Source organism: Sus scrofa, chromosome 9 (genome assembly GCF_000003025.6).
Source record: "Sus scrofa isolate TJ Tabasco breed Duroc chromosome 9, Sscrofa11.1, whole genome shotgun sequence".
NCBI classification, from domain to species: domain Eukaryota; kingdom Metazoa; phylum Chordata; class Mammalia; order Artiodactyla; family Suidae; genus Sus; species Sus scrofa.
Genome location: NC_010451.4, coordinates 49,079,200 through 49,151,288, shown reverse-complemented (window position 1 = coordinate 49,151,288; position 72,089 = coordinate 49,079,200). Strand labels below are relative to the sequence as shown.

The window sequence follows — 72,089 nt, the reverse complement described above, 5'->3', positions numbered from 1 at the left end:
GTTGTCATTACTTTGTCACATTTATTATGAGTTTTACAGGAAACACAGTTACTACCTGTGTCTATGTTGGATAAGAGTTTGTGCATTTAACATCTATAGCCACTTGACACATAAGGACCTACTTAGTACTGTTTATACATTCATAAAGCTTTTTTTTTAATCGAATTATCTTCCTATACAAGACAATAATGTCCTCTCCTTTCCAGTGGTATAAACTTGAGTGGTTCCACACAGCCCTGGTTTCCAAGAGCAAAGTAATGTCTGGGGTCCTGCTTCTGAAGATAGACCAACTTTCATATGGTTGAATTTCCACTGACTCAGTCATAAAGTGATATCTACCAGAGTGTAAATGTTGCCCTCTTGGAGTGCTCTTGTAGCACAGTGGGTTAGGGATCCAGTGTTATCATTGCAACTGCTTGGTTCACTGCTATGGTACGGGTTTGATCCCTGGCCCAGGAACTTCCATATGCCACGGGCTTGGCTAAATAAATAAATGAAGGCACGCCTTCTTTGCTTTCAGAATGACTGTGGTGTCTAGGAGATCATATGGTTGTGTTTTTTCAGTCAGGAGCCCATGGTAGGGTAAAGATTTGGGGAATTGCAAGGAAAATAAATTATGGAGGCCACGTTAGACACAACCTAGTGTCCTTTTCATCAGTAATGGATGGATAAAGTATTCCTCAAAATGATCCATCCCATATCTTCATCTTTGGTGAGTATGTATTCTGTTTTCTGAGGCAAACTCTTCACTGAATTTTATGTCTGACAAATTATGCTTCGTCCCAGAAATCCAAAATACACCATTCATACAAATAACTATAGTCTCTTCTGAGAATTAATCTTAGGATTTAAAAAGGAAAAAAAATGAGCTTAAGCATGCTACATTTTTAAAATATCCTTAAGAAATTATAATATCTGGAGTTCCCGTCGTGGTGTAGTGGAAACGAATCCGACTAGGAACCGTGAGGATGCGGGTTCGATCCCTGGCCTCGCTCAGTGGGTTGCCTTGAGCTGTGGTATAGGTTGCAGATGCGGCTTGGATCCTGTGTTGCTGTGGCTGTGGCGTAGGCCAGCAGCTGTAGCTCAGATTCAGCCCCTAGCTTGGAGATCTCCATATGCTGCAGGTGCGGCCCTAAAAAGAAAAAAAAAAAATTATAATTTCTGTATGGGTGATGTAAATGTTATTTTCATTTTCAGAATCTGGCAATTTGGTCCAGCTATTTTCTAGCACACTGATAAGCTTTGATACAATGCTGGCATCTTGACCTTCTTTATCAATCAAGGAATATTTTGCTGACACAATATAAGATGACTCTGGCCAGTTAGAATAGTGAGTTTATAAACTTTCCTGAAGACAGGTCACTTGTACTTCCGTATTTGCATGCATTAGATTCTTTTGGACTTGGCTTATTAGTAAAGACAGACATTTAGTATGTGAGAAGATAGTCACCCCCCTTCTGGTACTGGATCAGTGCATTTCCAAAGTCATTTTTGTAAAGACAAACATTACCCTTCTCCCACTTGGCTTTGGCTCCTTGTTTTCAAGGAGTCTCTCTAGAAGACATGGAGAAATGAGTGAAAGTTTTTATTAATTCAATTAGCATGTATTTTCTAAATATTTAGTACAAGTTTTGACTGAAAATAGAATAACACCCTATGGCATTTCTAGTCTTGTCCACTGTACTATTTTCCCGTCATCTTTTGACCTCCAAGTTCTAATCCCACCGAAATACTTGTTTTTCTCTTCTGAGTAAGGCTGATCTTTGATGATCTTTAATAGCTTATTTTTCTTGCAGTTGTTCTTCCAAGTTCTATTGAATGCTTCCTTTAAGTAGCATTTATCAAACTTTGATTAATACAAATCCCCAGGGATCTTGTTAAAATGCAGTTTCTGATTTAGTAGGTCTGAAATTCAGCATTTCTACCAACACCTGATTGAGGCTGATGCTCTTGGTGTGTGGAACACATTCTTAGGTAGCAAAGTTTTATATAATCCAAGGCTTCTAAATTCCAAGATGTCCAGACATGGGCCAAGGGTAAAAAATCTGGAGATGGCTCCTCATCTTTAGAGAAATACAGCAAATTTCCCCTTTCATTGCAAGCACACAGCTTATTTTTTAAAAATGTTTTTGTTTCTTTCACTAATATAGAACCCTAGATTGCAGCACTAAGAAAGTTGCATTTTAGAAATAAGGACCTTGTGACAGTATGGTCCTAAAAATCTTCATGTTACAATGATCACTCATTCAAAAGACATCCCTCAATAGAACCTGCAAAGAAAGAATTCACTGGGGGCGTGAGGGGATTGAACCTGGTGTGCCCCGCTCATATCATTTAAACCTTCTAAACATCAGTGCCCAATTATGTAAACCCACGGACTAGAACTGGGTAGTTCCTGAGGCACCTTTAATACAGAATATTTTGCCATCCTGGGACTGTCATTCAGGAATCGTACTCTGCAATGACTAGAAGCTTCCTGTCTTATAACATGGAAGCAGACATTTCCAGTTCTCTGTCTGAACCATCAAAGGGACATGAGCAGAATGATAAGGAACAATTCCGAGTAATGGTTACCACAACAAGCCACTAACACTGAAAGCCATATTAAGGCAATGGAAAAAATAGCCTAAGAAAACAGTAAATATTCATTCCCTTGTTCCTTCCATGGTTTGTAGCTCACTAGGGTAATAAAGAAAAGTAAATTAATTTCTGTCTAGTTAATGTCTATGAACAGGGTTAAAAGCACCGAATATCATTTTACAGCAGAGATTATCTCAGTGGTGAACAGGAGGGGGATATGGGGGGACATGTGAAATTCACCACCTCCTTCCCTGGTTCCTGTTTGTGCTCTTTCTAAACAAAAATTATGTGCTTCGTGCTCCACCGCCAACTGCAGTATGGAGCACACGAGAGCTTCTGTGGCCCTTCTCAACCCTTTTCCATCAGTCACAGAACTCCCACTGTTCTGTGCTAATGCAAAATGCAATAACGTTTAGCATCAGGACATCTCTGAGTCAAGAGGTTAACGGAAAACACATCTCCCATTGTGTTCCTGCAGCTCTGATACTGTTAATGGTGAAAACACCATGGAGACAAATAGATCTCTCTTTATTCAGGAAGCTTTGAGTGAAGAGAAAATATATATGACATCTTTACAGCATGAGAGCCCTCTCTATATGGTGCATTAAGGAAGGATGGGGGAGGGGACAGGTTGATGTAACATCATGCTTGATATGGCCGGAGTCTTGTCTAGAGGGAGTTTTCTGTTGCCTTCATTTTCTTCCTGAGGCTTTAATAAATTCTGCCAGTTCTGGTAGGAGGGAGTGAGATTTAACCTTTAAACGTACAAATTCAAGGAAAGAGGATTCTTTGAATAAGCATAGTGGAAGGCTTTATGGGGTATTTTCTCAAATATGGCCAGAAAACTTTATATAGATATGCATAAATTTATATAGCTGCCTCTTTCTTTCCTATCCTATTCTTGGGCATCCTCCCTTTCTCTGTTGTGTCTTTAGAAACTATGGACCAACACATTTGTGAAAGGGACCCAAGGCAAGACAAACCACCGCCAACAAAAATACATTATGATTATGCTAAGATTTTTCCTTAAACATTACCTTGAAGTAGACTGGATGTTCTGTGAGGTCATAGAAGGATCATTATGGTCTTACTACCCATTGGCTTGAGGGTATCCCTTAGTCAAGGTCACTTCTTCCTGGAGAACGTTAAAAAGAAAACTCGTTTTATAGTTTCTCAATTGCGATCGGAAGCTGAAAGTGGGGTGTTCTGTCCTTTAGGAACTGAAGACTTTTCACTCTGGTAAAAGATAGGGATCAGGAATCCATTTTGGAAGGGGTATCTGCACAGTTTAGATGAACCTCACAGTTACCAATTTTTTTATGTTATGCATAATTTTTGAAGCATTTGGAGGATGTACGTTGTTGATGACCACTGCACTGGCTTTCAGGGGAGAGGGAAGGAGGGCAACTGTGGGGATTTGCATTCAGCTTTCACATGGAACTGGACACCCTTAGACTTGTTTCAAACCAGGCTGATGGACTTCGATACTAGTACTTAATTGTTGATTCGTTGGCATCAAGGGCAGCCAAGTTTCATGTATATAAGTTCATCAAGTCCAGGAAAAAGGGAAAGGGCTTTCAGAATGACTCATTGTTTAATGAACAAGGGCCTCAGGTGATCTGTGGTTGCCATTTTAAAATTTGAGGAAAATGTATAGGCTTCAAATCATAACTTGAATTCCAGATTGGGGCAGATCATGCTCAGTGATGAGGCTGCAGCATTCCAGCAGTATGTTGTTTCTGGTCAGCTGCTAATAACCAACTTCAAAGCATAAACGGGCCACTCATGATATGCGTTCTGAATCCTCAAGGGTTTAAGAGTCTTTAATCTATTTGTAGCTTTTTGTTACTGTATAATGAAGTGCTGCTAATATACTAGAATGAATACGCAAAACACATATTAAATCAAGCATAATTCGAGGAGAATATATCCCCAAAGACTGAACAGAAAGGTGCAGGATGAATTTAAGAGAAGTAAACTTTTATTTGATTGGGGGGAGTAAACTTTTTATTACCTTCCATGGCCTGGAAGCAGAGTTTTCTTGTTAATATAGCTTTTAACAAAATTGCCATTTATGAGATACATGAATGACCACTTTAAAAATAAAGATTATATTTTGCCTAAGGCTAAGATTGTTCTAAATGCAGTACAATATTTCTCCAGGATTTATAAATTACTCTGACTCCTGTATGCTTCAAGATCAGCATTATAAAGCGGAATTTGTGTTGCATAGTCAGTTGACATGTAGAAGTGCCGATTGCAGACCTCAGCTTGGCAGAATACTGGTTAAATTAGATTTTACCGTTAATGTTCTACAGCTTAAGCTGGAAACTCATGTTAATACTGACTGTGATCTCATCTAATGGAAAGGTGCCAAATACTCTGTCACAAGTGAAGCACTACTCTTAACCAAGCTACCAAAATATTTAGTTCTTAATACAGTGTATATGTTACCCTGTGAACTTAGGTGGTTCTAAATTTAGCCAGTCCTCTTGGCAGTTCTCTGCCTTTCCAGATCTTCCCTTTACCTTTTTTCCATCCTGTTTTGTGCCTTCAGAAATTGACCGCCATGGGCTGTCTCAATAACCCCTTTTGCCTTCTGGCTTCTGCACCTTTGGCCAAAGGAAGGCCCCAAGAGAGGAGACCAAGAGAAAGTGGAGAGAGAACTTAGAGCTGACTCCTCCTGCAGGCCATGGGGCTGACCTGGCTTCATTCCATACTGAAGATGGTGGCCACCTCTGCAAATCTCAATTCTCTCTTCACCTTCTGATAGCATCCCTCTCCTTGTTCTCTCAGACTTACGTGGGTGGTGACTCCCTCTCTTGTCAGTCCTTGGATACCTCCCCATTTCTTCCTAGCATCTCTTAACTCTGTCCAGTCTTTGCAGATAATCTTTTCACAAAGCTTCCCTCAGCTTCCCCATCAGAGTGCGCCATTTTCCCGTCTGGATTCTGATTTTCTAGCTAAGTCAATACAAGCTAGGTGACAGAAATCAGTCACCTACTTTCCATCTCGTGTGGGAGATGAGGGATGGGGGAGTGGATACTCATCTCTTCCTCTATACTTTAAGCTCTGGAAGGGCAGCGACCATGTCTAATACCACCTTTATAATTCTCGACAACACCTGCAAAGGGCTTAGCTCATGGTACGTGCTCAGTGGACATGGAGAATCTTACTAAGTTCTTCTGAAATCCTTGAACTTGTCATTGGCTTAGATGGAATGTAAGCTCTGAGGAAGTAGACTTCAAGAAGACCAGGATGACATCTTTTTTTTTTTTTCAAACAGCATTTTTAATATAGTCTCATGTGACACATATATACCCACAATGGAAATACGACTCAATAAAAATAGAAAATTTACTTCATGGGCTAGGTTGATTTCTATTTAGTAGATGGGAAGTAATTCTATGTAAAATATTAAGCTCTAACTATATTTTACATTACCAACCCATCTGCTATTATTTGTTAGTTTTTCCTATTTATGCTATTTTCACTATATTTATTTACATGGCTTTTACCTCTTTAGTAGTAATAATTTTTTTCCGGATATAATCTTGGTAGAGGGAACACATACCTATTGTGGTTGAAATAGGATTGAAGAACTGCAGAATAAAAAGAATAGTTACCAGAAAAAGTATCTTCTCTATTTCTTTGTGGTTCATGTGCTGATTGGCTCTTTGATTTTCACTATAAAGTCAAACCTCTCCATACTTTGTTTCGAAATTATTTCCAATTCTATGAAATGTAGCCAGTGGAAATGGAAAACACTTTGATTCATAAAGTAGTAGGTTGTTGTATTCTACTGTATTCACTTCCTACTTGGTATAAATCAATGTTTTAATATCTAATTGCTCTAAAACTTGTGAAAATATATTAGAAAAAACTGTTAGGAAGAACTTGCCTTTTGACTTTTTTTTGCTGAAAGGAAACTGCCTGGCTAGTTCAAAGAACAGATTCCTCCCTGTTCATATTTTGCAAACAAGATCATTTCTTCAACAAATGGAGGCAGTGGAAACATTATCAACTCAGATAAGTTAAACTTTGTGTCTCCCTGATAAGTGAAACTGTTTAATGATAATTTTACTAGTCCACTTGGGAAGTGACCAAAGCACTCTTAGATAAGTTAAAAACCGAAAAAGCATGGAAAATATTTTTGCCAACTGTTTCTTCTTGGGCTCTTGGCAAAGATCAACAATTACGTTCCCTATCTGGGGACTATCTTTTGTGGGCCAGACCGGATGATCTAATAGGTCTTTATAATCTCCAAATACTGTGACTTTTATCCCCAAGTGAACTACATAGTTTATTTACATAGAAACACACTCACAGGCTTAAGGAAATGCAGTATGACTAATGGTAAGGAAAATGAGCCAGGATGACTCAAGTGACTTTTTTTTTTTCTAAATAGGATAAGTAAATTAAAATCATAGACATTCTTTCTAGTTCCCCTCTAGCATCTCAATATGTAGATCTTAGATGTCAGAAGTCCCCAGTAGTGAATTAGTCTCCTGCCACCAGCAAATTATAAATGTATTGCCCTGTTAAATCAGTAAACCTGGGCTGTACTTATTAAGAAAGCTCTTGGATGAGGATTTGGTTTAATTGTTGTTTTAATTTCACATTCTGTCCCGGGCACATGGGAAATTTAAAATGTTGAGCATGATAGAAAAATAAAAATTGCTCAAAAAATATAAGCATGATAAGTAAAGCATAATCACTGTGTATTTCAATTTTATTAAGAATGTGCTTTTGTAGCTTTGGGCTACATTTATCTAGACAAATGATGCATTGGGAGGAATCGCAAGTTTTTAATAAAAAAAATTGTTTCCTCAGGACTTTGTTGGCAAAGAGAACATTTTTGAGGTCTCTCTTCTTTCTCTATGTTATATAAACATTTCATACTTTTCCCATAAGGTAATACTTTGAATGGTTTATCTGGGACTAAACATCAAAATGGTTGTTATTATTGTTGTGTTTAAATTTTTAAATCAGTTCTCCTCCGTACTTGACATTGGTCCCCCTTAAAAATAAATACAGGGTCAGTCAAGAGCTCTTGTAATCCAGAAAGCTTAGAGTTTCTCACTCTGGGATACACGTGGTGAAAGAATGGTTAAGATACACCAATTGAGGCAGATTAACAAACCCTAATGTTACCCATGGATTGTGTTCCTAAGACAATTGGAGAAACTTCAGGCCATTCTTTATTTTTGGAGGAGGTGTCTGGATGCTGACCCTTTCTGATGGAAATAGTGGTGGTGAGGAGTTCCCATTGCGGCTCAGCGGAAAAGAACCCCACTAGTATCCATGAGGATGCAGGTTCAATCCCTACCCTAGCTCAGTGGGTTAAGGATCTGGCCTTACTGTGGCTGTGGTGTAGGCTGGCAGCTGTAGCTTTCATTCAACCTCTTCCTCCAGCCTGGGAACTTCCACATGCCGCACCTGCAGCCCTAAAAAAAAAAAAAAAGCAAGAAAGAAAAGAAAATAGTGGTGGTGAGGAAGTCTGTCCGGGGCTTCATGAGTGATCCATCCCCTCTTTCTGCTTTCAGCATCCTGATTTATCATGTGGAAATCCCTTCTGTTTCAGCACCAAGAAGCAGTGCCATATAAGTATCATGCATTGTTTTCTGGTATCCTTGACATACTGCAAGTTGTTTATATTCATCTTATGTTCATCCTTATCCTTAAAGTGTTTCTTTAAAAAAAGATGATCGTTTTGCTACAGATTCTCTTATCAAATATGCTAAGAGCCTCAGTAAGTCACTCCCAATCCCCTCTGTGTCATGGGAAGACATCTTTCAGGGCCACTTCCCACAATAAATTCAGTATGGAATGGAGCATGTATTCTTCATCCTTCAGTTTTACAGTTTGAGAGAGCCCATCACCCTCATGACTGCAGCTCATTTTAGTAATTTATTTCATATAGTATCTCACCATACCTTCTACCTTTGCTTTATCTTTTGTCTCATCTTTCATAGCTCAGGCTTTGAAATGACCCTAAAACTTAGGTTCCTGCTGAGAGCTGTGTTCAAGGTTGAGGATCCTTTGTTTTGACTGGGTCCTCCTAAGTCTAGCTGAAAGGTCGCTACTGCTCTTTCTGTTTCCCTCTCACCTCCCTCAGACATCTCTTTCTGTCGCATTCCCTTAATACTTTGTTCGCACATCTACCTTGTCATATCATGTGTGTCCTGCATGTCTGTTTTATTGATAGTTTTTGTGAATTCTTCTGAAGGAGTGGACACCATTTTAATCATTCTTCTATTCCCAGACTGACACATAATAGTTACTTAATAAGTGTTGGTTCAGTTGAACCAGATTTTCTTTCGGTGAACAACGTTGAACAGGTCTGTGATTTAGGAACTAGTAAACTCAGGTAACCCACATTTGTACCCCGCATTGAAGTTCTGTATTCTGTAACATTTATGGAATTTTTTACTTTCATTCTACTATTGTTTCAGTGCCCAAGATTGAATCTGGAATAGGGTCAATATCCAAGTCAAAATAGGGTGCAGCTGAAGGTTGGCTTTTCAAAAGTTTCCTTCGATTTGTTAAACTATAGGTACAAAGAATCAGCCCCGAAGAGAAAGAGTTGAATGCTTACAGTATCGGCTCAGTTTCATGTCAGGGTAATCACGTGTGGTTTCCTGACAATGGGACAGAAGTACTGGGGAGGCATTCTTCCTTGACATACCCTTTCTGCACTGTTCATTTAGTGTAAATAAAACCACTGTGGTCATGAAGTTGACGAATTGTTGTGCTTTGATGTTAGTAAGCTTCCCCAGTTGTTGTAGCTTCCTACTGAGCTACATTTCTAGTAGAGTTTTTGAAGTGGTTTTTTTTTTTTTTAAACTAAGAAGTATATTTTATGATGATGGTGATAGTGATAACAATGATGGTTATTCGTTTTATGAGTGTCCACGTTGTGAGTGGAATAAACAGTAAATACCAAGTTACTTTTTAAACTTAATCAAAATGAAAACGTCCTTCAAATTAAGCGATATACCATTGCAGTAAGAACTGCATCTGTCGATAGCTATGCAATTTAAGAATTCACTGAATATATTTAGTCGTATGTTATCTTTAATTTTTTAATCCCAGGAATGAAAAATCTCTGGTACAACCGTATCTAAAGTGTTAATGTTACCATAGTTAAGCACTCATCAGTTTTTCCAATCAATTTCATTTCACTTTATAAAATAATTGTTAACTTACTGTTGTTTTGTTCTCTTTTCCTCTATGTCTGTTTCAAGTTTTTATTAATCAATAACATGGGCCATTAGCAATGTGTTCAGTCTTCTCTGTTATACCTAGATTATATTATATATACATTATATATAATGCACATACCCATATTAAACACATATATATCTCATCTTCATTCATTCATTTATTAAATAGTGCTTTACTGCATGTTTCTGCTAGGTGTCATGGTGAATGCAAGATAAGTATAGTTCCTACCCTCAAAGATCTTGAAATGTAGTAAAGAGAATAAAACAATTGCTTCACTCATATAAGTGCATTAAATACAATTCCAGAGTGCTGTGGTGAGTCAGAAGAGGATATTTCCAGATGTTGAATCAGAGGAGTCTTCATAGAAATGATGTATTTTGAGCTGGAATAGGATTTTGAGGGAGAGAGATCAGGGGTAAAATATTTCTGATAAAGGGAAAAGTATAAGTAAGGGGCTTGATTAGAGAAAAGTAGGACCTATTTAGGAATGGAGATGGTCTGTTTGGGCTTAGACGTAGTATGAAAATGGATTTCATACAAGATAAGTTTTTTAATTATTAAAGTATATTTTTATAGTGTTGTGCCAATGTCTGCTATATAGCAAAGTGAGCCAGTCATGCATGTGTGCATATATGTGTATGTGTGTGTGTATTCTTATATTATCCTCCATGTCATGGTCTATCCCAAGATATTGGATAAAGTTCCCTGTGCCGTACAGTAGGACCTCATTCCTTATCCATTCCAAAAGTGATAGTTTGCATCTACTAACCCCAAACTCCCGGTCTATCCCACTGTCTCCCCCTCCCCCCTGGCAACTATAAGTCTGTTCTCTATGTTTGCGAGTTGTTTAGAAGAAAAGTCTTTACAAGCAATCTGAAATCAGGCAGGTGTTTTGGTTTTTGTTCGTTTGTTTGTTTGTTTGCTTTTTTAGGGCCTTACCCATGGCACATAGAGGTTCCCAGACTAGGGGTCAAATTGGAACTCTTAAGTGCTGGCCTGCGCCACAGCAATGCAGGATCCAAGCTGCATCTGTGACCTACACCACAGCTCACAGCGGTGCCAGATATCCAACCCACTGAGCAAGGCCAGGGATCGAACCCACAACCTCATGGTTCCTAGTCAGATTTGCTTCCTCTGCACCATGACAGGAACTCCAGAAATCACTTCTTAAAGGGACTCTAATGCCATGTAAAGGAATTTCACCAGGTAGCATAGGGAGCATATAGGTTGATTAACTATCTACTATAAGATTATTAATTGGCTTATAAAGTGAACAGGACAGGATGGAGGGTGACTAGCTAAGAACTTATTACCACAGACAGGTGATCTACGTATCAGTCTGAACTAGGTGCTGTGGGTAGAAGGGAGGGAATGTTTGGCAAATCCTGTCTGTGCAGTTGGGATTTAAGTATAGATGAATCAGAGTAAGATTGGTAAAGACTTGTTGAAGATTTATTGAGTGAATTAATTCATTTTGGATTTTGACCATCAATAGTATTATGATTTTTGCAGACGTATTTGGCAGACCAGGAAAGGAAGCAGAGGAAACAAATGGTGATTACTTATGATCATTTTTTGGAAAATGAAAAGGTCAAAAGATAATGGATCCTGTGGTGCTAATGAAAGCATCATTGAAATGACTTCACAAGTGTTTTTGACTAAATAACATTTAAGTGCATCTAGAAAAGTGTGGCTTGGGAGATATGTCGGAATTTTGAAGTTTCTAGGTCACAGGTTGAAATGAAATAGATTCAATAGAAGTGAGGAGCTGGATATGTGATTATTGAGAGGGGCTTCCCTGAGGTTGAATCAGTTCCAGATTTTGATGAAGTTCATATTATAGCTATGTGTACTGATGATGAAAATGGAAAGGAAATAAACACCATTGGACTTGATGAGGCCAGGGTACTAGGAAAGGCCCTCAGTGCAGCCCAGGGGAGGGAAAGAAAACCATAAACTGAGATAGAACTAAATTACAGAATTAAAGCATCCGTACACTGAATGAAAGTTCAGAGACAAATGTCCATGAACTGTCTTCATCGCTAAGAAAAGTGTGATACTAAAATTGAGCAAGTCTTAGTGTGAATTCTTTCTCCTGGGTTCTAATAAGTGCAGAATTCTCAGTTACTTTGTAATTTTCCAAGAACTCAATTTATTTTTTCAAATGCAAATATTGCATTTATTCTTTTACTCACAGCAAAGGTATAACTTCACAGTCATTGGATAGGTTGAAAGGTACAGTCACTCCTCATTATTTATGAATGCCATATTGACAGATTCACCAACTAACAAAAATTTATTCATTTGTAAACCCAAATTAACACCAGTGTTGCTTTTGTGGTCATTTGCAGACATGCACAGGGCAGCAAAAAATTTGTGTTGCTGGCACATGTGTTCCCAGCTAAGGTTGAACAAGGTGACTCTGCCCTCTTGTTGCCAGCTCTCGTACTGTGTCCTTTTGGGAATTTATTTAGTGCCATGTTATTTGCATTTTTGTACTTTTTGTTGATGATTTCTCTGTTGAAAATAGCCCCAGGTATAATGCTGAAGTGCTGTTCAGTGTCCTAAGTACAGAAAACTGTGATGCACCTTATAGAGAAAATACATGTGTGTTAGATAAGCTTCATTCACACATGAGTTATGGTGCTATTGGCCGTGTGTTAATGAATCAACAGTATATATTAAATAAGTTGTCTTTAAACAGAAACACACATAAAAGCAAGATTATGTATTGTTCAGTTGATGACAGCATGACCAGAGGCTTGCAGGAAACTAACCCTGTGTTTCCCCCAGGACTGATTCTTTAGTAATCACTAATTCAGTGTTTGCAGCCACCCTACAGATGATAACTGCCACAAATGAAAGAAATCAACCCTGGCTTGTCCATTTCAGTGAAAGGTAGCTGTCTTCATTGTTTGGATTCTCATTCAAATTCTTATCCCTCATGACCACTCTTTCATAGAAGTGTATTAAATTTGTATAGACACTATTCTCACTAATTGGTTGATGAAAACCAAAATATTTTTTATTTAAATTTTATTTTGAAGTAATCTTAGATCTGTAGACAATTTGCTAAAAAGTGCACTGTTCGTCTAGATTCCCTTAATGTTACCATTTTTACAACCAAAGTACAATGATCATAAGCAAGAAATTAGCATTGTTATAATGCTACTAACTAAACTACAGACCTTATTAGAATTTCTCCCCATTTCCCTTGAATGCCCCTTTTCTGGTCTAGAACCCAGTCCAAGATCCCACATTGCATTTAGAGTCCTGTCTCTTGGGTCTCTTTCAATCTGGGACAGTTCTTCAATCTTTCTTTGTCTTCCACCATGACCCCAACATTATTAAATAGTGCAACTGCTCACATATTTCATGGACTGTCCCTTATTTTGGATTTATGTAATGTTTCATCATAATGGGTTGAGGTTGTACATTCTTTTCTTTTTCTTTCTTTCTTTTTTTTTTTTTTTTTTTTTTTTTAAGGGCTGCACCTGTGGCATATGGAGGTTTCCAGGCTAGGGGTCAACTTGAAGCTGTAGCCACGGGCCTGTGCCACAGCAATGCCAGATCCAAGCCGCATCTGTGATCTGTACCATAGCTCACAGCAACACTGGATCCTTAACCCACTGAGTGAGGCCAGGGATTGAACCTGTGTCCTCATGAATACTAGTCAGATTCAGTTCTGCTGAGCTACAGCGGGAACTCCAGCTTATTCATTCTTGACAAGGATATCACAGAAGAGATGATAGCATCATATCAGGGTCAATGGTGTCAATATGTCATCTTACTGATGGTATTCATTTTGATCACTTGGTTAAGGTAGAGTCTGCCATGTTTCTCCACTATAAAGTTACTATTTCTCTCTTTATAATTAATAAGTGGAAGAGGGTTTTTTTTTTAATGATAAAGTTCCCTGGAAGACTACTTTGTTATCAGAAAGCACATTACTGCTTATCAATTTCAGCTCTGAGCACAGTGATAAGTAGTTGGCATGACTTTTAAATGATATTCTTTTACTCACTGAGAGCTGACAGTTTAGTTGGGAAGACAGATGTAGCACACACTAAACAACATTATACAGGGAACAATACAGAGAACTACATCATGGCAAATTGTGTGCCACAAAATATAAAAGCTGTAAGATTGATTAGGGAAAGCTTCCTATGGAAAGAGAGAACTCCTGTTGTGCTTTGGAGAGTGGGTAAAATTTTGCAAGGCAGGACTTTATAATTCAGTAACATATATTGAGTACTTTAGCTCCTTGGGAACTGTGAAAGAATCCAGGAATACAGAGGTAAAAAAAACCAGAATCCTTATCTTCAAGGAAGTCCAAAGCTCATGAGAAGGACATAGATGTCTCTAAATGGAGAGCAAATATGATCACTTGTGTAGAGATGGGAGACAGTGTATCACAGGTGTGGCAAAGCGATACCACAGCTTGGAGATGACAAGAACATAAACTTCAGGTTATCTAGCCTAAATCTCTGCACTCTAAGAATGCCAAAAATGTTCCCGTGATGATGTCACTCAATCTCTGCTTGAACACTGCTAGTCATAAGAAGTTAATTTCTCAAAACAGGAGTTCCTGCTGTGGCACAGTGGAAACAAATCCGACCAGGAATTATGAGGTTGCAGGTTCAATCCCTGGCCTGACTCAGTGGGTTAAGGAACTGGCATTGCCGATGAGCTATGGTGTAGGTTGCAGATGCGGCTCATACCCTGCATTGCTGTGGCTGTGGCGTAGGCCGTCAGCTGTAGCTCTGATTGGACCCCTAGCCTGGGAACCTCCATATGCCACAGGTGCAAAAAAGCAAAAAACAAAAAAAACTCAAAACATCTTATTCCACTGATTTATATCTTTTACAGATAGAAAACTTTTTTTTCTATTAAACTAAAATTTACCTCCTCCAAACTTTCGCCAACAGATCTAGTTCTTCCCTCCTTTGTTACAAGGGAATATTTCTACTCTTTTATTCAGGAGATAGCCTTTAAAAGTTTAGCTGTTACATTTTTTTCTTAATGCCTTCCATTCAAATTAAACATGAATAAGTCTATATACAGATCTTTCACAATTCTATTATTTGTCAATGGCTACGGCAAGCAAAATTGCAAATATTCTCAAGATTTCCAGCCAGTAAAGAACATCCTGTAACTAGGCTTTCTCTTATTCTAGATGGCATAATTTTATTAATATAGTCAAATATACATTAGCTATTTTGGAGGTAGAACTCTTGGCTTGGTTTGTGTTTTCCTTATAAATAATCCATGAACCCTCACTCTCTTCCTCACACCCTCACCCTTTTCTGATCTCCTCCCCTAGAGATATTTTAGAGTATTTATTATATGAAGTCTCCTCCACACAGTTCCGTTGGAGTTTTAAACCTAGCATTCAAAACTTATTTATTTCTGTCACATTTTGTGCTCTTCATTTTGACTTCTTGTGGGAGCTCTCTTTGAACTTTGATCTTGTCATCTGGCATGGCTTTTATTCTCCCCCACTTTCAATATCTGCAGATTTGATAAGAATAGAATCTATTTTTATCCAGGGCTTTAATAAATATGACAGGGTCAAGAACAGAGCTCTTGGGCAAACCATATATGTCTGGTCATCTCACAGTATAAAAAGCTCCCACTTGTACTGTCATCCGGCCTCCCTGTCCCTCTCTGGAGGGAGTGTGTGTTAGGGGAGAGCAGGGCATACTCTCAGACAGTGATGAGCCTGACCTAACCAGAGCCCCAGGTGGCACATTGGCCGGCAGTTTCAAATCGGGTTATATTTCATGGAAGGGTCACGTGTCATATCTTAAAAGCCAGGAAGAGTCCTTATTGCTAAAGACAATGATATCGTGCTGCTAGTAGAGTTTTTACACATGCATGGTCTTGTAGGTATGAAATGGTATGAGTTGCTAATGACAATGTGGGGCTAAGGAATGACAAAATAAAGGCAGAGTGTTCTGTCAATGGAACTCCAGATGGACCAGAGGGTGAAGAAACTGGAGAGCAGGGAGTTAGTAAGGAAGCTGCTGGAGCTACCCAGGAGGTGAGGAGGCAACAAGCTTAGACAAAGACACTAGTGAAAAATCAAGATGGAGGAACAGATAAAAGATAGATGTTCCACAGAAGAGCAGTAGGGCTTTGTAACTGAAAATGGGTTTGGGGAGGAATAGATACAAGATAACTCCCACGTTTTAAATCTAGAAGAATGATGGTTCAGAGGACAGAAACAAAGGAACTGGTAAAGAGAATCCTGTGGTGGGCAAGATGGCTGTCTTGCTTTTGTGTTTGAAGTAACGGTGAGGGGCGACAAGAATGACATTTCATTCAGAACCTCAGCCCGAGGAGGCAGTGTCCACATAAGCCTAGATAAAATTTTCCAAGAGATATTCAAGTTGAAACTTCGTAGCATGGCAGAACTGTAGGATCACCAGAGCCATCTGCACCTTTTCGTTTCATGGCACATAAGTGGATTATTGTAAAAGTAATAAATATTGTTACTGGCTGAAGCAAGTATCTCTTAACCTTGCAGATCCATTTGCAAAGGGTGGTTATAAAGATCTTGGAAATGGAGGTTGGCTAGGATAAATTATGTCCAAATCATAGAAAAAGTCTCAGGAACAAAATCTTGGATATTCTGGTTTTTAACCATCAGTATACGCATTGCTGTGGCTCTGGCATAGGATGGCGGCTACAGCTCCGATTCGACCCCTAGCCTGGGAACCTCCATATGCCGCTGGAGCGGCCCAAGAAATGGCAAAAAGACCAAAAAAAAAAAAAAAAAAAAAAAAACACATCAGTATATATTCTGACAAGGCTATCTACCTACTTATAAATGGAACATTCTACTCGTTTCTTTCAGTGAATGCTCAATTTATAGTCTCTCTACAACCCCCCCACACACACACACGTGTGTGTGTGTGCAAGGAGAGAATGAAAAGATATTAACTTGAAGCCCCATTAATCAGCCTTTAGGATAGACCCGTCCTTAAACCCTTCATAATCACCACCGCTAGATATTCCTTCAACACCAGCTTGTCCTCTCTGGGCATTAGACCCTACATGCAAGGGCAAGAGAGAAAATAATATGAAATGGACAAACAAAATTTTTTAATGAATAATGATTCTATTTACCTGTTGTTGGAGAAAGGGAAATTGGGTGAGACATTTTTTGTTGAGCTGATAAAGTGCTTCCTCTCTCTTCCTCACAAGCTTCCCTTTACTCCCTACAGATTTTGGCCCCAGTGGGATTGATTGCATAACACAGGGTGGTTTGAAGACCCAAGAGCTAAATATAATTCACTCTCTCTTTGCTCATTTTTGTTGTTGGTTGCTGTTATTGGACATGGATATTTTTCTTTTAAGCCCAACGTGTCATTTGTACTTTTTCTGGTAAGCAAACCTCCCTATTCTTGATAAGGCATCACTGCAGGTATTCTAATGTCTGGATCTAACTTTGCATTATCTAGAACAAGGGCCCATTGAACTTTATCTATAAAAGTCCAAAGAAGAAATATTTTAGACTTCCCAGGCTACATGGTATCTGTTACACTCAACTCTGTTGTAGTGACAAAAAAGCTATAGGCAAGAGAAAATACATGGGCATGTCTAGATTCCAATAAAACAGGGAGTGGACTGGATTTAACTCAAGAGCTGTAGTTTTCTGACCCCTACACTAAAAGAAAGATGTTTGTTTACAACAAAAATGCATTAAAAACCAGCCCCACATGTCCATATATGAGATGAAGAGTTCTTTGCCAGGAGCCAGGAATACGAAGAAATGACAAAGCTTATCTGAGGTCTTCTTCAATCATAGAATTTCTCAACAAGTGTAACTGCACTCGTTTGTAATTTGCCATTTCAGTCAAACATTCGTATGAAGTAGTCTTTGAAAATTTGCTTATATTATCCATTTAATTTCTGGGAGAAGGGTTGCCTATGTTTCATTTGCTGAATGTGTCAGGTTACTTCTTAAAAAACAATCTTCTCGCCATTTTCCTAAACATTCATTCCCTCTTCTAAGCAGCTGTATTAAGAGGTCTCCTTATGCCTTTTCTGTAGTCACAAGCCCTTGCTGTACCCATTATTCCCTTTTCCCCTTGAAATCTTCACTCAGAGACAATGTTTACCCACCACTTGTTTATCTTCTGTTTATTTTTATTTTTTGGTCTTTTTCTGCCATTTCTTGGGCCGCTCCTGCAGGATATGGAGGTTCCCAGGCTAGGGGTTGAATCAGAGCCATAGCCACCGGCCTACCCCAGAGCCACAGCAACGCAGGATCCCAGGATCCGAGCTGTGTCTGCCACCTACACCACAGCTCACGGCAATGCTGGATCCTTAACCCACTGAGCAAGGCCAGGGATTGAACCCGAAACCTCATGGTTCGTAGTCGGATTTGTTAACCACTGAGCTACGATGGGAACTCCTATCTTCTGTTTATTTTTTGTTTAGACAATAGTCTACTCTCTGTTGGCTACATTAATAAGGAGAAATGGTATGGATAATCTAGAAACAATGAATAATCCCCAAGTCACTCCTGCTTTGGAAGGCTTTATGTGAATTTTACAGGAACAAATTTACCTTGGAAATTTCATTCTGCCCAACCTAACATTAAAATCAACTCTAATTTCTAGAGTACCACATTGACTGAAGTGATAGAAAAGTGTATCTCTGATTAGGAAAATCATTTGACATGGATAACACTTAGGCAGATAATAAGGGATTTGAGTGTATGAAGAGCCAGATAACAATTGATATGTCAGTCAACAAATATGTTTAAAAGCCCTACTATTTGTTGTGGACGTATAACATCTACTTAAATATTATTAGGCACTTTAATAGGCATTGTGTTAACCCTTAAAGCAACTGTATTATGGGAATATTATCATCTTCATTTTGAAGATTAGACTTTGAGAGGTAAAATGAATGAAGATTAGACTTTGAGAGGTCTCAAAAAGGATAAAGAAAGGATTGGGATTTGTGCTCAATCTTCCTATAGTAGATGTAGCACTCTTTAAACAGCTACCTGTGGGTGTATAGTGAATAAGCTCCATGCAACTCAGAAACATCATTTATAAGACAGAGTTGTTACTTGGAGGGAATTTGGAAGCTGTTTTCAGATATGAAGGTACATATACATTCATACTTCTGTTCCTCTGTTCATGTGCTTCTCTTTGCAGATCCCATCATTATGTTTAGCAAATTTATTGATGTGGAGTTTATATGCGACAAAGTGCATCCATTTAAAGTACATAACTGATGAGTTTTGACAGGCTTGTGTCTATAAAACAGCCGAGATCTAAAATATCTTCATTACCTCCAAAAGTTTCTTGTGCTGCTTTGCAGTCCATCTCTCTTTCTGGCCCTGGCCCTAGACAAGCAGTGATCTGCTTTTTGTCTCTATAGGTTAGTTTATATTTTCTACTGTTTGATGTAAATGGAATCATATAGTTTGTACTCTTTTGTATTGGTTTCTTTTATTCCGTTTTAAGGTTTTGAGACTTCTCTATGTTGCACATGTAAGAAGTTTATTCCTTTTTATTGCTGAGTGGTATTTCATATGGAGGTATCACAATGTATTCTTTCTTCAGTTGATAGACATTTGGGTTGTTTCCAGTTTGGGGCTATGATAAATAAAGCTGCTCTGAAAAGTTGTGTATAAGTCTTGATGTGAACATAAGCTTTAATTTCTCTTTGGTAAGCCCTAGACGTAGAATTGTCGGGTCACATGGTACATACACATTTCAGTTGTAAGAAACTGCCACTTGTCTATAGGGGTTTCCCATGTTACATTCCCACTAAGAGCATACATGAGTTCAAGTTTCTCCATATTCTTGTCAAAATTTGTTACTGCCAGTCTTTTATTTTTTTTGTACATTTCTTTTTTTGGCTACCCCCACAGCTTATGGTAGTTCTTGGGCCAGAGATTGAACCTGTGCCACAGCAGCGACCCAAGCCTGCTGCAGTGATCACACCAAATCCTTAACCCGCTCTGCCACAAGACAACTCCATTTTTTTTTACACAATTTCTAAAGGTTACACTCCATTTACAGTTATTCCAAAATACTAACTATCCTCATGCTGTGCAATACATCCTGGTAGCCTATCTTAAGTAGCCATTATAGTAAGCATGTAATATTATCTCCTTGCGATTTATTTGCCTTTCCCTGATGACTAAGGACTTAGAACATCTTTTTCATGTCCATATTTGAATGTTTTCTTTTGTGAAGTGTTTGTTTAGATTTTTATCTTTTTATTAGGTTGTTAGCATTATTGGATTATAAGAGGTCCTTATATATACAAACTCTCTAGATACCAGTCTGTCATATTCTATGCATCGCAAGTATTTTCTCTCAATTTATTGTGTGTATTTTCATTTTCTTAATGGTATCTTTTAAAGAGCAAAATATTTAGGAGTTCCCATCATGACTCAGTGGGTTAAAAACCCGACTAGTATCCATGAGGATGCAGGTTCAATCCCTGGGCATGCTCAGTGGGTTAAAGGAGTGAGAGTGTCTATGAACTGTGGGCAGATGCAGCTCAGATCTGGCATTGCTGTGGCTGTGGCAGAGGCCAACAGCTGCAATTCTGAATCAACCTCTAGCCCAGGACTTTCCATATGCCACAGTTGTGGTCCTAAAAAGAAGGAAAAAACCAAAGAACAAAAGATTGACATTTTGATCAAGTCTAGTTTATTGAATTTTTTTCTCTTACATTTACTTGTTTTTGTGCCTTGTTTTATCTTTGCCTACTCCCCAAATTTTAGAGATTTTCTCTTCTAAAGGATTGAGTTTTAGTTCTTATATTCAACTCTATTGTTTACTTTGAGACAACTTTTATATGTGGTGTGAAAAGAAAGGGTCAGTGTTCCTTCTTTTCCATACAGTTATCTTGTTCTAGCATCATTTGTTGAAATGATTCCCACCCTCCCCCTTATCCCCATTAAATTACCTTGGCACTTTTGTCAGAAAATCAATTGACTATATAAAGTGTGAATCTTTTTTCATTTTTAAAGTTTTATTGAAATATAGTTGATTTACAATAATGCAATCATTTCTGCTGTACAACAAAACGATTCAGTTATACATGTACACACATCCCTTCTTTTTCAGATTCTTTTCCCATATAGACTATCACAGAGTATCATGTAGAATTCCCTGTGCTATACAGCAGGTCCCTGTTGGCCAGTCAGTCCATATACCTCAGTGTGCATATGCCAATCCCAAACCCCCTGTCCATCCCTCCCCTTCCCCACCTGTCCCCTTTGGTAACCATAAGTTTGTTTACAAAGTCTATGAGTCTGTTTGCAAATAAGTTCATTTGTATCCTATTTTTAGATTCCACATATAAGTGATATCATGATGTTTGTCTTTCACTGTCTGACCTACTTCACTTAGTATGATAATTTCTAGGTCCATCCAGGTTGCTGCAAATGGCATTATTTCATTCTTTTTATGGCTGCATAGTATTCCATTGTACGTATGTACCATATCTTCTTTAAGTGTGGATCTGTTTTGGATTCATTTCTGTTCCATTTGTCTGTAGGTCTATTCTGTCCTCTAATACTACACTGTCTTTATTATTATATCTCTACAGTAAAAATTGAAATAAAGCAGTATAAAACCCCCATTCTTTTAAAATTACTTTGACAATTCAGGAACATTTGTGTTTCAATGAATTTTAGAATTCACTTTTCAATTTTTGTCCAAAAAAGTGGCATCAGGGACTTTCTGGACTTTTTTTATTTTTTAAAGTTTTATTGAAGTATGGTTGATTTACAATGTGATAATTTCTGCTATAAACACAGTGATTCAGTTGTATACATACACGTATCCATTCTTGGGGAAAAAAAAAAACAAACACTTTTTAGGCAATAATTTTGCAGTTCCCTTTAACCCTAAGGACTAATCTTTGCTTGCACTCTTTTCAAAAGCACTACGCTAAAGGGGAAAACAAAACTTTAATTCAGTAATTGTTCACGTAATACAGGACTGATGATCCCATCAGTGGTTTCATGTCAAAATTATAACTTAAAATATCTAGCAGTGCTCCTGAATCGTCAACGTAATTTTAAAAGAATGGCGGTTTTATACTGCTTTATTTCAATTTTTACTGTAGAGATATAATAATAAAGACAGCATAGTATTAGAAGACAGAATAGACCTACAGACCAATGGAACAGAAATGAATCCAAAATAGATCCCACACTTAAGATATGGTACATATGTACAGTGGAATACTACTCAGCCCCTTTTCTATCTCTTATAAGGACACTGTTGCTGGATTTTGAGACTAGCCTAATCCAGGGTGATCTCATCTCAGTATCTTTACTTACAGCTGCAAAGACCTCTTTCACCCCAAAAGGGTTACATTCTGAGGTTCCAAGTAGACATATCTTTTAGGAGCCACAGTCCCACTCACTACACACATTACATTTGAAAATTTGTTGGTTTTTTTCCCTTATTTTTATATGATTTTTATTTGTTCCATTATAGGTGGTTTACAGTATTCTGCAAATTTCTGCTATACTGCAAAGTGACCCAGTCACACACACACACACACACACACATATATATATATATATATATATATATATGCATTCTTTTTCTCACATTATCCTCCATCATGTTCCATCCTAAGTGTCTAGATACAGTTCCTTGTGCTGTACAGCAGGATCTCATTGCTTATCTACTCCAAATGCAATAGTTTGCATCAATTAACCCCAGACTCCCAGTCCAACCCACTCCCTCCCCCTCCCCCTTAGCAACCACATGTTCCTAGGTAGTTTGTGCTTTATGATGCTTTTTAAAATAGATTTTTAAAATATCATTTCCAGTGATTTGTTGCTAGTATATTAAAATGTAATTAACTTGCATGCATTAATGTTGTATCTTGTGATTTTACAAAACGCAGCTATTAGTTTTGGTCATCATGTCCATTCCTTTAGGATTTTCTACGTTAACGAGCCTGCCCATTAAAAATAAAGACAGTTTTACTTCTTTTTCTATCTTTGGACTTTATTTTTCTTGCATTATTTCAAAGGTAGGCTGCCCAGTGAAATGCTGACTAGAAGTTGTAAACACAGGTGTCTTTACCTTTTTTCCAATCTTAGGGGGAAATAATTTTATAATTAAGTATGATGCTGATGGTACATTTTTTAATAGAGTGCCTTTTACCAGATTGAGAAATTCCTATCTATTCCTAATATGCTGAAAACTTTTTCTTTTTTCTTTTAAATCATGAATGGGTATTGAAAATTATCAAATGATTTTTTTCCTGCTTCTGTTGAAATAAGGATGTGCTTTTCTCTATCCTACTAAACTGGTGAATTGCTTTCATTGAATTTTAAATATAAAACCAATATTGCATTCCTGCAATAAATTCTAATTTTTAATAATGTATTTTTATGTTAGATTTATTAAACTTTTGTTAAGGATTTTTGCATCTATGTTCAGTCTCTGTTCATGAAGGATATTGGTCTATAATTGCCTTGTAATTTATTTTCCCAATTTTGGTTAAAATTCGATTTGGAAGTGTTCTCTTTTTCTCCATTTTTGGGAGGAATTTGGTATGATTATTCCTTACTTGACTATTTGATAGAAACTGCCAGTGATACCATTTGGATCTGGCGTTTTCTCTGTGGGAAGGTTTAGACACTGAATTTAATTGTTCTAACAGATATAAGGCTATTTAGATTTTCTGCTTCGTCTGTATCGGTTTTAGTAAATTGTATTTTTCAGTGAATTTTTCCATTTTATTTAAGTTCTGACCTACTTACTTTTATTTATGTAGCCTAGACATTTTCTCTTCTGTGAAACCTTTCCTGAACTTTCAACAGATGTGGTCACTAGGAGCTCCCATTGTGGCTCAGTGGATTAAGGGCCCAGTATCGTCTCTGTGAGGATGCCCGGCCTTTCAATCCCTGGCCTTGCTCAGTGGGTTAAGGATCTGGTGTTGCTGCGAGCTGCAGTGTAGATCCAGATGTGGTTTGGATCCAGTGTGCTGTGGCATCTGCTGCAGCTGCAGCTCCCATTCAACTCCTAGCCTAAGAACTTCCATATGCTGTAGGTGTGGCCATTAAAAAAAAAGAAGTGATCATTCATCCTTTGTGCTACTTCTTTATCTAACATAATTTATACTCTCCATTGTCCTGTGAGGTTTTCTGTTCATATATCTCTTCCTATACCCTGGGGTTGAATGATTGCATCCCATGTCTTTGTGTCTCTGCCACCTTGTATGGTGCCTGGCGCATAATAAGATACCCCCTCCATCCCAGTTTAAATTACCAGACTATTCCATCTCTTGTTATCTAATTTATACTTACCATGAGCATATTTCTAATTTCCTCAGTAGATTATGATCATCTTTTGCAGAAATGGGAAGTATTATTCAATGTTCATATTCTTTCTTATATTTAGAATAATTTTTAAAATATGAAACAACAGACTTGCTAAACAGAGAAATCAGTATTCTATGAACTCACTGAAGAAAAGGTTAAATGGAAACCCACAAAGCATCAATAAAGGAAGAGAAATAAAGGAATTAACATTATTAAGTGCTTACCATGTGCTACACATTGTGATAAACAATTCATATTCCTTATCTCTTTTAACCTTAAAATAATTAGGCATAGACAATATTATCATCCCCATTTTATATATCAAGAGTCTGAGGTTCAGAAGCGTTAAGTACTTTGCCAAAGCCCACGAAGTTGTTAAGTGGCAGATCGGAGTTTCAGATCCAAGTCTGAAAGATCCCATTCTCCATGCTCTTGGTGTCAATCACACTTTGCCCACTTGGTTTTCTATAAGACACTTGATGGATTTTGCCAAGTTACCTTTAAACTTTGCTAGAGTAGAATATTCTGTGGTCGCCCCTAATTGAGTGTTGGAATCATTGTAAGTTTAAAAAAAACTACAAAATATTTCCTGGATACTTGTCTGCCTGGAGCATGAAATAGACAAAATAGAAGCACCAAAGAAGATCTAAAACATACTTATCTCAAAATGTGCTGTGTAACTCCCTGCTGTCTTCCCGCTATTCTTCATCAGCCTTTTGTCTACAGCCCCGTTATCCTTTTCTGATTTCAGGTGCCACCATTCTGGATGTGGCTAATTGGGGGCACCATTGATTCCTGAGCCCTACCCAAACAGCATACGGGAAATAAGAGGCCATGACAGTAATAACTCAAAAAATCTCCATGACGTGGTGTGAAAGGAGAGAATCTTTCCTTACAGCTGATCTTACCTCATGTTTCATATTGATTCTGTTGAGAAAGGCCCATGGGCTCGTTCATGCAATGCACTTTCCTTCTTCTTATGCTCTGGTATGCCATAGCTGAAACACCAAACCCAAACATACAGCCTCTCTGCTGCTGCTAAGATGCTTCTACCTTCAGTTTTCTCTCTCAATACTCTATAGATCACCTACACCTGGATTGCCCAGGATAACCAGGCTTTTCCCAATTAGAAACATGAATAATGCACCATTTGACAATGTATCTTGGCCAAAGACCTGGGACTGAAAGGCAAATGTTTTCTGTGATTCCAGCTTCCAGCCTATCAATTGAAACAAGACGTTTCTGAGGTCTACTCATGGTGTGGGGGGGGGGGGGGCAATTCATTTATTTATTTGCATACAATACTGTGGTCAGGAACTTGCTACTTTTCCAGGGAAACTGTTTGCAATGCATCACTGAGGCGAGAACTTAACAATTCACACTGATCAGTCCCTGTGGTCTGCCATGGTGAGGGTGATACTTTCATGTATTATAAGTACCAGCCAAGGGAGCCGGATCAGTTCTCTCCCTTGAAATTCTAGTCTTGGTTGGAATGACTCCCTTAGGCACCCACAGCTCTAGTTTCTTTCTAAGAAATGTAGCAAACACTCTCAGGGCTATTTGCATTAGGGGAAACAAACCTAAAAAGCATCCCTGTCTTTTAAATGTCAGAGGTCAACATGGGGATCTTTCTAGCCTTTAGGTAGCAGATACAGCTTCTTTGTGATCTGAGTTTCAAATGCACTGAGAGGAGGATGTCGTTGAAACTTAACATTAATTGAAAATGTTTCTCAGGCAAACCTGGATCGGATGATATTCTACAAGGAGGTGAGAGAAAAAATGGCATAAATATAGGACCCTTTGGAAGCTGTTTTCAGTTGGGGATTTTGAGTAGGCACTTGAAATTACAGGAAATATAGGAATAGTAGGAGTTGGGAAAAGGAGAGGGCAGAATGTAACTACTTTTTTCTTCCTACCTAATGCTATGCTTGGATAAAGCACAGCTTATAGGAGGGTGCCTTTGAAACTTGCTGAATGAATGGATGGATAGATGTTAGATTCTGAACATTCCTATATGGTGGCTTCAAGTTGTGGTGATTTTTGGTGTGTTTTATCTGGGTGCCATAGAAGCTCAGGAAAGACCTTTTTTTATTAGATCCTAGAAACTGGGTTTGTGCTCTGCACAGCCTGGATACCACCAGCTTCTGCACTTCTATTTATCCAGAGGTGGATAGAGCCTCTTGCCTGCAACTGGAACACTGTTGCCAGTTTCAACAAAGAACCTACATTGCCTAAGGAAACCGTGTTTCCTCTTAGAACTTCAATCTTGGCTTTTTTGACAAGAGGGGGCTGTTCTTAGAAATGTCCTCCAGAGACTTTCCTATTAAAACAGTAGGTAAATTGCATTGCTCTAGAATTCCCCTGCCGAGGCCCTATGAAAAGAATGAGTTGGGACAGATACAGCAAGATATTAGGACACATTTTCCCCATTCTTTATCCTGCACAACACAGAAGTGAATTTGATTTCAACAACATGACCCAATTCTTAGCATGCTTTTCTACCCACTTTTGATTGTAACACTTGCAAATCCCTGTCTTTAATTCAGACTGCACAGTGCAACAAGAAAATGAAAAGATAAACTGGTTAGTGAGAAGTAAATGGCATTTAATTAAAACTAAGCTTGTAAATACATAAAATACATGGGAAAACATTTTGCTTAAAAAAAAAAAAAAAAGCTAAATAAATAAATGAGTTCCTGTCGTGGCTCAGTGGTTAAGGAATCCAACAAGGAACCGTGAGGTTGCGGGTTTGATCCCTGGCCTTGCTCAGTGGGTTAATGATCCAGCGTTGCCGTGAGCTGTGGTGTAGGTTGCAGACACCGCTTGGATCCCTCGTTGCTGTGGCTCTGGCGCAGGCCGGCAGCTATGGTTCCGATTCGACCCCTAGCCTGGGAACCTACATGTGCCACAGGGAGTGGCCCAAGAAATGGCAAAAAGACAAAAAAAAAAAAAAAAAAGCCCTGTGATTAAACTAAAGGGCAGCATAGAGCATCACTATCCTTTTGTAGTTTTGAGTGTATTTCATTTGTCCCTTTGAAGTAGATAGTTGTCATATTGTTAATAATTGCTCTACTAAATTTCGCACTCAGCATTGTCATCATCTTAACCTTTTTTTAGTCACCAGGCTTTCACCTTCTTTCTTTACTTTTCCTAAGCGTGTTTCTAAGTGGTGGTTTGCTCTCATAAGCTTTCAATTTTACATACTGCAATCTTCCGATTTCACTAAGTATATTTATTTGCTTAGAGTGAAGAACAGGCTGTGTTGTAAAATAAGTCAGTTCTTTCTTTCACTTTACAGGAAAAGCTGTGGATGCTCAAAAAGAATGGAAAGCCATAAAAATTTGGCTAGTTTTTTATGAACTCAGCTCTTACAGTAAGTAGAGCTAACTCTGGGGAAAATAAGTTGGAAAAAGTGTTCTTAGACCTTTAATTGAAGCCACTCCAGTGTCCCCCTTCTCTGTATGTTTCCACTACCTTGACCCCCTGCCCCCCCCCCCTTTCCGAATCAGGGCAGCTCTGAAGCTGAAAGGAGAGGAAGAGGGAGGCTCTGCCTTGTCTTCCCTCAGTGATGTTAAAAGATGGAGCAGAAGGATTTTGCCTGGAGAAACTCCTCCTTGCCTTTCTAAAACTGCATTAGAGAAACTTCTAGATTTCATCAGTGTTCCTAGGATCTTTGTAAGTAAAGAATTTTCTGTATTTATAAAAGTTAATCTTGTTGACATCTTTTGAGGTAGGACAATATGATGAGAAGTAAACATTCCCTATATCCCTACATATTGGGTTTGCTCTTTGAAACACTGGAGGGACTGTTTGCCAAAAAGTCTTGGCAGTTTTCAAAGATGGCTGGCCAAGACATAAGAGAATGAGGAGGAGCAGAGGTTTCTGTAGAACTGAGTCCTGCATTGTGTGTAAAACACAAGATTCAATGTCAAGAAATCTGTTGCCTAAAAACCCTGGGAAACACATCATCCTGCCTTATCTTTACCACACAAGTAGCCTGTTCTTCAAACAAAAGATTTTGGAAGATAAGAATATAAGAAAATCAACATGGTCCTTAAAAAAAAAAAAAAAAAAAAAAAGCCTTTAATTTTCTTTTCATTTTGCTTTTACGTTTAAGAGTTAAGACAACATTTTAGCAGAGAAGTGTGGAAAAGGGTCAAGGGAAATCAATAGAGTTATTCTGTGACTTTTCCCAGGAGGGAGCTGTGTTAATCGAGAATGGCTTGCTTGGCTATCTATCAAGTCCAAGGAGAGCAGGGGTTGATTTTGAAACAGATTTCCCAGCTAGACTGAAGGGTGTATATATGTATGTGTATATATATATGTGTGTGTGTGTGTGTACACACACATATGTATGTATGTGTATATGTATGTATATGGGTATACAATAAATACATACATATGTAATTTTATAAGAATGATGTTTGTGTTTACACAATTGTATACATTTTAGTATATCCTTAAAATGCAGGTATATGTTTACATACACATTTAAAAAGTAGACAAGAATGCAGGAAACTGGAGTTCCCATCGTGGTGCAGCAGAAAAGAATCTGCCTAAGAACTGTGAGGTTGTGGTTCTATCCACCGCCTCGCTCAGTGAGTTTAAGGATCTGGCATTGCTGGGGTGTAGGTCACAGACGTGGCTCAGATCTGGCATTGCTGTGGCTCTAGCATAGGTTGGCAGCAACAGCTCCGATTAGACCCCTAGCCTGGGAATCTCCATAAGACAAAATAAAAATTAAAAAAGAAAAGAATTCAGGAAACTATAGTCAGTCTCTTGAGACAGACTATGCTAGAAGATAATATACGAAAGGGAACGTATATATATATGTGTGACTGGGTCACTTTGCTGTACAGCAGAAATTGGCACAACATTGTAAACCAACTATACTGTAATAAATTTTTTTAAAAAGGAAAGTTTTATGAGAACACAGCTGCCAAAAAAAAAAAACACAAAAAACAAAAAAAAAAAGGTAGATAAGAGTGCTTTCTTTAGATAACTAGTAATGCCAGACAGAAATTCTTCTCATAATTTTTTCATACATTGATTTGGACCGCTTCATACTTTATAAGACTCTCTTATAAGTCTTTTACGCCTCAAGAAGGAAATTGATGAGCAGGAGACTAAAGTGAGAGACAAAGGAATTGGGAACCAGCTTTCCTGACCCCAGGCCAGTGGCAGTGTCTTTGACCACAGGAAATCTTCTGAAGAGTTTCTCTGTGTTGCTCATGGGGTCACTTTCTCTAGTGATCACATTATAGAGATTTTTAGCAGGTGTGACTTTAGCTGCACTTACGAAAGTCATGTTGGCTAGGAGACAGCTTGTTCTGCTGGGCATGTGCAGCGTGTTCTCATGGTTCCTGGAAGCTGTGGTGGTTTCCTTGCGGACAAATTCAAACAGCATAATTGGTGGGAGACCTGGGAGTCCTCACAGTGTGACCCTGAGTGAGTTACCCATCCTCCCTGAACTTTCAGTTTCCCTTCCTATGAAATGGGATGAATACTAATTTCTTGCCCCTTCCCAGCAACATGTCTTCTTATTGGCCAAGAATCTTGTCAACATTTCTTTGTTCCACTCAGTGATTAGGAGATTTTGGAGACAAGTGAACAGGGATCCCCTTCTTGTGACCTAATCTAGGGCCGTGAATTCCACCACGCTGAGACGCTTAATGTTTTTCCTCTCTCATTTGGTATATTCAGACTCCAAATTGCTTTTAAAATCAGCTAAGACACTCTAGGTATCTTCTAAATCCAAATTCCATGTACATCATAACTGTTTAGATAATTAATGGAATCTACACAGAGAGAGGGATCATACGATTTTAGCATTTCCCTGCAGGAAACTTAAGAGTTCATCTAGTCCAACCTTCTCATTTTATAGTGGAGGGAACTAATGATCTGAGAGGAGCAATGTCTTGTCCAGGGTCACTGTGACAGAGCTAGGGCAGAGAACCCCTGCCTCTTTAACTTTCAATTCTGTATTCTTTCCATTGGTTCATGTGTCTTGGGACCACAGTAACCAGAAATAGAACCTCAAGTTCAAGAAAGCAGACCAGACAAGGGTGTGTAAGTCTTAATGTTCCCCAGAGCCAGATTCCAACTCCATGTGCGCATTTTGGCCAGCGGGGCTGTAATATCCTCGTGAAGGATGGAGGACTCATGGTTGCCAAAGCCTCCTCTTTGTCCCTTCTCATCCCCTAAGACCCTGCCCAGACTCTGCATCTGATTGAACTCCCACTTTTCTGTATTTATTTGGACATGGTTGCATTTGCACTTTATCCTATAGCTCTTACATTTTTATCTTCTTCTCAGCTTTCATCATTTTATAGTCAGCATTGACTGAGGGTGTGCCTGGTGGAAGTCACGGTGCAGTGGGCTGAACACACAGTCTCTTCACACAATCACAGTACAACGGGTCTGAGTGAGAGCAGCTCACAGAGATGGGGGGCTCCTGAGAAAAAAGACCGAAGTCACCCAAAGGAGCCAAGAAAGACAGTAGATGGGACGATAATTCTCCTTTTCTGATCAGCACAGGAAAACTCATTCTCTGCAGTGGTATCTTTCAGAGTAATCTTTCTCTTGTTTTCAATAAAAGAGGTCAACTGACTATGTAGGATTGTTTTCCCCCACCTTCAGGTCCACCCCAGTCTTAGATACCTTACCTGATCTCTTTGAACAGAGCTGTTGCCTGATATTTCAATCAGTTTTTACTTCACAGTGAAAAAGAATCATCACAGCCCAGAGACACAGGCCCTTGTATGTTAGTGGAGGGGAAGAGACTGTCCTCCAAATGTTTCCACTCCTACTTCAGTTTTCTGATCTGTTTTCTCTATTTACTTTCCTTTTAAAAAGACATTGACAGCATTCCCGTTGTGGCTCAGGCAGTTAAGAACCCGACATAGCATCCATGAGGATGCAGGTTTTATCCCTGGCCTCGCTCAGTGGGTTAAGAATCCAGCTTTGCCACAAGCTACAACCTATGCAGCAGATGCAGCTTGGATCCAGGGAGGCTGTGGCCATGGTGTAGGCCACAGCTGCAGCTCCAATTTGACCCCTGGCCCATAAACTTCCATATGCCACAGGTACAGCCATAAAAATAAGTAAGTAAAGAAATAAATGATAACAGACACCTAGATGTTTCCTAGAAACACCCAAAGCACTATTAGCCTTTTAAACAGAATCTTAACACCATCCAGACGTGTTTAATTTTCAAATTTCTTTTTACCCTTCCTTATCTTAGAACGTTTATCTCTTTTCCATACATTTTAAGATGTAGATTTGAGTAAGTAAGCGCATGGCAGGAGAGGAAAATCATCCCTTAGAGGTTTGCTTGTCTGCATATCACCAGTTGCTAGGTCTGTGTTCCATAACATTGTGACCCTGGATTATATTAAGTTCCCAGAAAAGGACAGAAGTAACAATAATTTTGTAAAGCCTCTATCACATAGCAGGCACAGTTCTAAGCACAGTAGAGTCAAAATCAGCACCTGTGCAGGTCAGTCCCTTGCAGAGCTAAGCCCATAGACCACCCACAGGCCCATATACTCAACAGTCCTAACTTGGGGCAGTCAAGCTATCACAGTGAATCATTAAAGACTTAAGAATGGCAAGAGGATTTACCCAGCCTCCTCTCGTTTGAGAGTACCAGTAGGTCTCACCTGGTTTGCTCCAGGCCAGTCTGCCTCGGAGCGCACCGTCCAACATTCCTGGAGGGTAAGGCATCAAACCCCAGAAGGGGAGCCCAGATCCCCCTGACCTGCTTCTCTATGGTCCTCATGCCCCTGTTATTTGCAGCGTGGAGAGACTCCTTGAGAAATGTCGAATGTGCTGAATATAAAATCTCCAAGGCTGCGGTTCCCACCTTTAAAACTTGCCTCCGCTTCTCCCCAGGGTGTTCCCTGTTCATCGCTCCCTGTTTTCATCTCAGTGGGAATTCTGATACTGCCACTGCACCTCAGTCCCCAAAATGTGTTTCAAAATGTTTCTGTATTCTTTAAGTTTGGTTAATTCTGCACACTCATCGCTTTTGAAACTCATGTATTTGACAAATGCTCACGTAAACGTAATTGTATCTTTTTCAGGCTCTTCCTGACTGTACTGTCATTAGTTAACCATGGGAGAAAACCAAGGTGCACGATAATTATTCATGATACCTTGGATTTACACAAACTCACTCTGGGTGAACTTGAGGCAGATCATTCATATTAGCTCATCTTTCCTACCAGAGCTGGGTTAAGAGACCTAGATTCTATTCTTGGTCCTCTAAGAACCTTCTTGGGGAAATGTACTTAGCCACGGAGGGTTGCAGTTCCCAGCTGTGAAACAGGAATAACAATATGAGGATACTTGCTTCCCCTTCTCCTTGTCCCAAACCTTTAGAACATAAAATAGCTTTAAAAGATCGGCAGCAACATCGGAAAGTGAAGAAGGAGGGTGTCTTATCTTTATGTCCATTAATGGAAAGGCAAGAGACAGTATAGGAATTTGACTGGAAACCCGGACGGGTCAGAATTATAATCCCATCTCTTCTTGATGATGGGTCATGGCCCTGGCTACCTCTCGCCTTTAATGGGAGAAAGAACTGTATAGTACAGTATAGCATACTGGAAAGTACTCAGAGATCCAGGGGTGGAGAACATGATGAAAGGGGCCCCATCTTCTAAAGAGCATGACTTTGGTCAGCAAAGGTGCTTCTAGGCACTATGATGTCGTGAGATAAGAACACGCTTGGCTTCCAAAGCCTTCCCCTTCCCCTCTCTCTCTCCTTTCTCTTACGGCCTCCAGGCTTTGCAGTAGTTACTCTGAAAGACAGGCAAACTCGAGACCTAGTTCCTAGCCAATATCCTTGGTCACCTACACTCAGCCCAGCAATCTCAATCTCCCAAAGTCCCTGGGATGGAAATATGCCTCTGCTTGCTAGCCTAAACCTGGTGACTGAATAGTAGGGAATCTAGACCAAAACAGAACTTTGCTTTTAGATGATACACATCATCCAGGAGTAACGATCTTTATAATGTGGGGTTCATTTCTCTTAGTGCACAGGTAATGGGGATCTCAGCTTTTAGAAGGACCTTGGTGTTTTCTCTCTCTGTCTCTTATTTTACCCACTATTAAACAGGAATGAAAGATTTTCTCTTTTACCTTCCTAGGTCGGAAAGGCTGCTGAATTGTACTTCCTAAAGATTGGTTGAGTCAGGCTTCAAGGCACTGGATGGTAGATTACCTTTCAGAGAATTTCACAAACCATATGAGTCCATCAGCTAAACTACAGCCCTTCTAGGGAGTTAAGCTAGAAGCCAGAAAAAGTCTTCTGAAATTCACCTGATGAGGCATAAAGAAGGGAGCAGAATTATTTTACATATTCATATCAAAACATATTATTAAATATATGTACTGAAAGATTATCTTGCCATTGATTTCCCCTAAAAGGCCAAAGGAAAGCAAAAAAGAAAAAAAAAATTTTTCATGAGGCCAAAATCTAAGTAGTTGGCTTGACATTCCTCAGCCTGAGATACTTGGAGCTGGTGTGGGTTTGAGGTATAAAATCTGCAAGAATACTCCTTTTGAGACCACTTGAACTACAGATTGCCTGTACCAGACACTGCTCCCGAGTGGGTCAAAGTCTCATTGCTTTAGGAAAGGGGCATTGCTAACCAAACTTGTAACGCAGCTTCCTCTTCCTCGTCTTCCTAGGAAGAACAGCAAGGAGTATTTTTGTCACTTGATGAGGGACTCTTGCCAAGAAAAGTTAGTTCATGTCTAAAGCACATTTAGAGTTTATGGGCTGGAGGAGACAGACTCTTACCATCCGGCTTTCTCATGAGGGGTACACCAGCCCCGAAGGATGCATCTTTAGAAACTGTGTTCTGAGCTGATATAATTGGAATTACTCCAGCCTAGTGAAGACCATCCCATATTTGGGACCGAATTCAGTGGTGGTGTCTAAGCTCAGGACATGCATGTCAAAGGACAGATTGCATGCCATCCTATTCCCCTTGCCTCGGATGAGGACCAGCATAGAAGCTGGCCCACCTGGGACACCACTTCTACCTACTTCACTAGTCTTTCCTGAGGCAAAAGAAGGAATTATCTTTTTATTAGAAGATGTTATGAAACCCTGGAGCCTTTAGGTCAAATGGTCGTGGACTACTTCTAGCTTCTCAACCTCCTTTTCTGAAATGAGGGCATCTGAGCTGGGTTGCTTATCTCAGATCTGGACTTTCCCATACCCTCTAGAGTGTAAGAGCCCTCTCTCCCTGCACATAGCTCAGAACAGTTCATGGCCATGTTACCCTGGATATGTAATCACTTGATGTTACCTCCTAATCCCCAGAGCAGTGAGATTTCAGAGTTCTTCTGGCTTCAAACAGAAATGAAACACCTTTGGAACTCTTAGAATGGACAAAACAAACCAATTGGCTATTTTTCAGAAACACAAAACATGAGTATAGGTGGGACCTTCACCCGGTATAGTCATGGACAATGGGCTGCAATTGACCATTTATTAAATGCTACTTTTATGTGGCATTTTACTGAGTATTATTTCAAGGGTTATTTTGACATGAATCCCACTCTCTCCAAAAGTTACTATCAAGATCCCACTTACATTAGTGTAAAAGTTAATTTCAAATCTCCTTGGTGAGCTCCTGCCATGTGCCAGGCGCTGTGCTGGGTACTGGGAATAGAAAAGTTACCACAACAAAGCCTTTGTCTTCATTCGCCTTAGAGTTTGGAGGTGGAGACAGCATAATATTTAATTAGGGCCAGTACCACAGCATCTTCTATCCTCTCACTAAGGAAGTCACACCACTTACTATAAGGCCTGACATATCGTCAAGGACTCAGTAAATATTTATTGGATAAAATGAATTTAGGTGAAAAAAAGGAATAAATGCTGAGCGAAAGTATAGGGTGCTATGCAAAATACAAAGAAGGAGAAACTTGACTAGTTGGCGAGGACTCACTACAGAAAGTATCGTTTACACTGAGCCAAGCAATGAAAGAAAAGAATGATGAAAACACCAGGCTTATGGTGTCAGACCTACATTCAAATCCTAGCTGTGTCACTCATGAGCCTGGCAAGTCTAGCTACTCCAAACCTCATTCTTTGCATCCATAAAATACTGAGGGCCGCAGTATTAGTATTAGGGCCACACCCGAGGCATATGGAGGTTCCCAGGCTAGGGATCTAATTGGAGCTGTAGCTGCCAGCCTACACCACAGCCACAGCAATGTGGGATCTGAGCTGTGACCTATACACCACAGCTCATGGCAATGTCGGATCCTTAACCCACTGAGCAAGGCCAGGCATCAAACCCTTGTCCTCATGGATACAAGTCAGGTTCATTAACACTTGAGCCACAACAGGAACTCCTGGCTTCAGCTCTTTTTAGGTGCGTTTTCAGGAAGTGCCCTGCGATGACCAGGATCGCTGGCTGTGTAAACGTGGATAGAAAAGGGTGGTACTGGGGGAGACACCAGCGGCAGCTTTTGAATTTTCAATCCAAGACATGAGATAGGACTATATTTTGATATGGAAAAAAAATGTCCAATGAGAGGGCCCCCCAAAAAGGACATGGTGGTGGCCAGAGGAGAGAGAAACTAGGACATAAAAAGATTTTAGGCACAAAACTTGAGGGCAGAGAGAACTAGAGGTGTTTAAAAAACAATGATGGGGGAGGGAAAGCCATTGATTGGGCCTTTGAAACCCCGCCAAGAACCAAGAGCTGGGGCAGTGGCAGAGGGGAAGGCCAGGTAGGGCAATTCAAGCGGAAATCTGGCTCCCTCCAGCTCAGCATGGAGCAGGCCTAGAGAATTTGCTGCAGTGGGAGGTGGGGCCAGTCTGGCACAGTCTGTGGGTTTGAAAGGAGCTGGGCGGGTTGGAGAATGCCAGTCAGCTTTTGTCGTTCTGAGCTCAGAGAGGGGGTGACAAATACTGGGCTTCAGGTCAGAAGCCTGGCTTGGGTGGCTTTTGGAGAAAATTTCCCTCTGCTCCCAAACTCTGAACATGCAGTCCTCACACCACAGGCCTCCGATCACAGCTTCAGCACCTGTCTCAGAGGCCATTCTCCAGGAAGGGTTTCAGCAGTGGTACCTATTGGCTGTCTTACGGCGCCCCTTTCCTTTCCTATGCCCTAGAGACCATGAACTGGGCTGAGTACAGCATCTTTGCATACCTTCCCTCACCACCCCCCATGCTTCACATCTCCCAGACTCCTGGGGTTAATCCCCAAGACAACCTTGCTTTGAAAGAAAAAATGTGGTGAGCCTACTTGAAGATTTGGAGCCCAGAAGTCTCTTGTCTGTCCTGCCTCAGCCAGACCCCAGACACCAGGCTCAAGGAGGTGGACGTTCACAGAGAAAGCAGCAGTAAGTTCTTGCTGTTGTTTGTTTTCAAGGCTTGGTTGCTCTTCAGAATTAGAACCCCCGAAAGCATAGGTCTTTCTTTTTCTTTTTTTTTTTTTTTTCCTTTTCTTTCCCCTCTCTTTTTTTCCTCAGCAAAAATTTATAATATATCTCCTTCCCCTCCTGGGGGTGAGTCATAAAAGCAATTGAATTAGAAAGCACTCCTTCGTCGCCTCTCATAGCCTGCGTTAAAGATATCTGAAGTTGATCTGTGTGCGCCTCTTCTCCACATGGTCATATTTGAACTGTGTCTGCATTTGTGAAAATAAATTGTACTGATGGTGGTTCTCCAGAATAAACACTAAATAACTGGCTGATTGATTGTAATTATGATGAATTTGTCCCAGGACTGGCAGGGACGTCTTCGTTGGGGAGTTTTGTGCCTATTTGCTGCTCATCAAAGGCAAGGATAGACAGACTTCGGAACAAGGGTGTGGTCTCGCTGATTCAGCTTCCTTCCCAGCCCATCTCGACTCCCGCCTTCTGCTCCTCCTCCTCTCACCCCACTCCTCTGATCCATCCTGAGGCGGCTGTCAGGGCAACAGCATCTACCTGTCTTTTTTCTCACTGCCTGTGTTAGACTCGGTCAGGTCAGAGACCACTCCCCGTAATCAAACTCATCACATTTGTGATCTCAGCATATTTTCCATCCAATCAAAATCTCCCTCAGCTTCCCCTACCCTGGGATTATTAGTCAACAAAGTAATAACAATAATAATACTGCATTTAGAAGCTCCTTAGCATATTTCATCTCTGAATGTCTTACAGATGTTAACTAGTTAATCTTCATGACACTCTATCCAGGAGCAGTAAATATTATTAACCATGATAGAACATATATATATATATATATATATATATATATATATATATATATATCTGCGCTAAGGACAGCAAAATAGTTCACTTATTTATCACGGCTCACTTGATATAGTAACTGGTATTTTTTAAACACCCATCATAGATACAATAATTAGAGATGTGCTTTTGTTAACAAAACCACTACCCACTTCTAGCGTACCCCTGGGTACTAAATAATTACCCACTTTGTGTGGTTATCTAGCTCACTAATTACCCACAGAAATTGGGGTCAGGTGTTAACTGCTTGAAATAAGTATCCTCCAAAGACATCGCTGAGTTGTATAGAGAAAATGATGTGTTCATAGCAAAACTTTTATAAGTTACATATTTGTATGTCTTAGTAAGCAGAGTGCATACAGATGGGGACAGACTAGCTTCGCATGTGAAAAATCATGCTGAGCCATTCTTGCCAATATATAAAGGTTTAGGAGGGTCTCTGGAAATTTCCTTCTCTGTCTACCTTTCCTCCTTGAAGATGAGTGCAATCTGATTCCCATAATCTGGACCTCATGTAGGAGTACGCTAAGACAATTGATGTTTCTCGTTAGGAATGATTCATTTTGGTGTTACAGGGAGGCACCCAGTGAGTCAAAGATTTTTTTTGACAGCTCCACCCTTTATGATTATTCTAGCATGTTTCTTTTTCTCCATCAGTCTAGTGCAAACACCCTATTAGCCAAATTTGAAAAAGATTCTAACCTAGTCTCTGGCCCCTGCCAACCATCTCTTTCTCCTTCCCAATAATGACAGAAAAGAAAAAGAAAAAAAAAAAAAGTATTACAGGAAACCCAACACTATGATTGTAGGTCTTTCTCTTTTTGCCTCAATTTGTTCTGCTTTCCTCTCTTCCCTCTCCCTTCTTCCTCTCTCTGCATCTCCTTCTCATTTGTGCTTTTTCTTCTCCTTTTCCTTGGCATCCAGCCCTGCTTCTGCAGGTCTCACAGTCAGAGACAAAGCACAATATCTGAGTTGAGCACAAAGAAGCTACCTTTAAAAACATCGACTTGGAAGAAACCTGTAACCTCAGCTCCCTCCCTCCTTCCCTCCCCCCTTGCTCTCTACAGAACTGCCGTTATATCTAACACGGTACAGCCTGTTGTTTGCATGATTCTAGCCACAAAAACCAAGTGCAGCTGGCAATATATCCACTGTTTGTAGATAGGTAGAGACCCTCATTTTCAAGAGATACCTGCCTTACAGGATCCTTGTGTAGCTGAGCGTTTAAAATGTGTGCCAGCAGAAATGATAGGAGATGCTCCCATAGTCAGTTTAGGATGTCTTTCATTTTTTCTCGTGCCACTTTTTGGTCATCTGAAGGATTCCTTATCATTTATTATGGGACTTTGGGCCAATCATTGAAATGTGTATGGATCTGATGGGCATTTGAGGAGAAATGCTTCAGGAATAAGGAAGATGTCTGCAGTAGAAGCGAAAGGCTAGGATGAGCTACGGTGACTGCTAAGTTCATTTCAAAATCCAAGGGAACATACGTGGTAATCAGTACACATGGCAGAGTCAACGCTCCAAACCCAGCCATTGCAAGGGACCAGAGTTTTAGCATTGTAGCCATCACATGCCTTAATAGCGTCTGTGTATTTTAAATACAGATTTGAATCACTGCTCTTTTATCCTTCTGAATGTCGGTATCAAAGAAGTGTTTAGGCATTGTTGACTTTCTGTCCATAAAGAAAACCCACCAAGATTTCCCAGATATGCATACATGTTTTTTAGATGCCCGTGGGATACCGACAGAACAATTAGGCAGAGAACTGCACTGTGCTTGCTCCTCTTTGCTCCCCCCCAACACACACCACCTTTTTTTTTTTTCCCTTTTAGAAAATGTGATACCTGATCTCTGGCTCTAGCAGGCTAAGGATTTTTTTGTATTTGTATAAGACAATGTCTGGCCTTCCCCCTAACCTGCTGGTGTATTTTTGGTCTCATTAGTAGTCAGGGAGAAGCCTTAGTGAAGCCTTAGTGCATCCGGTGCTGGGAGTCAGGGATAAGACACACGACAACAGAGAGAGGGAGCGGGCGAGAGGATATTAGAAGAGAGGCTTGTCTCCAAGATATGGAAGGAAGTGAGAAATGACAGGACCGCAAGCTTTGTATGGAGGAGCCGGTAGGGCGGGGGCGCCGAGAGGAGCGCGAAGTGGGTTCTCAGAAGCCGTGGAAGAGCTAAAGGTGATTAGAGGGGATATTGATTCCTTATTCTGCCAGAGATTTAAGCAGGCATGCGAGGAATCTGCACCATGGTTGGCAAAAGGAGACCCACTGCCTCCTGTAACCAGACACTCGGGCTTTCCAGGAGCCTAGGGAGAGAGCGGAGAAGAAAGGGGGCAGTGTGGTCTAGGAAAATTCAACTTGTCGCTGATTTGTGCCTGATGCTTGCTGTCCGTCAGCAGCCTCCCTTACAATCTTTTTTTCCTCTCGCTCCCTTTTTTTTTCTTGCCTTCTCCTTCTTCACTGAAGCCTAGGGGAGCCAGTAAAGATTAAATGTGCTTTCTCAAAGGCAGCCACTTCATGCTGCTATGTCGAAAGGGCCATTATTATTATTTTTTTTAATAGTAAAAGAAAAAGGGAGAGAGGTTGAGAGAGAGAGAGAGAGAGAGAGAGAGAGAAACTAGGTAGGATGATGACGGACTAGCTTTTCTGAGAGCGAAAGGAAGAGAGGGAAGGGAGAGAAAAAGGAGAGACCTTAAGCTGAACGGAGGATTGTGCCTGAGAAGAACCTTAGAGGTGAGAAAAAAAAGTTGTCTTGAAGATGGGGGATGGGGGTGGGGATGCTGAATAACCCTGTACAGAGGGAAAAGAGACATAATTTAGCTGTCTTGCTGGTATGATTCTATTTTGGAAGGGGGACAGGGTTGGGGGGGGGTCCTGGAGCTTTAACGGTTTTTAGTTGCATGCGGAAATATACACAAAATATTTAACATTTTTCCTAAGTGCCTGAGGCCCCCTCCAGTGCCTTCCTCGCAGGGGCTGCTTTGTCATTCTCTTTGACTAGCCAGCCATCTACCTTGCTCGGGCTGGAATAAAAGAAGAAAAAAGGAAAGAAAGAAAGAAAAGGGAAAAAAGGAAGAAAACAATTTTCAAAGATTCATCTTTCCATGCATTTCCCCTCCCTTTCGTTTCATTTTTGGAGGCGGCGCAGGGGCCGTCTTTGCACAGGAAAAGCTCAGCTTCCAGGCAGACAGGGGAAGCGATGATCATTCAGGTACAGAACTGGTAGCTGTCTGCGAAGATGGAGGGGAGTTATGCTTCGGATTCCTCCGAAATATTGGCACAAGGCTTCAAAGGATCCGCAGCGGGAGTGGGGCGGGGGAGATGCGCCTCCCTGGCTCGCACCCACCCCTTCCCACTCGCCTCGACCAAGTGACAGCCTGGTGCTGGCTCGGGGTGATTTGGCCTTGGCTTCAGCCAAGCAGCTGATGCAGAGGAGGCCCGCGCGCAGGACTGGCAAAGTGCACACTAAAGAAGGAAGAAAATTCGAAAAGCAGCCCTGGGGAGGGTTCTCGTTCTTATAAAAACCTTTTTTTTTTAATTTTTTTATTTTTAACTAAATAGTCTCAAAATTTGATCAGTCCCAGTCTTGCCCTCCACTCCCACCGACCTGCCGTTTATTTTTTCTCTCTCGTCAAAGCATAAACTACAGAGTTACAGTCTCTAGATTTGGTGTATCGCTTCCTGCCCCCGCCTCCCCCTCCCCGCCCAGTTCTCAGTCCTCTATTGAAACACCTCGCCCAGGCGAGCGCACTGCGAGCTCACATTTCCCCCCCTTGCTCGGAAGGTGCTACAGGAGGCAGCAGCCCGGCTCCACTTCCAATGGGTGAGTTTAAAATGCTCTTCCTATTTATACTTTCCTAGCCTCCACATCCTGCTTCTTGGTCTTCTCCTCCTAAAAACCTGATTTGTATGGTTTTGCATGCGGCATGCTTGCCCAGGGGGGAAAGAGATGCCTCGGATTTTCTTTCCCGTCATCGGTGCTAGTTGTAAATTAAAGCTTTGAGGACACTTTTAATCCCTACTGTAGACCATGGTTTTAAAAACATGGGCATTTCTGGGTCTATTCATACTATTTTCCATTTTAGTAAACTCTTTTGCCCAAAGCTTCAAAGAGTTTTCTCAGATAGAATGGCGATTGTATGTTCAGGTATGTATATGCGCCCAAAGACACTGCGTTTGTGTGTATGTATCTACTGTATTTCAGTGGAATCCTGATTTTGTGAGCTCAGGCAGCGAGGAGAGTGAGGGAGTACCCTGCCACCTGTTTGTTGTCTTTTAGCCGTGACCCTCGGACAGAAATCGCCTGTCATTCTTGTTTTGCTTTGTTTTGTCTCAAGAAAGAACAATTTACTGCGCTCCTCTCAGTCCCTGAGACCCTAACTTGTGATGTTTACCGTTTAAATCCACGGGTTAGGCTCTTGGGAGCTGCGAGCCGTGCCCCTGCATCCTGGAAATTTGGTGGAACTTTTTTCCTTGAACGCAAAAACAAAAGAAAAGAAAGTTTGTCTGAAGTGCTTGAGTGCACCTCTGAGGTTTTCATTGTTAGGTGGGATCAGGTGACCAGAAAGTGGCAGCCCCTGGATTTCTGTGAAAGTAGGTATCTGTTCTGTTAAAACAGCGTGTTGCTGCTGTGTGTTTGCATGTACATTACTGATGCCTGAGGCTTGTGGAGCTCGTCTTCCCTGGTCTATTCCTTGAGAGCAACACGCAGTACTATCCGAGCGTAACAAGAACAGCTCAGTACCTGGTGCTTGACCTCAGAACATATCAGCTGAAGTCCCAGCATGCCTCATGCCTGCAACTTTTAAACTCAACAGTTAATCTTCAGATTGTGCCTCGTGAAAATGGGCATGTGGACCCAGTCTCTCTTCAGTGCCCACACATGTGTCATGTATGGCTAGACGGTGAACACACAGACACAAATAGGGGCAAACCAAGAGTTTGAGCTAAAATATTGATAGGCTAAAAATTCTTCCCTTGCTAGACGTACAAGAAGGATGGAATTTATGGCGTTAACAAAGATTAAATTTGTATTGCTCTGTGAGATTTTAAAAAATAAAAGAGCTGTAGCCTCCTTGCTTGGCATTGATTTTAAAATATTATGCACAATGAGTTTAAAAGTAATAGGGATTGGAAATGTATTTTTAAACATATAAAAGGAAAGAAGAGGAGATATATTTTTAAACATATAAAAGAAAACAGCACATGAATGCAAGTATTGTACCCTTTAGAAGTTATCGGTGGCTAATAGTCTTCATTTAAAAACTGGAAAAAAGAAATTGATCAGGATTTAAATTCAATCCAACAAAGCTATTTATAAAGCAAATCATCCATTTGAAGTAATCTTCTCTTAAGGTAATTGTTAGCATTACCTAGTTTGTAGTTTTCTCAAAATGTAACTTTTTATAACAGAATGATCTCCGTGATTTAGATCTATTTCATAGTTAGAGGAGAGAAGGAGTCACTTACCTTTACTTTATTGTGAAAAATCCCAATATTCAATTTCATTTAAACCATTTTAGTACTCTTGGAGCGACGTTTGCCTTCCGTTTTGGAAAATAACTAAATCGACCCTGACTTCAAATGCCGTCTCCTTTTAAAGAGTTTATGTTGGTTATAACCTCGTTTTATACATGGAGTCGAAGGTTAAGGAAGCTATTCTTTTCCTACCTTTTTTAGAGTGTTTAATTGCAGTTTTTAGTCATTGACTCCAAATCGTAGTCAAGAAACCATTTTGTGTCAGAAAACTGACTTGAGAACATGAATTGTACAACAATTGCATTGTGCCTTTTGTTGAAACTGCTGTGTAGTTGTGATATTTAAATATTAGTTTCCAGCCTTTGATAGTCTAAATATGCTTCCAAGAAAAGAGCCCTTTGATTTTCAAGTTATCTTTGGGTTTCTATACCATGGATTAATGATTTTCCCCCATCTTTGCTGATGCGTATGTGTAGGCATTTGGAAATTATGGAAAGGCATCTGTCTAACTCATGGATATATATTACCACTTGATTCATATCAAGTATTTGCCAAACTGCTTTTTGCAGTCAAAACATTATCTGCAATTTGCTCTATGAAAATGTATGCCGGGATCAATAAAAGCAGGCTAGATGTAATTCTTCTGTGATCTTAAATGAGAGCAGCGTAGTAATTGAATACAACTGATGCAGTTTATATTCCAAGGTACTTTTTTGGTTCTGTACATGTTTTCAAGTGAACTGCCCATGTCCTGAGGTTGCTATCATACGATTGATCACACAGGCATTTAGGAGCACGTAACGACACACGAGATTTTATATTTCCACAGGGAACTGCTTCAGTGTAAGGGCAGGTTTCTCAACACCCTTCTTCCTCACCGAGCCCATCAGTGAAGTTCAGTGAAATGAATAACATAATTGGTGGTTGGTTCAATCACTACCAGTCTAGACTAGCCCAGACGCATCAATTAGAGGGGGCTGTCTTTTAAAGGGAGAGTGCCACCGAAACAAGCAGGGCATTATTGATACTGATCTTTAAAAGTGCAAATCCAGCTTGGCAGATAAAAAAAAAAAAAAAAATAAGGCGGGGAAAAGAGGGGGGCGCATTGCGGGAAGAAAAGAGAAAGAAGTGAACTGGAGCTTTCGGACACAGAAGGACAGGAAGCTTGAGAGAAAAGGAGAGGATAATGAGTGAAATGCAATGCAGCACCTCTTTGCAACACACAGTTACAATTCAGGACACAGGACGCCCTGGTTCACCTTATTTGTAACTAGATTCTCCCCCACCACACACACCTTTTTTTTTTTTCCTTTAAATTCCTTTTTTGCCTCTGTTTCCAAAGAAGTGCCAGCTCAAAACCAACGCAGTTAGAAATTGAACAGCTCTAGGAAGCTCTGGTGAGAATAAAGCCAAGCCAGACCAAGCAGCCAAAACTCCTTTTGCAACATTTTTCCCCCAAAGAAAAACACGGATGATGTTTATTTTTTGAGTCTCTAATTCTACCTTAAAAAAAAAAAAAATCAACTGTACAAATGAACAGTACTCATTTTAAATCCAGCACCTGGGAAGTAATTTTATGGGCAAGACACCTTTAGGTAAACAGCTCATAGTTTTGTGTTGAATACAGTAAAATTATGAAGAGTGTAACAAAAGGCTTTGGTAATTTGGTGGGGTTTTTTTTTTTTTATCTTTTGATGATAAAAGACAGATGATTTGGAAAGCTTAGGAACACATCAAGCCCCAGGGAAAGAAAATGTTTGATTGGTATTAATTAAAACACTGCTAATATATTCTAATAAAATCAAATTTAACATTCTAAACTAATCCGCTTGGTATGTCAAAGGAAAAGAAAAGTATTATCTTATTTGCATCTCTGCAATCCAAATGCATTTGCTCATTCAGCAGAATTAATTTTTATCACCAGCCTGTTTAATCTCCTCACAGATTCAGCCAAACTTATTCTTTCGAACTAAAAAGGATCAGGGTAGGGAATCTAGAAAGGTACGGGGAAGACCAGCGCCTGTATTTAGTACTGGCTTTATATTTTATGATGTTTTTTTCTCTTCGTTCGATGTAATGGGGTGTGGAGGAAAACCGTGAGTCTGCAGCGAGAATGATAAATGGATAATTTTTCCTCTTTTTCTCCTACCTACTGGGTTATTTAGGAATTCCAGTGGCCAAATTATGTGAGTGGCATTTATTTACATGAGTGATGTGGGACTGTTGATTATATCTCATTTATTTCTGATTTCAGAATCTGTTTTATTACAAATCCGTAATGAAAAAAAAAGGGGGGCTCTTAAACCAGAGACCAACTGCCTTTTCTCAATTATCTTCAACTGTAGTCCACTGAAGAGAAAGTGGGGAGGTGAATGCAAAATTTTATTCACTGAGAACTGAGTTCTTTGTTTCCTTTTAAAGTCAAAATTGCTACAGAAAAATTCATACTTTCATGTGGCGAGTTTTTACGCTCTTTATTGTTCAACTCTCACAATGGATAAAATTGTCCCCAAATGACATCATAGCCAAAATGTTTCTCCTCTCATTAGTCTCCCATGACTATGATATCATATGTAAATATGGGCCTCACAAAAAAAAAAAAAATGAATGGGCCGTAAATACTGAGGACCACATTTGTATATTTCAAAAGCAAGGCATTCGGCACTTTCTCCAGGAGATGTAACACTACTGACTCAACTACTGAGGAGCTTGCTCCATTGCCTTTTCCAGTTCTTTGACGTAAAAGAGCAGTCGCAGTTCGGTTTCACATGTATTGTTCTATAATCCAGGCAATAAATGCTAATTAGTAATGCTCAAGGATCCGACCATTCAGAGTAATTATCATAATTTACTTCTTCCTTGTTAAAGACATTGCTTGCTGATTAAAAAAAAAATTAAATCGTCGTTTTACCATCGCACTGCAGTGGAAATACACTGGAGAGATGTGCAAGGTATAGGAATATCGCTCTGGCTGTGCTCGAAGTCACCGGCCTGTGCCTCTTAGCTTATTCCAAATGGAATTGCAACTGGATTTCTCAAATGAAATTCATGTAAATGCATAAAGTTTTGCATGTGTACCAGGAATGTATGATTTTATTTTACAAACCCCAGGGCTCCTTCTTCCCCGCCCACCCCCTTTCTAAAACCACTTACTGAGCAGAACAAAGGAAACTGCTAACTATAGAGGCATCATTAAGTGTGAACAGCAACAGCGTGATAAAGTATGTGATATGACAACATATTTCATTGCACAAAAGTGCAGATAATTAAATAATTCAATACTAACCCTGACTAATTAGCAGAAAGATCTTTAAGGAGGAATCGAGAAAATGGATTCAATCAACTTGAATAATAAGCGCCATTCTCCAAGATCACAAATACATATTTGGTTATTTGGTGATTGATTGATTGATGATTGATACAGAGAGATGAGGACAAAAGCCTGTTCCTCACAATGGATCTTGGATCTGGTGTCCTCTTTAGGACAAATTAATCATATGTTTTAAAAGAGCAGCATTAAATGTAGGGCTCTCTTTTCCATCAAGGGTATAATCCATTGCACATTTCTCTCTTTTCAGTTAATCCAAAAAAAAAAAAAAATCATCAACCCCTTAGTTTTTCATATCATTGCCTCAATACTTATGTTGCCTCCCCCACATTTTCTAAGGAGGCTCTCCTTTAAGTTTGTTTCTCAATGCTCGAAGCAAATAAGGATCCTATGCCCAGAAGAAACAGAATGAATAACCATGCTGAATATTATATTTGGTGGAACCTTCCCCTTTTGCTTTATATATCAAAGGTAATACCCCCCGTTCATTGTTCATGGGTCCTTTAAGGAAGAGCTTCAGCTTTTACATGAGGGTTGTAAGCACATTAGAGGAATAATTCCCTTTGGATACTACACAGAAGGAGCCACCTGCAAAATGTTGATGCTGTTATTGAAATCTCAAGTGGAATCAGCTTTCAAAAAATTAGATATTAGATACATCCGATATAATTTGCAATGTGTAATTATACTAATGTGCATATAGTTGCGTGTTGCTTTACATGTTGCCTACTTGAGATTTTTTTCCCCCCACTTGGGCATTTCTCATCATTGGAAATGGCTCCACAGTAGAATGTTTTTAAAGTCAGCTTTTATTTTTTTGAATTCCTTGTTACTTAACATAAGAAGAAAAGAATTCTGTGTGCTCATGCAAGAATGACTATGTCTGACCTAGATGTTAGAAATTAACCATCACTTAAAGGGTTATTAGCATTGTGGATACCTGCATTATTCATAAACTATTTGCTGCTCTTTACTTTTTTAGTCTTTATCTTGACTTTGGGCAACTTGAAGTAATGGAGAATATTAGAACAGTAAATCTTATTCATAAGAAATCCATTTCCTTTGTTAGAATAATGAGAGAAAATGCCTGGGAAATGGCCTTAGGCAGAGGTAATAATTTTAATTTAGTCTAAGTAATCAAAATCGTAACAATAACAAACAACTTTTCTATTTTTCCTCCATTTTGCACGGCACACATGATGAATAGCTGAAACTCTGCCTCAGGTCCTCAGTGCACTAACATCACCTTCCCTTTTGGTGTCTCCTGGGCTGGAGACCCCCCTCCCCGAGGAGCTGACCCCTGAAGATCTAGCTATGGAGGAAAAACCCAGGCAGAGCAACAAGGAGTTGATTGGTCAGCGTGGCACTTGGCACTTGCTCTGTGCTCAGTAGGTGGAGATGGTCTTGATGCAAATTTGGAGAATCATTACCATCAGATCACAGAGGGACCCTGAGCACAGCGATGCAAGGCACCCGATTTACACTTATACATCCAGGAGATAGAAAGGATTCTGAGGGAGGCTCTTGTTGAGATGATACATGATAGTATTTATTCCGATTAAGTAGGCAGAGGCCCCAAAGAATGCTGATTTGTTAAACTTTTGACTCATACTAGACACCTAGAATTTGGTGGTTAGCGTATTTGTACTGTTTGTTCCTCAGCATTGATTTTGATCATGGGGTCCACATTATAAAAGAGACATTTTTGCAGGAGCTCTATCTTGGCAATGCTAAAGCAGTACGTTGACTGACTTTTCATCTGCTCATGCGGACAAGGACTTTGTGTTATTAGCTCCCCAAAGGAGTCCCACAAAAATTGTGTCAAATATCTTTCCTTGCAACAGTAGCACTTTAGTTGACTCAGAAGTGAGCCTCATACACATGTATCAAAGCTTAGCACCCCACCTTCCCATTCTATGATCACGAAATAATAAATTCTGAAATCTTTAAGAGGTTTATTTATCCGTCCAGGAGCAGTTATGACATGCTTGATCAGAATGGAAAAACACCTATTAACAATATTTAACATTAGGTTATTTTACAGGTTTTAAGAAAGATAGATAGATGGATAGATAGATATACTGCCATCTAGAAAGAGAACCAACACATATCGGGATATACTGCCATCTAGAAAGAGAACCAACACGTATCCAAAGTGTTTAGTGCAGTAAGAGGCTTGTGTGGCAGTGTATCCCCTTTGATGCACCTAACTCATTATGCATCTTCATTGTGCTAACATAATGAAGAGGCTGACAATAAAGGCTTTCATTAATTTAAAATCCACCTGCAAAGTATATCTCATTCATAACAACTTTTGTAGAATAAAAGAAACATTAATAAAGCTCTTCCCAAATATCCTTATGTGTAAAATGAGTGGGGTGGGATGACTTGGTCTCTCAATTCTTTTACAGCGAAGAATTTTGGAAGCTTCTCTAGAGCACAGAGGTAGACGAACAACTTCAGGACCCTTGACTCTGGAGTCTGTCTGTACCAACAGCTGCCCTGTAAAGTTATATTTGATTCCACCCGCAGGTGCTGTGTTTACTAACATATTTTCCTTGATGCTAAAACAGTAAAGACTGAAGTTCATTTTCAGGAAGGGCAGGGACAGAAAAGAGGAACAGCCGAAGAACTAAAAAAGATACCCAGTGGGAGAAGGAAATTCTTGGTCTGAGATCTAAGCCCATTTCCTTCAACATTAACATAGAAGAATCCCAGACAAGCACCTGCCTTTCTATTTTAAGACTATCATCTTTAGTCCTTCTGCCTTTAGTAATTGCTTGCAATAGCCTTTTGGTTTTTTTTTTTTTTCTGTTGGGTTTGATTTTCTTTGAGTTTCATATTCCCCTTTCCACTTGATGCATTTGGATCATGTTAACATCCCCTTCAAAAGCCTGCAACCTTACGTTAACATACCCCACTTCCCAAATTAAATCTTATCATGTGCAAAACCTCTTGAACATTACCCCGCCCATTTTCTCAAAGCACTTGGAATATATAACTCTTCTTGAATTAAGCAAGCCTGCTCTTCCGGGCTTTCAGATCTTTGAAGATGCTCACAGCCAAGCTTTTCTCTCTGCACACTTGCCCCTCCACCTCTTCAACATGTCAGAAACCTTTCTTTTCCTTCCCTTGCTCCCTGCTCCTCCATTCTTTCTCTGTCTCTCCTCTTCTTCCCCTCCCTCCCTCATTCCTTCCTTTCTCCCTCCCTCCCTTTCTTCTTCCTTTCTTCCTTCCCTCCCTTTTGTTTCTCCTTTCATTCTGTCAGTGGGCACCCTTTGTCATGCTGTGAGCCAGGCACTGGAAATACAGACACAAACAAGGAACTGACATCGATTTCTAGCCATTCTCTTGACTTCATTCACTCCTGCATTGCCAAGCCCTTCTGTAGCCACACTTCCTTTATTTTGCGTTTAGTCTTTAGATTTATTTGACTGTGTCCTTAATGTCTTCTGTTCTTCTGTTGTTTTCCTACGTGTCCTATTTCAGTAAGTTGCCTGTTGGGTAAACCTGAAGCTTTTCTGACGGAGCATCTTCTCCAGAGCCATGAATGGGGTGCCCTCACACCCATTCAAGCAGTGTTCTTGCTTGACTGAGTCTTGACCATGGTGAACAATGAGGACAACCTCCGTTTTTCTCGTGATGCAGCATTTCACGTCTCGTTAGAAACAGCCTGGCCCCCAGAGTATCGTTACATTTCTTTATTTGTGTGCAAGAGTCGATGTGATAACTTTCTGTGACATGTTCTGTTATTTTTTTAGTTGTGTTGATGTTCCTTTCAGCCAATCCTATAGTCCCCCCATCTCAGGAATGTCTCCCCAGTGACAGGACACAGACTGCAGAGACCGCTGTACTGGTGGACGCTCAAGCCAACTGTGAAGTTGAAACAAAGGAATCAGGACTCGGTCACCTGAAGACACCTCTTCTGCTAAGCGACACACCCACATGATGCAGTTCAGCCAGTAGACTCTCAGAACAAGAGGCAATCTTTGCAAGAAACAGGAACACTTGAGAATGACTTCTAGATTTCTGACTTCCCTTCCTCGTGTGTATTCCTCTGTTTGTATTTCAATTCTGTGTGACATTCATCTTTAAAAAAGTGTTTTCTGATATGAATATGCTTATCAACACACCCAATTTTTAAAATAGAAAATTTCACACACATGCTAATGTTTTAAGGAACAAAATTCATGCTATGAATTTTAGCCACATACAAGGTTTGACCTTAAGAGTGACTTAAACAATAGGATATAAAGTTATTTTGAAACAGCGGAGTCGTCGGAGGTAACTCAAAGGATAGAATAACGGTGGTAACTCAGAATGCAGCGTGGAAAGGCATTACCCTGTGACACCACCAATCTACCATGCTTTCTGTCAGGCAAGCTAGGTTCTGCCTCTGCAGAGTTTAAGTTTAGTTAGGCAGAGGTATGTACGCTTTTGACAAGATAAGTAACAAATCAAGTCAATAGACAATAACAGTAAAACCAAAGCAAGACAAAAGATGTATGAACAAGGAGCTCAGAGGTGGTCACGTTAAACTGGGCAAACTGGTCCGTTTAGGGAAGAAAGTTCGCAAAGGAGGAGGAAATGAATCTTAAAAGATGTTAAAGATTTCGATAAATGGAAAAGAAGGAGAAAATCGAGTCCTTTAGATGGATGTGGTGTTGTGAGCAAAGTCCGGGAAGACTACATGTAATTTTAGGGAATTATGATCACACATGTCTAGTTGCCTTCACCCCAGACTTTCAGTGCCAGTGTGTGTGTATGTACATACGTGGTAAAGACTTCATGGACACATTGTCCCTCTCCCGCTTCAGATGTCGCCTAGAATCATAATTGTATTTCTTCCATTAAAGCACGTGAGAGTGGCGATAACAGGAGGATTTGTGATTTTTCTCTTGGCCTGATAACAATGGATGTTTATTGAGTTCTCACTACATTTTGAGTATTTTATACATTAACTCTCTGAAGCCTCACAACAATCCTGCAAAATTTATCCCCATTTTACACTAAGAAAACTGAGGTTTAATGAGGTTAAGTAACTTGCCAAACCACCACATCCAGGTGTCACAATCAGATTTGCCATCGCAAAGCTCATGATCTAAAGCACTAAGTCAAAATACTACGACCAACATCACAATATGACCACTTCTCTAGTCCTTGAGATTTTTCTGTGGTAAATGGTAACAATTATCTTCTCAAATTTTTCAGTTTTCTGGTTAAATTACACTAAAGTGATGGAACGTATTTTTATCATGACAGAAATTGGAGGGGAAATGGGGTTTATCAGCATTTTAGGCTGCTTTGGTGGGTGTCCAGCCTTTGATGGGACTATTCATTTTGGTGAGCATGAACTCTCCACTTCTTGAGAATGAAAATAGAAAGTGAGGGGAGCCTAAAGGTCATCTATACAATGTCCTTTTCTACAGGTGTTGTCAATCCATGAAGTTAGAGTGACTTACAGAAGATCCCACATTTGCGTGTAGCAAAGCAAGGTCCAGAAACCATGCCCTCAGCGGCTCTTAAATAAACAACTGCATCCTGCCTAAAAGAAATGTGAGCTTGAATTTGATCAATGACAACATTCCATCTGGGTGATCAGGGGCGGCATGGAACCTAGTAGACTGCTCAGTTTTGCACCTCTCTGGCTTCTCACCTCAGCGTGAAAAATAGCTATAGCTCTGGGCTGACATCTTTAGATGCAGGAATTGTCAGTGGTCCATCCACACAGAACATACAATGGCCCAAGTTATGTGTACAGTGTCTTCAATGATTTGGAATTCTCAGTTCACCTAAACAGATCTTCTCATGAGCATTTCCTGAACCAATTTTATGCACAGTATATATTAGAGCTTCCACATCAAGATTTAAACACGACTGTTTCGCTAGTTCTTATGTTTTTGACGGTATCAGTGGTTCTTTGCTATTTTAACCTTCACTTATCCAGGTGACTAACTCAAGAATACTTCAGCAATAAAAAGCTGGAATTGAGGAAACCTTATTCTTTACCAGCCCCTTCGCCTTCAGTTGGCATTCAGTCATGCCAAATAGAGGGGTCAGCTGGAGAACTCAAATTTGAAATGCAATTTTGTCTGAAGTCCGTTAAGCTGTGTTTACTTAAGGGCAAGCTTCTAGATGTTTGAAAGTACCTGAATATTTAACTGTTGTAAATTTCCAGTTAGATATCTGGCATTGTTGCACTTGGACCTGCTGGTGGCTCAGGTCATCCTATTTTCAAAATGATCATTGGCCATGTGTCACACAATTCTCATTAAGTGAGTTCATAGAGTTTTTTAAGTCGAGCCAAGCACAAAATGTGACTTTGTTGACATTTTATGAGACTTTGTCATATGTCCCCTGAACCCCCCAATAAAAGCACTGTTGCATCAACTGTGAACTTGTGTTGATTTCTTGGAAGATTATGCTCTCATAATTTGTATGTTTTCACTAGTGTGTATCCAAGCTAGTGTCAGGATCATTAAGGAGCAAATCTAATATGATGGGAAAATCTAAATTTAGAGGCAATTTCTAAATTGAAGTGGCCTTTCGATAAGTGGCACAATCATCTACCCAAGTTGGAAAGCAAGGCGTGATCCCTTTTCTCTTTCCGCCTATCATGGCCGATAAGGTATGTCTTTATTCTTCTTTCTATTTTTATTTCTTCTTTTTTTAAATTTATTTTTTGTCTTTTTAGGGCCACACCTATGGCACTTGGAAATTCCCAGGCTAGGGGTCGAATCAGAGCTGCAGCCACTGGCCTGCACCACAGCCACAGCAACATCAGATCCAAGCTGCATCTGCGACCCACTGACCGAAGCCAGGAATCGAATCTGCATCCTCATGGATACTAGTCAGATTCATTTCCACTGAGCCACGATGGGAACTCTGTTCTTTCTGTTTTTATTATTTTTATTTTTTTTGCCACACGCAGAGCATGTGGAAGTTCCCAGGCCAGGGATTGAACCCATGCCACAACAGCGACCCGCAGCCACTGCAGTGACAACGCTGGACTTGTCCCTTGCCAAGCCACCAGGGAACTCCTCCTCTTTTCTGTTTTGAAATGTGTCTCCTTCTTTCCATCCTCTCTGCAGCTCTCTTAAGACAGCTCTCATATCTCACCTGGCCTCCAGCTTTTCCCTTCTGTGGTGCTGCCCAGTAGCACCCAGGGAAATCTCTCTAGACCACATATATGATTATATCCTACCACACTTTCAAACTTTTCACTGGCTTCTCATTGCCGTTTAAATATTATTACACCAAGAGCCCTTCCTACCCTGGTTCCTGACCACAGCATTCCTCTCTGGACTCATCAAGTGCCACTGCTTTGGTAGGTTCTTGCCTTTCCCTAATGTCTTCTTTGTCTTCCAGGCTTTCTCATGCACCACACCTTCCAGACTCCATCTCTTTTAGGTCTCATCCTAGAAGTCATTTCCTCTTGGAAGCCTTCACCCTGACCAGCCACTACCCCTAAGACCTGCGTCCTCACCTAGATACTTTCATAGCATTCTTACTAACCTCATACTAGCGCATATCACCCAGATTATGAGAATTTATATACCAGTCTCCTCCATTTGAATATGAGATTCTAAAGCTAACTTGTTCCATAGGGTGATCGTTAATGATATGTGGCTACTTCAGTTTAATTAAGTAAAATTAAAAATTCAGTTTTTCAGATGTACTGGCTATGTCTCAAGTGCTCAATAGCCATATTGTCTAGTGGCCACCACATTGAACAGGACAGATATAGAACAATCCCATTGTTGATAAGGTTCTATTGGACGGTATTGTTCTAAAGATAAGTACTGTGTTTCCTTATCATGCCATCCCCTAGGCTTGCAGCTTTCTTTCCTCAGTTTGTCCTCTGAACCATGGAGTGAGCAAAGAAAAAAAAATCATTTCAGTGACTTTTTTTTCAATTCTCTCAATGATGATACATAACCAAAAGTATACTGTATGTGTAGGAAGGAAGTTCATTCATTACGTGTAAATATGTATGGTTTGATTCTAACATGAAACCCTCTTTGAGAGAGTGCAGTAGCTTATCACGGTGCTTGGCACAATTTAAGTACTTTACAGGTATCTGCTGAATGAATGATGCATCTGGATTGTGTTTTACTTAGTTTCACCTGGATGTGTGGAGTCATGTAGGAGACATGTCTTTAGATCCTCAAGAGCCTCTTCCCTAGAGATACGGAGATGCTTGCCTCAGAGTCATCCCAAGGTTAGTTGAATTGTGTCAGTGCAATAGGAGTGCCCTTTATTTTAATTTCCTTCCTTGTTTTCATTGGCAAACAAAAGTGGAGGATTGAGCACTTGTTCAGTAAATAAGATCAAAGTGAAAAATGGATCAAAGTAGATACTAGATTTGATAAACCCTATTTTTTTTAGGGATGGCCAATGTTCACTGAAAATGTTAATGATTTCCTGTTAATGTACTAATATACTAGACACTTTGTTAGGTCATGAAGATAGAGGAGGGATCAAGATGTACATAGTTCTTTAGTTCATAGTGAAACAACATTAAAAGCATTATGTCAGGTCCTTTCCCTGCATTGTGCCCAAAACAGGAGTTCTCAACCTTAACCTTGGCTGCACCTTTTCACTGCCTGGTGGGTTTCAAAAATATTGATACCTGGGTCCTTCCTCAAAAGGCTCATTTAATTGGTATGGGTTGTGGTCTGGAAATTGGGATTGGTTTAAAGCTCCCTGTGTGATTGGAATGGCCAATGTTAGAAACAATTACCCTTATGGGGACACAGTCTCAGAGTGAACTCAGAGATCAAGAGCTCTTGGTATTGATAATTAGTAGCATATTAGAACCAAAAAGAGACCCTGTCAAATCATCCAACATCATATCCTCATTTTACTTTTTATTCCTCAAAATATAAACCCATACTTAAGAGTCACTAAGTTGTCCAGGTCAGTCAGCCAGTTCATGACTCAGATAAGACCTGACCCCAGGTTTTCGACTCTTAACACAACATTCTTTTTGCTGCTACACTAAGCTGTCTCTGGGAAATGGAAAATATAATTATCTTCAAATCAAGAGATAACCAACATCCACTGTGGTCGTAATTTTCTTAAAGCAATAATTAAATTTGGACCAATTTTAATCCCATGTACTCAAAATTTTCTGCTAATCAGATGCGAGTACCACAAATTCATTTTGTTAGAGTATGACTTTTTTTTTTGGAAAAAAATGTACCAAATGTATAAAATATAATGACTCTTTCTCTCTCTCTATATATATATATACACACACATACACACACACACATATATATATATACATAGTTTCCTAGGAGTCCTAATCATATTCATGCAAATTTAAAAATCACTCTACATATGTTAAACTCCACACACAACTAGGAAGGACATTTTGCCTTTAAACTTGAACTACTCAATAGTGTGCTTCCACATTCTCTGTCCCCACCCACCTTATTACATGATGTTCTATTCAGTTCAACATTTCACATACAGGTAAAAGTTGCCAGTCTTTCTGCATGAGAAAAGCTGACTTTGAAGAAGAACTGCTATTTTTAAAAAGGTTATTCCTTTCGGCTACCACGCCCCCCCCTCCTCATTTTTAAATTCTACTCATAGATCAAGAGGATCCAGGAGCTGTGAATCATCTATCCACTCTTCTTTGTCCACATAAGATCACGTAGTAAAAAATGTCCCTTTCCATTTTTTTTAAGGCATCAAAATAAAACTGATGCCCACATACTTCCTTCAAAATGCATTTCAGTGTTTGAGAGCCTACACAGTTGGGAAATTCTGTTTTATTTAGATCCAAATCCCTCACACTAGTTTAATCCCATTTTCTCTTGTTCCCTGTGGAGAGAAAGAACAGCTGGTCTTCATTCTCCCTAAACTCAATCTCTTCAAGTCCTTAAAGACACCTACCTCCCAGCCTTCTCTTCACTGGAATAAATAATAACAGTTCCCATCAGGAAAAATTTTCTCTTGGATTGTGCATGCTCACTGCCAGCCATATCACATATATTCATCCTCATCACATAAGGTTCATAAGTAAAACAAGCCAAGGCCAAGAGCAAAAACAAGCAAATGTACCATTATTTTCATGAATGAAGTTACAGATCCAATAATAGATGCCGAATACATAGCTGTGAATGGTAACCTTCCAATAATTATGTGCCAAAATTATCATAATTTCTTTTAGAAAGTATTGGCAATCTGTTGCTTTTGGAGAAGGGAATTAAAAATTCTGCAATTAGGTTTCCATTTCCTGTATGCAAGTTCTCCCCATGCCCTGCAATGGAATATTCCATTCAGCATTCCACAGCAGGAGCCACCATTGCCTTGACAAAAATAGATACAGTATTGGAACATTCAGTCAATGGAGTAATCCAATTGTCTGAACATTCTTTTCTGCTTTATCATTTACATTTTAATAAATCCCAGAATATGTCAAGCTGTATCAAGTTGTACCAAGTGTAGCAAATAACATGCAGTTACCAGATGCAAAGAGGAAATCATACATGCAAATCTTGCCATGCATCCACATTTGGTTTGTATATATTTTTAGGTTCCTGCATTTTAAACAGGGATACTCTTAAAAATATAAAGTGTCTATTTAGCAAAATCTTTGCTATTATCAACATTCTGTTTAGTTTATTCAGTTTTCATAAAGGAAGCTGTGGGGAGGAGGTGCTCTATTTAATTGATCTAGGAATGCTGGCATCTGCTAACCCCAAGGATGACAATATATAGCCAGCAAAATGTGGAATGTTAAATTATCATTTTATGCCTTTTTCTTTGCCAGATTTCTGCCTCTCTATTCAGGAGGCTCAGATCATCACATTTTCAAGTCATTTGACATGCCAGGATGCCAAAATTCCAGGCAAACCAAGTTCTGAAAAAGATTGTGTGTGTGTGATTATTGTGATTATTATTAACCTATTTGCACAACTTACCCCATGCATATATTGACGACCAACTATTTTAACACTTTGAGAGATTTGTCATCCTGGTTTGACAACACCCACTGAATTTTTACAACATGGCAGTATTGTAATGGTGGAATAAGTCCCAGCATATTGGGGAGGTCCCTCGGTGGTAGGTATTTGCCTAGAGAGGAGAGATCTTCAAGGATGAAACTATTCAGATTAGTCTCTACTAGTAAATATCATGTGGAGCATGAGGCTAAATATAGCTCTGCTTGTATCCTTTGTACCTAATCACCTACTTTATTTAAGTTGGTCCATCAGAAAACTCTCACTTTAGACTTCTTTCCAAAAGGCCAGGGTTATTTCCTGACATCGGGTATATCTGATTACCGTTAAGCTTGTGATAGACTTAAGGACTAAAAGGAACCATTTGTCTTTTGCTGATGCTTAGGGCAGTGTAAATGCATGCCACAGAGACTGTGAACAGCCTACCACTATCTCTATGTGGGGTCAAGTATTGTGCTGAGGAAAGTGATACCATTGCTTAGAGTAGTGGGATGGAGAAAACCAAAATGAACTGGCATTGTCATGCACAAGTGAGATCACTAGCATTTCTTGATTCCCAGAGTTTTCTCCTACTCTGCCCATAGTGTGACAACTGGTAAATTGAATGGAAAAGTGTACCCTACCCAGTAGTAAAATGATCACAATATCTTGAAGACCTCTAAAGAAGGGTCCTTTACAACTTCCCCATTCACTTAGACTATGATCAAACACTTGCTCTCATAAAGTAATGGCCATGATTTTAGAAAAATGGATTATGGACTTGGGTGGCCTTCAATGAACTTGAATTAATCAACTGATGATCTCAATCGAGATTAGAGAGAATTTTGGAAGGCATGTTAGTTAGTGAAGGTCCAAAGGCACAGTTGAAAGTTTAATTTTCGTGACTCAAACTTCTATATTCTAGATCTAACACTATTAATAACTTTCATTTAAAATTTCTGGAGTTGAGTTAGCTCTTCTGTAAAATGAGAAGCATGGTAGTTGGTGTGTCGTTACTTCAGAAAGATATCAAAAATAAATGAAATGTTTTAGGAAGTTTCTTACCGCTTTTAATATTATCTCCTGTTCTTTAACCTTTGACATTTCATATATTGTGTCTTGGTGTGGGTCTCTTTAGGTTCAACTTAGTTGGACCTCTCTTGGCTTCCTATATCTGGATGTCTGTAGACTTCCTCAAGTTAGGAAAATTCTCAGCCATTATTTCTTGAATAAGATTTCTGCCCCTTTCTTTCTCTCATTTCATTCTGGGACTCCTATAACCCAAATGTTAGTCCATTTGAAGTTGTCCCATTTGATATTGTCCCATAAATCCGTTGAGCTCTCTTCACTTTTTAAATTCTTTTTTTTTTTTCTTTTTGCTGCTTTGATTGGGTGAGTCCCACTGCCTTGTCTCCTAGTCGTCTGATCCTTTATTCCGCTTTATTTAGTCAGGTTTGAACCCCTCTAGTGTATTTTTCAGTTTAGTTAATTGTATCTTTCAGCTCTGTGACTTCTATTTGTTACTCTTTTCTGTTTTCCATCTCTTTGTGGAAGTTTTCACTATGTTCATCCATTCTTCTCCCCAGTTCAATGTGTGTGTTTATGACCAATTACAATTACTTTTAATACTTCATCAGGTAAATTACTTATCTCCATTTACTTAATTTTTTCTAATGTTTAATCTTGTTCTTTTATTTAGAATATATTCCTCTGTTTCTTCACTTTTCTTGGCATTTTGTGTTGGTTTTTATCGGATGAAACAACCACTTCTCCTAGTCTTGGAGGAGTGGCCTTATATAGGAGGTGAACCTTGTTATTCAAGCCTGCCCCAGCTCTGTCATCTCTCAAATCTTTGTGCTTGTCTGTTATACTTTAATAGTTCCCAGCAGTTGAGGATGTGCCACAACCTATCAGTATCCTTAAGGGGAGAATCTCAGCACCCAGATCTGGCTGGAAGCCAGACCCTCGTATATCAGCTTTTAAAAGTATGCAAATATATACAGTCCTATAGGACCACAAGTATAATTCCTATTGGCCAGTAATTTGGTGGTGTCTCCTGGGGTGGCAGTTACAAAAACTGAGACTCCAGACATGTTTATAGGCATACCTTGGTGATACTGTAGGTTGGTTCCAGACCACTGCAATAAAGCAAATATTATGATAAGGTAAGTCACATGGATTTTTTTGGCTTCTCAATATATATGAAATTTGTGTTTGCACTCTGATGTAGTCTATTAAATGCACCATGCCATTATGTCTAAAAAATGAATGCATCTTAATTAAAAGATAATACTGTTGGAAAAATGGTGCTGATAAATTTGCTCAACTCAGGGTTGCCACAAACCCTCAAAATGTAAAAAACACAAAATCTGTGAAGTACAATAAAGCAAACGGTAATAACAACAAGGCATGCCTGTGTAAGCTCTTTTCTGGGGGATACCACTCAGCTAGAGCAAAGCAGAGAGACAGAGCACTCAGATGATGTACACAGTCTGTGCTCCTTGAGGTCCTTGAGAACAACTTTGTGTTCACTAGAAATGTGCCAAACTTGTAGTATGACCTTCAGAAGCCCAAGGACAAGCAAAGAGGCCTCCCTGACAGAAGGACTTGAGGGTGTGCCTCGATCTGTCTGCACAGTGCCCTGGATGTGGCAGCCTGCTGAGAACCATCTCTCCAATTGCCACACTCCTGTGAGACCCAGAAATGCAAGTCCCACTGGCCACCAGAGCGGGGTGATCAAGATTATATATCATTCATTGGCTTTTAACTACCCAAGTTAATAGAGAAGAGCAGGGAAGCAGACATTACTTTAAAAATTAATGTAGTTTTACAGATTTAAAAAATGTTATTTTATCAAAGTATAATTGATTTACAATGTGTTAATGTCTACTGTAGAGCAAAGTGATTCAGATATGTATATATATTCTTTATCATATGCTTTTACATTATGGTTTATCATAAGATATTGAATATAGCTCCTTGTGCTATACAGTAGGACCTTGTTATTTATCTGTTCTATATATGCTAGTTTGCATCTACTGACCCTAAATTCCCACTCCACCCCTTCCCCATCCCATCCTCCTTGGTCTACTCTCTATGTCTGTGAGTCTGTTTCATAGATAACTTCTTCTTTTCTTTTTTTTTGCTTTTTAGGGCCACACCCTCAGCATATGGAAGTTCCCAGGCTAGGGATAGAATTGGCGAATCGGAGCTACAGCTGCCAGCCTACATCACGGCCGTGGCAACATGAGATCCAAGCCACATCTGTGACCTACACCAGAGCTCACGGCAATGCTGGATCCTTAACCCACTGAACAAGGCCATGGATCAAACCCACATCCTCATGGATACTAGTTGGTTTCATTTCCATTGTGCCACAACAGGAACTCCTTGTAAATAAGGTCTTTTGTGTTATATTTTAGATTGCACATATAAGTGATATCACATGATCGTTGCCTTTCTCTTTCTGCCTTACTTGGCTTAGTATGATAGTCTCCAGTTGTTGCTGCAAATGGAATTATTGCAACAAAATGCATAGTTGATGTTTGCTGCAGCCAAATTTCCTTTTGGATTCCAAATGTGTAGACTTTTAGTGACAAAGAGTCCATAAAGATCATCTAGTTTATATTTTGCTTGAATTTTCTTTCTTAGCCTGTAATGGACCACTTCACTAATCAGCCATTCCATCTTTGGACAACTCAGTTTGAATATTTTTTCCTCATATCCAATCACGAGACGTTTGTCCATTGTTCCGTGTTTACCCTTGGATCATACAATGGAAGTCTCATCTCTTCTGCTCATCAGTCCTGCAGATATTTAAAAGAAGAAGCCATGTTCCCACCAGAGTCTTCTTTTCTCTAGGCTATACACATCTAGCACCTTCAAGCCCTCTTCCTATGGCATTATTTCAAAAATCTTGATTATTCCTGTCAGTCTCCACACTTCAGTTTGTCTGTCTGCCTTTTCAAATGTGCTACTCAGAATTGAATGCAATTTTCTTTTTTTTTTTTATTTTTATTTTTTTATTTTCCCACTGTACAGCAAGGGGGTCAGGTCATCCTTAGATGTATACATTGCAGTTACAGTTTTTTCCCCCACCCTTTCTTCTGTTGCGACATGAGTATCTAGACATAGTTCTCAATGCTGAATGCAATTTTCTTGACGTGAGCTGGTAATTGGAGAGCAGAATGCAATGATCACTTTTAAAAAAATGCTTCCCAAGTACTGGATTTCTATGAATAAACCCTCATATTAATCTTCGTGGCAACCATTTAGCAGTATTGACCCATATCGTCTTACTATCTATTAAAAATACTCAAGTCTATTTTGTACATGCCACCGTCAAACCCCATGTCCCTCATCCTTAGATTCAGCCCATTATCCTCTCTCCCAATATCATTTCTGATCCTAATTAAGATACTTGACACATCAGATATTTCTCTGAGTCATCTTATTCATGTATTTGACTCAAACTTTCCCAAAAGAGATCATAAGAAGCCTTGTCAAGTGACTTGTTGAAGTCAAATGTCTTTCCCCAAACTCTCAGGCTAATGACTGTCAAAGAAAGAAGCGAAGTTAATCTGGTATGTTTTGTTGTTGGTGGTTCAGTTTGGTCTCAAACTTACATTAGGTTTTGTTTTAGTTTTTTCTTATCAAAAACTAATACTGGGAAACAGCTATCTAGTTGAATGATGAATGGGGAGGGAAAAGTTGGTTTAGGATCAGTAGTTTGCAAAAGCTAAGTAATCAAAAAAATGGAAACATTTCATTTGTGAAGAATTGAGATCACTACTGCATATGCTGATGTTTTAAATCACTGATTTTCCTCTCTCCTGCTCTCTTTGGCCTGATAAATAACCTCCTTTAAAGAGGAAATCTAGAATAAGGGGAGTTGGAAATCTTTTGTCCAGAGTATATAAAGATATTAATATATCAGTACATCTTTGGACTTAACTCTCCCACAGATTTAAGTGGAAGTAAATGATTTAAAAAAAAAAAAGAACTTTGATTCTTCAGTGTGGTAATAGTTGTTTGTAGAGGAGATGGAGTTATATAAGGTGAGTATGGTCTGGCATCTATTCAAGGGGTTTAGTCACCAAAGTGCCAAAAGATCCTCATAATATGGCATTTGAACTCAATTGAAATCGGTAAAATGAATTGAAATTCATGATAAAGCAGTTTCACAGTCTGGCCCCAGAGGACAGAATTCATAGCAAGGCTCCAGTGTACTGTGCTATCTGATGGTAATGTTATCCAGAAACATTGAAAGTCCTCTTTTTATTCTTTCTCTTAGTCCTTCTGGGCCAAGACTGGGTAAGTTTTTCTCTGTACTTCGGTTTCTTTGGCTCTTTCCTTCTTTCTTTCTTTCCTTCCTTGTTCCTTCCTTCCTTTCTTTCCTCCTTTCCTCCCTCTCCCTCTCTTTTTCTCTCTTTCCTTTTTTCCTTCCTTTTTTGTTGATATTTCTTCTCTTTTTCTATATTGATTTTATTTCCACTAAATATGAATTATTTAAGAGCCATTGCTGCTTGAGTTTGATGTGTACATATGGCTTTATTTCTCATGCTACTACTGCCCTCTCAAAACTTCATCTTTGAATAAACCAATCTTAAATTTTCATCTGGGGATAAAACTATGCGTTATTATCAGGGTTCTGAACTTCCTGTGAATGGGGGGAAAAAAGGAAAAGAATGGAGCCCTCCCTGGATCTTTTCTGTGTTGCCTTCCCCCACCCCCCTAAGTTACTTTCTCACTTTCTCCTATAGCCTTCTGGTTCTTTGGATAGGGGTTAAGAGTCAACATTTAAGGACACACTGAGACACACTGATCCTTTTTTTTTTTTTTCCCCCTGTTCCCACTACTCATCTACTCATTTTGATTCTTCTCCTTGTGACCACCACTCCTGTTCTCTAAGTGATTCTTAAACAGCAATATGTATCAGAGTTATCCTGGAGAATTTTGTGCCACAAACTGCTGTCCCATCCCCAGAGTTTCTGATTCAGCAGGTCTGGGGAAGACCTTTGTTCTTCTATCAGCTTCTCAGGTGATAGTACTACTACTGGTCCTGGGACCAAACTTTGAGAACCACTGCTCCAATTCCAAACCCATGTTATTCTCTCTGGATCATTTTGTCAATGAGATATATAATACTACTTCCTTTAATCTTCCTTAATAACATATATTTCCAGAACTTTTAATCATCAGGGTGGCTCTTCTTTGAACTGTTTCCAAATCCATATTTTGCTGGAGGGCTAGTCCTAGATATAAGATTATCCTTTATTCTGACAATAAAAATAACAACCCCTTATATTTACTTCTATGATATATGTCTCCTAAAGGGTTAGAGTGGTACTTCCTTATCTTTTATTTGTCTGTCTAATATCTATGTGATAATATTTCATTTTGGTAAGAAAGAGAATTGAAGGAAGAGATGTTGGGCAATTACCATGAAGATACACAGGAAAAGACTTGAACTTAGCTTTCCTGACTCTTAGTTCAGAGTTCTCTTTGAATTCTTGAGGGATTTATTTAATTTCTAAAATCCAAAGTCCAGTTCAGCTCATTCAATCAGGATGAACTGCTCTGATCTATTGATGTACTGTCCATAAGTTAGGAGATTGCTTAATTTTGAGAAAGAGCTGTCATTGGCTGTTCTGATACAAAATAATCCTACTTTAAAGAATTGCAGTCAGAAATATATAAATTTAAAACTCTCTTTCTCTGTTCATGAATAATGGCTTTTAACTATAATCCCCCACCTTTGGCTTTCAGTTAAGTTAGCAAATTAATTCTGGCAAATTTTGTCCCTCAGTTTTTCCTGCCATGGCAAACTAGATTTCTACATGGTTCTACAAATTGGTTTTGCCATTGGTTTATTTTTAAAATCTTACCATTCTGCACAATAATTAGAAATTTCTACATTTTTCATTTACCTGGTTTTATGTCCTACATGTTTCCAAAAACACAAGTGAGAAAGAGAGACTAAAGGAAAAGCAGTTTCTTATTATTTATTTACATTATCTCCAAGTTTTGTAGCTCCTTAAGTCCCATGGTCCTCTCTCTGCTCTTCTTATATCCTGTTTTGCCCTCCCAACATGACAAAGAAAATGAAGAGTCTGACAGCTTATGAAACAATAAAGCTGGATTAGATGGATTTTTAAGGGTCCTATTGTTTGCCCCTAAACCATTGTTGCAAAAGCGAAAGCCTCCAGCTGTTCGACTGACACACAAATTGCCATCAGCAAGGTATTAGAGGGAATCTCATTTATTACCACCCAGGAAATAAATAACACCAATGGACTGAGTGTCTTTCATCCCAATTAGACTAACCAAATCAGTTCAGATCATTAGAATACATTATATCCAATTATATATAAATCTGCCTGAAATAGCCACTTACCTGCTTGCCCAAAGCAATGTAATGCTTTATACTCTACCAACAGTTAAAAAAATTATAGAATCGATTGGCAAAATATTTTAATGGGTTGTTACCAATTTTGTACTGAATTCATTTAATAAACATTAATTGAGGACCTACTATATCATGGGAATACCAAGATGAATAATACATGATGCTGGTCCTCAAAGTGCTCACCCAGTAAGAGAAAAAAAAAAAAATGTAAGGAAATGATTGTCTTTCTCTGGCTCTAAACTGCATTCAGTCCCAGGAAAATCAATGGTGTGAGTCTGATTTTGGCATTGGGAAAAAAAGAGGAAAGAGACCGGTGAAAATATCTAGAGAAAACTAAAAGATGAGAATTTGCATAATGGTTCAATTCAACACCTTCCAATGACCTCCTTTAGTAAATTCAGGTTTTAGGTTAAGCAAAACACAAGGAGGGGAGTTCCTTTCATGGCACAGTGGTTAAGGAATCTGACCAGCATCCATGAGGACCCAGGTTCCATCCCTGGCCTCGCTCAGTGGGTTAAGGATCTGGCATTGCCATGAGCTGTGGTGTATGTTGCAGACGCAGCTTGGATCCTGCATTGCTGTGGCTGTGGCTGTGGCCAGCAGCTACAGTTCCGATTTGACCCCTAGCCTGGGAACCTCCATATGCCACAAGTGAGGCCCTAAAAAGCAAAAAAAAAAAAAATAAGGAGGAAGGTGAGCATGTGTAGGAGTGGTGAATATTGTATGCTAAAGTCTAATAGAAATGGCTTTTGTTTTTTTTTCATTTTGTGTTATAATTTATTTACAATGTTCTACCAATTTCTGCTGCACAGCAAAGCGACCCAGTCATACACATATATACATTCTTTTTCTCACATTATCCTCCATCATGTTCCATCACAAGTGACTAGATATAGTTCCCTGTCCCATGCAGCAGGATTTCATTGCTTATCCACTCCAAACGCAACAGTTTGCATGGCTTTTGGATTATTTGGGATGTTGTGAGTCCATTCCATCTATTCTTATGGATAATTAAATACATTAAAAACATGTCCAGGGGAGTCACTAGCAATGGGTAAACATGTTCATTCTTTGAATTATGTCTCTATTCCTAAAATAGTCCATTTACTTAGGTAACAAAATGTTCTTTCCTTTATATATCAGGATGGTTTGACTGGCTCGCAGTTAGCTGAACACATGTCAAAGATGTTCATGGATCCACCTATACATTCTTTAAGCAATGGTTCCGTCGCCTTTAAACAATGACCTCTGCTTCCTGGATGTAGGCTGGGCTATCTGAGATCACAGCATTGGTTAGGATGGAAAAGTGTTTGTGGAAAGAAACTAAAACTGGTTTATTTGTGGATTGAATTTGTAATATCATGAATATGAAGTCCAAACAGCTGATTGTAGAGCCATGTAAGGAGCAAGGTTATCTTCTGGGTTTTAATTTTTTTTCCTCTTATGTTTTTGGCTGCACGGACAGCATATGGCCAGGAATCAAATCCAAGCCATGCAGCACCAGGTCCTTAACCCACAGCATCACCCGGGAAATCTGGGTTGTAATTTTTTAATATCTTCTTTTCAAAGGCACAATCCCAACATAACACGTTAATCGAGAGGAAATGCTGGTTTCATCTAGGCCTTCTTCAGAACTTAGAAAGAGGCTCTGCAATCTGTGGGTGTCAAGTCCATTACATGTTGAGCCAAAGGACCCTATAAAGAAAATGACAAACCTCTTAGAAATAGTGATGAGAAAAATTTTGGAAGTGGCTTTCGAACCCTGAAAGAGAGTCATGAAAAATCACTTTTTCCCAAAGTCACTCATTCTTGCCTTTTTAAAACATAGCATGTTTCCATCTTCAGCCCACTCATCTATCTTGCGTTCCCCAAGATTTTTTCTTGCAGTGATTATAGTGCTATTATTAGCTAGTAACCATGAGTAAGTAATTCACCTTTTAAACTGATTTTTGTGGTCGTTGTTTATAAAATTCCGTTAAAAGAACTTTTAAAGTTTTGTTATTGGGCTCTGAAAACTGGCATTTCTGTTTGACCAGTTTGAGATCAAGGCGTTGCTTAGTTTTGACTGGCCGATTTGCTTATGGTCTGATTGCCAGTCAGTCATGTCCATTCACCAAAGTGTGAGATGAGGTCACCATGCTTGCCGTGGAGGAAGGCATGCACGTTTTTTATTTTTTATGTAGCTTATAATCACTTTTTTTTGCACTTGGCAAAATATGTGATCATATAAGTTCCATGAATACAAAGAGCAAATGCTCTGAGTATGTGCATATTTTTATTTTTATTGTGTAACGAATGCAAGTGTCCCCTCTATGAAAACAGTAACTTTGTGTTATCCCAGGAGCTGGTTTTTTGGGAGCCAGTAGAGGTGCTTATACAGTTGAGACCCTGCCTGAGCCTCCCTGGTAAAGCTGGATGGAATTTTCTCCAGCATTATCCCAAATAGCAATGCCTGTGCTCAACCCTTTGCTCTGCCACATGTTTCCTCCCTTTAGGGTCTCAGGCTCAGTTTTCAGTGCTTATTAGAAAATAACTGATAGATTTATGCTTCTTTGAGGTATTATTTAATAAGGCAGGCACCTCCCACGTGTATTAGTGCTTTAATAAAGGAACCTTGAACACTGAAAAGACTTAACGTCTCAGAGAAGAACTTTCCCATGATAGACTTTTCTGACACATTGTTGTGTCAGCAGAGCTAGAAAAATTCGTTTAGTCCACACAGGGTGGGGCGGGGATGGGGTGGAGTGGTGCACAGAAAATATGCTACTTTTTTGTTGCATCCTTGATGTTTCCATTCTGCATCCTAAAGAGTTCACTGTGGATGGTGAAGAGTGAATGCAGTGTCTCAGAGTTCTTGATGTATCCTTGCCCTCTGCTTTTTCAGTTCTTTAGAGTTCTGACCCCTGGCATGGACCTTCGAAGTCATCTAAACAGCTCCACCTGTCTTCTCCCACTTTTCCAGGTATAACTTTTAGCCGTCCCATTTGTCCTCATAAGTTCAACTGGAAGCCTGTTTACAAATAGGTAACTAGCCTGAGCCAGAGGCACAGAGAGACTGACTCCAATCCATTGCATTTAATCCCGTGGACCCCCTACTCTTCTTTGCTTCTTTGCTGTCCCTGGATCTAACAGAGTGATAACATCACATTCAGTCAGGACCTAGACAGAGACACATGTGTTCTCATGAAAGGCCAAGTTAGGTTCCCTTAGTCAGAATTCTTTCCTTAAAATCTAAATGGAAAACATTTAACCACAAGCAAAATGTTTTTAGGTTAAAGGTTTGTGAGATTTACTTGAGACAATCAGGATGGAGAGTGATGTTTTACTCATCATTTCCTCCTTTTTGCCTTGTGTTTATTTCTCTGCTTATTTGGGTTTATTGTTTCATGGAGCTATTTTCCCCCTCTCAGCCTTATCCCTCTCCTCTTTTATCATGTTCTCTGAACCATCCTCCTTACTGTCTGCCTACTTTGTTTTCAACATACACTCAAAATTATTAGCACTGATTCTAGACCACTTGTCATCCTTACACAGTCCTAGAAACATCTGATTGCAGGGTAGAAATGCCTTTAAATGGCCATCCTATTCAATCCCCTGCTGTCAAGTCACTACTCTGCCCTTGATCAACTGCTATCATCATTCAAATCTCAATAGAAGCATCGATTCCTCAAGGAAGCCTCCCCTGACCTCCCCCCAATGAGATCCTATTTCTTTTGTTTGTGTTCTCATAACTTGCTGTAATGTTTCTTTATACCATTAATGGTTTATAATTATATATTTAGGCACTGATTTGATACATGTATGACCCTTCTATAGAATTGTGAGCTCCAGAGCGGAGAGATGTGTGTGTTTCACACACCACTACATCCCTACCTCCTTGTTCAGTGCCTAGCTCAAAAGAGGTATTGATAAATGTTGTCATAGTTGTTATTTCCACAACCATCAAGCTCTGTGATCAGCCTTGGTTTTATTATAAGACAAAACCTGGCTATAGGTAAGGGATTTGTAGATTTACCTACTTTTGCCTTCACTCAGTCATTCACTTAACATAGCTGTCAAACAAAAGATGACAAAATATGCATTGCTTGTCTCCTAGGTTTAAGCCCCTTTTCAAGCAAAGGGGACAAAAGGCAGGTATAAAAATGATTCTGATACGAAGTAGAGGCTGGTGGAAAGCTTCAGAACACATATAGCCTGGAGGACTGGGGCCAGCTCCATGGAGGAAGTTGCCTTTGCTGAGACTATAAGGTTCCCGATAACTTGGACAAGTAGAGAGGGAAGGGACTGTATTCTAGATGGAGAGAGGGGTGAGACCAGAAGTTTCTGTCTCTTTCCCTTGAATGCCCTGCACCTGGATAGGAAACAGCCAATGTCTCAGTGACCTTGAAAGTAAACACAGGGAAGGTCCTGGAAGAGCTTGGATGCTCATCTCAGGAGTCGAGATTGTTGTTATTCCTAGGCCATACCGAGTGACTGGAGGCCTGTGAGCATGAGCATCTCATCTGAAGGGTGCATTTGAAAGATTCTCTTGGCTTCGCCTTGTCTCAGGGTTAAGTTGGCCATCGTGTGGATCCTGACAGCCCCCGTCTCTGATGCTCCTGTTCCTGTTCCTATGTCTTAGTCCCTGGGTTCTAATAACTGTTGCTGCCCTGGCCTGGGGTCAGCTTCTAAATTCCCTTGATACTGGTTGCCTACAATTTGAAACGCTGCAGATCATCTGTGTGGTCCTTAATACACACACCACTCACGAAACCTCTTTTGAGCCAGATCTCAAGTAGTCTTCTTACTTCCACTTTCAGATGATGAAACTGAGACTTGTAAGTGGCAGAGCTGACTTCCAGCCCGAGATCTCCTTATCCTGGATCCAGAGCTCTTTTCTGTCACAAATTCATAGTTTCTCTTAACTAATAAAAAGAATGAGTAAAAATCAATCCACAATAGTTATAATTTAGTGAGTACTTTCTATGTGTGGTCCCTGTTCTAAGTGCTTTTACAGGTATTGAATCGTTTGATGACAACAAAAAATTGTGTGAGGTAAGTACTCTTGTTCTTTTTATAGGTGAAAAGGCCATGATAAGAGAATTTAAGGAACGTGCATAGTCACAAAAGCATGAAGCAGAATAGTCTGGGTAGAAACCTAGATAGCCTGACTCTTGAGCCCGTGTTTCACTGCTGTGCTGCTGCAGCCTAAGTTAAGAGATGTAAATGTATGAAAGCTCCTATTCATTGTCCCATACACATCAGGTGCTCCAGGAATATGGCCCAAATGTCGGTTCACTCTGTGATCTCAGCAAATGCGATGTGCAGCCCACTTGTCCTGTGCCACCAGTTCTGTGGGCTCTGGCTTGTTCTCCAGATGCTTACACACAGGTGGTCATCCTGAGATTTAATAGCTCAAATGCTGTACATTTATGTTTGATTCCTTATCTGCTGTCAACCCCAGGGGTCTCTGGTCAGCTTTCCAACCTGGTCTTCCCTTTTCCAGTGAATTAGAAATGGCATTTGCTCTTCTAAAAGACATGCTCTTTGGAAGAGGTCCAGCCAACTTCTTTCTGAGGAATGAACCCTGTAGGAACCTACAGGTTCCTCCGTCCACATTGTATGGGCTTCTAAAGATGATCAGAAAAGACCTTTTGCAATGGCAAGTAGTTCATTTAAAAATTCAACAAAAGGATCCTACTCTATAGCACAGGGAGCTATATCCAATCTCTTGGGATAGAACATGATGGAAGATAATATGAGAAAAAGAGTGTATGTATATATATGTATGATTGGGTCATATTGCTATACAGCACAAATTGATACAACATTGTAAATCAACTATAATAATAAAATTTGTCATTTTATTACTCAAAAGGCATTGAATTCAAAAGGTATGTTACCTTTTGAGACATACTATGTTATGCCAAGAACTATGCATTTTCACACACATATTAATTAGCCACGACAATTAAAGGAAGAATCATCATCTCATATTACAGATAAGGAATCAGGTTTAGACAAGTGAAGATAGATGCCCATAGCTGGAACTAGTGAGGGATACTTACATGGGTGTGTAAGAGCTCACAATCCAGCAAGAAAAACAGATAACTATGTAAATAACAACATCAAGCGTGATAAATACTGTGATGGAGAAAATGCAATTTTTAATATGTCCTTTCTTTGTATTCCATAATGGCAAAACATGCAAGCTTTAAATTAAAAAAAATACACACACACACACACACACACCATTTAATAAAACCATTGTTCCTTTCCCTGAAATCTTTATTCCTCATCTTTCTAAATTACTAGGGAGTTTATTTAAACAACTGAGGGTCCTGATGGTATGTAAAGCACCATGGTATCTACTGTTAGAAATTTTGAAAATGTGAACAAGTGTTGTCTCAGGAAGATAGTAGCTAAAATAGAACTGGCAATCATTTTGGGCAACGTAGATGCTAGAAAATTCTAGGGAAAGCTCATAAAGAGCATCGGTCTCAGTACACTGAGTTCCCTTTGCATGAGCGGTCAGGGAAAGGCGGCTGGCATGGGACAGTGCTTCAGCAATGGCAGGGGCAGGCTGTGGGCCCTGAGAGAAGTTTGCACCCTGGTCTTGTTTACAATCTGTCTGAGGCTTCTTGAGATCGGCCCAGCCAGATGGACTCTTCCTCTCAAATATCAGACCTGATCTTTTCAAATAAAATAGTACAAAGCACATTAAAAGCTTTGATCAGCTGTTTACTTTGCATTTGTGTGTGTTGGGGGAAAGGGGGACAAAGGAAGGATTTATTAGGCCTTGCTGTGGGTGGCCAGTGCAACCACGGGGCAAGTGCGAGAAGCACCGGGAGTGCTGGGAGCTGGCGCATTGGATCCGCATCAGCCCTGGGACACTCCGAGGTTGCAGCTGAATTCCCTGGACCTGCTCTGTGAGCCTCCTGCATGTCCGTCTTCTCAGGATGGGAGCCCCTGCAATTTAGCATGAGGACAGGTCAGGGGCAGACACCCTCTTAGGATTCTCCAGGAAAGAAGTTTCTGGACATCTCTGGGTGATACTGCTTTACTCACAAAGGAGCTCACAAAATTTAACTTATATGCCCTAAATCCTTACATCATTCTGAAACAGGTGTTTATGTATTCTCTCTCTCTCTCTCACACCGCCCCCCCCCAGACATTTATACTATACAGACTAGAAAACTGAAGGGTTTTTTTTTAATAATAATTCAATGAATTTTATTATATTTATAGTTGTACAGCCATCATCACAACCTAATTTTAGAACATTTCCATCCCAAACCCGGAGTCCAACCCTCCCTCTTCTCCACCTGTCCCAAAAACGGAAGGTTTTGATTACAGGAAGGAAGAATGTTTAACTAACCCCTACTATATACCAGAAACTCTCAACAGATGATCTTTTGAGAAGATTAATGAAGCCCCATGAAGTAGGTAAGACTTTCCCATTTTGGAGATGAAAAATGCTGAAGCTTAGAGAAGTTAAAAACACACAGACTCATTCTCAGTAGA

The 72,089-nt window shown here is 39.6% G+C and overlaps 1 long non-coding RNA gene and 1 other non-coding gene across 2 annotated transcripts; both read left to right on the top strand.

Annotated features, from left to right (window-relative positions):
- On the top strand, positions 28,776-52,620 carry LOC106504205. The gene is made up of 2 exons (XR_002335697.1): positions 28,776-41,240; positions 49,713-52,620. It is a non-coding gene; the product is annotated as an uncharacterized LOC106504205 (long non-coding RNA).
- On the top strand, positions 41,775-41,854 carry MIR125B-1 (microRNA 125b-1). The gene has a single exon (NR_038579.1). It is a non-coding gene; the product is annotated as a microRNA 125b-1 (primary transcript).